At 34.9% G+C, this 70113-nt stretch overlaps 1 protein-coding gene and 1 long non-coding RNA gene across 2 annotated transcripts; one reads left to right on the top strand and one right to left on the bottom strand.

The window, feature by feature from the left end:
- The first annotated feature begins 21143 nt into the window (after positions 1-21143).
- LOC145814446 (uncharacterized) lies at positions 21144-24623 on the top strand. The gene is made up of 4 exons (XR_014357801.1): positions 21144-21292; positions 22076-22120; positions 23431-23598; positions 23908-24623. It is a non-coding gene; the product is annotated as an uncharacterized LOC145814446 (long non-coding RNA).
- A 12664-nt stretch (positions 24624-37287) lies between these two features.
- Positions 37288-43375, bottom strand: LOC114317638 (uncharacterized). Its single transcript, XM_082911309.1, has 4 exons — positions 43112-43375; positions 38253-39801; positions 37479-37863; positions 37288-37302 (listed from the first exon to the last, which is right to left on the bottom strand). Exons 2-4 carry the CDS (start codon positions 39779-39781, stop codon positions 37288-37290), a joined length of 1929 nt encoding a protein of 642 aa, XP_082767435.1. The 5' UTR covers positions 39782-39801; positions 43112-43375.
- Between the last annotated feature and the right edge of the window lie 26738 nt (positions 43376-70113).

A 70113-nucleotide genomic window follows, 5' to 3' on the forward strand; every position in this document is an offset into this window, starting at 1 on the left:
GAACATTAGCACATTCACAAATGTGCCAAAACTAAACACTCACGTCCTAATGCATGGACAACTGTAATTCACTCCACGTAAACACATAAACACATATGCACTTACGAATTTCATTTCCGGATAATGATAGTCCCGAGGCATCACTTGAGTTCCAGTTAGAAACAGCATTGATCAAGTGCTTTTCCAACAAGACTCACAGAAATCCAAGGATCCAATCAACATCCAAGAAATTAAATCCCATACCCACATAGTCACATAAGCATGTTATCAAGTAAGAACATAGCATATGATACCACATCAAAGTCTCTATCAAGCGAGACAAACCCATTGTGATACTAATCACTTCCCACGTACCCAAAGTATTCGAACCCGGTACGCTCTGATACCAAGTTGTAACGCCCTCAAAATAAAAGCATTAAACCCATTAAATAAGACATGCATTGATATTCAAAAGTAACCACATTCTTTTATACATCAGAGTCTCATACAAAAGTATTACATGTTAACAACAAAAGCAAAATGCCTTACAGGCTTACAGCTTTCCAAGTCAACACTTGGTTACACAACAGAGTTCTAACTCGTTTACACATAAAGCCCTTGGCTTGAAGTTACATGCAATACATCAAAAGATACGACATAGTAAGTCCGCCTCTAGCCTCCCAAGCTATGTCCTTGGAGGTGGCATGCTACCTGCACCTGAAAATGATATTCCCATATAGGGTGAGCCACAGCCCAGTAGAAATATACTAAACCAACCATGGACAATGACTAAAACATTAGCAATTGATAGATGGCCAACACTGATACATTCACATAAATCACAAATTTATGCCATACGACTCATAAGTCCAAGTTACTTTTCATTTTTTCCCTTTTTCAACGGATAGGCATATAAGCACTAACCACATCCTCAACAGATATGTATAACAACAATATCCACAGATAAGCATGTAAGCTATATCCACATTCTACAACAGATATGTATATCAACAATATCCACAGCTAAGCATATAAGCTATATCCATATTCTACAACAGATATGTATATCAACAATATCCACAGATAAGCATATAAGCTCTATCCACATTTTACAAAGATAAGCATATGAGCTCTATCTTCACTTCTCTAGACAAGCATATGAGCTGTATCTACGGAGTTCATCCCCTATCTTCTCCCAACACTATCCGGTTTAGAGGTACATCCCCTATCTTCCCCTGAACCGCGGAGTACATCCCCCATCTCCTCCTCTACACACAACGTATACAAACACATTGGTTCTATATACAATCACACAATACATACAATTAATGTATTCTATCAATCATCAAATTCTATGACACATTCCATTGATTAGTTTCTGTTTGCCTAATCATCATGCATTGTCTACAACAATCACGACTATCCTCCACCGATAGCCCAAAGCGGTTATTTCTAAACAGAAAATAAATGCACAATGGATATTCAATCAACATTACATTTCCTCTTTCCTCACAATTAATTATCCCAATTAATTAAACAATGTAATTAGGTCAATTCCCATAATTAACATTTCAACCCTTAGGTCCCATTTTCATCAATGACTTAACATTTATTCCATTTCTGTATGACAAACATGCATTCAGGTTTATTATGAATAAAACCCCAACTTTTGTAAAATTACACAAAAGCCCCCAAACTTTCACAAAATTACCAAACCAACCCCAACATCTCAAAATACCAAAATTTAAAGACAAAGTCCATAGAGAGGAGTAGGATATCCCTACCTCGAAGTTTGAGCCAAAAAGGAGTTGAAGACCCGAAGATCAACGTGCTCCAAATCCCAACTTTTTCAGATTAAATCAAAGCCCTCAATGCCCTCTATCTTATTAACAAAGGCTCTAGGCTAGATTCACACTCTAGGGAGATCAAATCTTAGAGAGAATATAAGTGTAGAGAGAGAGGGTCACAGATCTGGGGTTTAATCAAAAAGAAGAAGTGAAAAAGTGATGTTTAAAACGCTACTGTCCGCTGATATAAAACACGCTCGCTCGAGCGAAGACTTGGTCGCTCGAGCGACCAGACACAGAAAACCCTCGCTCGAGCCAAGAATCCCTCGCTCGAGCCAAAAACTCAAACCTTCAGGTCTGCAACCAGAAGCACGCTCGAGCGACCAACTCCTCGCTCGAGCGAAAGAACAAACCAGACCGCTCGAGCCAAGAAACACAACTCTCAGGTCCAGAACCAGATGCAAGCTCTCGCTCGAGCGAAGCCACTCTGGCTCGACCCACCAGACACAAACTCAACTCTCGCTCGAGCGACCAACTCCTCGCTCGAGCGAAGGTCCAAAAAAATCTGGGCAGCAGCACTAGGCTCCCAAACACAACCAACCTGAAACAAACCTGCCCAACACATCCTATAACTCAAATATGAAGTAAAGAGGATGCAAACAAGATAATAAACAACTACCAACATCCACGGACACATGTCCGGATCACTGTACAACAAGGGTAAACCCGGGATCGCTATAATACTCAATCAAAACATCAAAGAAAACTAACAAAATATCTCCAGATATAAACCTTAGAATCCAACAAGAAGATCTGGAGGACTTATCCAAGTTTTGGGAGAAAACCAACTACTTATAGAAATCCAAAGTAATCCTAGTTTTGGAAGAAAACCAATTCCTTATAGAAATCCACGAATCTGTGTTCGCGCGGTCCGCTCAAGCGTGGGACTTCCCGCTCGAGCGTAGGCTAGTTTTCAGATTTTTCAATTTTGGTCGTCCCGCTCGAGCGGGGATTGCAAGCTCACAACATCTCTGCTTCGCCTGAAAAAGTACTGGATGGTGTGATTTGACGCTCAAGCGTGGAAATATCCGCTCTAGCGTAAAACCTATATGAATCACACAATTTTGAAGCCTCCGCTCGAGCGGGAATTCCCACGCTCGAGCGGACCGTGCGAACACAGATTCTTGGATTACTATAAGGAATTGGTTTTCTTCCAAAACTAGGATTACTTTGGATTTCTATAAGGAATTTGTTTTCTTCCAAAACTAGGATTACTTTGGTTTTCTATAAGTAGTTGGTTTTCTCACAAAACTTGGAGAACTCCTCCAGATCTTCTTTTTGGGTTCTAAGGTTTATATCTGAGGATATTTTGCTAGTTTTATTCGATGTTTTGATTGAGTATTCAACTCATGGTTTAAAGAGTATACATCAAAGGAGTGTTTATTTAATTCTACACAAAAGAGAGAGTTATTCTTTAGTGGATTCTAAAGAATTCGAGCCTGAAGCTTTGGTGGATTCTAGAGTGGCTCATCGTCAAGACAATTCCGAGGTGAAGATGGGGTTGGAAGAGACACATAGAGGTTGGTTCAATTCGGGCGTGGATTCGCTAGGTAATTGAGAGTATACTTGTGTAATTCCTTTATATCTTCTTAGTGGATTGTTTTGTGGTTGTTACCCGTGGTTTTTTATCACAATTGGAGGTGTCCAATTGTGGTTTTTTCACGTAAAATCGTATCATATGTCTATTGCTTTTTCATATACTCTTGTGGGACTAATAGTTGTTTTGGAAATTGTGGCACTAATAACTGTTTTGCAGATCGTGACCTTGAGAAAGAAGTTGGCTTTTGTAGGCTGTAATGGGTTGGGGTGTTTAGGATTTTATTTGTTGGGTGTGTTTTGTCACAACATTGCCAAAGGGGGAGATTGTTAGGTTTTATTCCTAGCAACCCTGTTTGACAAAACTCCTTTCAGTTGTATTTGTTTTCGCACCTTTTATTTCAGTGAGGCTATGAGTTTATTAGATGTGAATCCAACCCGAATTGTGCCTCTGTCAATCCCCTAGATGTTGATTTGTGATTATGCCCTAGATGTTGATTTGTGATTATGCCCTAGATGTTGATTTGTGATTATGTATCAATTTTAAGTAGTAAACAACAATCCCAATCAAACAATCAAGACAAATCGACACAACGATTTTACGTGAAAAAATCACAATTGGACACCTCCAATTGTGATAAAAAAAACCACGGGCAACAGCCACAAAACAATCCACTAAGAAGATATAAATGAATTACACAAGTATACTCCCAATTACCTAGCGAATCCACGCCCGAATTGAACCAACCTCTATGTGTCTCTTCCAACCCCGTCTTCACCTCGGAATTGTCTTGACGATGAGCCACTCCGGAATCCACCAAAGTTTCAGGCTCGAATTCTTCAAAATCCACCGAAGAACAACTCTCTCTTTTGTGTAGAATCAACAAACAAACCTTTGATGTATGCTTCCTAAACCATGAGTTGAATACTCAATCAAAACATCAAAGAAAACTAACAAAATATCCCCAGACATAAACCTTAGAATCCAAAAAGAAGATCTGGAGGACTTATCTAAGTTTTGGGAGAAAACCAACTACTTATAGAAATCCAAAGTAATCCTAGTTTTGGAAGAAAACCAATTCCTTATAGAAATCCACGAATCTGTGTTCGCACGGTCCGCTCGAGCGTGGGACTTCCCACTCGAGCGGAGGCTTCAAAATTGTGTGATTCATATAGACTTCACGCTCGAGCGGACGTTTCCATGCTCGAGCATCGAATCACACCATCCAGTACTTTTTAAGGCGAAGCAGAGATGCTGGGAGCTTGCAATCCCCGCTCGAGCGTCACTTTCCCCGCTCGAGCGGGACGGCCAAAATTGGAAAATCTGGAAAACTAGATCCTGTTACAACCTCGGTTTTGATCCATGGAAATTGAAAAAGGCACGATTCGGGTTGGATTCGTATCTAAACACTCATAGCCTCATTGAAATAAAAATGCGAAAACAAATACAGCTGAAAGGAGTTTTGTCAAACGGGGTTGCCAAGAATAAAACCTAACAATCTACTCCTTTGGCAATGCCGTGACAAAACACACCTAACAAATAAAATCCTAAACACCCCAACCCATTACAGCCAACAAAACCCAACTTCTTTCTCAAGGTCTTGATCTGCAAAATAGTTATTAGTGCCACAATCTCCAAAACAACTATTAGTCCCACAAGAGTATATGAAAAAGCAATAGACATATGACACGATTATCTTGAAACATGAGATGGAAAATATGAATAGATGAAAACTAAGACTTATGAAAAACAACTCTCAATCAACAAAAACAAGATCATAAACCAACCCAAGTCAAGATGAACCAAACTCCTCCTCACTAAAAGCAACCACAAACACTGAAAACAGTGACCAAGAAGAAAACGACAAAAATAATATGGTGGAGCAAGCAAGAAATCTCAGATTTGTACCTTAAAACACACAAGATTATGCAAGAAGCACAATTACTAGTAAACACAATGTGCACAGTCTGTAAAAAATTCCTCATGAAAGAAAGTGATACATTATGTGAAAAGCATAGATCCCATGATAAAAAGTGTATGTGTGACTCTTGGAGCTCGACAAACACTAAATTCAATCCTAGTAGTGATCAGAAAGTTGGACCTCCGACAAGAGAATTTAAGCACAACAAAGGAAAGTCAAACCACTAGGAATCAAGGGGTATTTGGTGAGTAAAGGTGGAGGCTCCCCCTCAATCAATGAACCTTTTCTTTTTTTTCTTTCTTTCTTTTGCATATTTTTTCTTCTTCTCTTTCTTTTTCTTTTTCTTTTTCTTTTTTCTTTTGCACACTCATTGGCGGCTGACACGCTCAAGAGTATGGAAACCGAACCAGAGAAGCATGGATATAATAAGGATGGCCTGGTTAGTGACTCTGGGGTACCCTTTTCCTCATGGCTGGACTACAAAGAATAGAGGGGAAAGCCATAGAGATACAAAACGATGGAAGATGGTTAAGAGACTCAATATCACCCATGATATGCTAGTATAGGTCAATTCCTCTAGAAACGCAAAAGATCAATGACAGAAGTCCATAGAGAGAAAATAATCACTAAGGCGGAAGACTCCGATATTTGCTAATCCAAGAGTGTGTACAGAATGAGACATACTAATCAAAGAACACACACTCCAAAATAAGTAATGACCACAGAAAGCACACGTATATTAACATGTAATGGATATTCTCATCAATTCCAATATGCACAAAGGACCACTCAAAAAATTTCAAGCTTCCAAAACCATTCTAAGAAAATCTTTTTGGGTTTTTTTTTAAATTTATTTTTTTATTTTTTTTCTTAACCAAAGCAAGACAAAAAACGAACAAGCACACTTTTTTTTTTTACATTAAAAACAACACACAAAAATCCAAAAGCTAAAACAAATAAAACAAATTAACACAAGTCAAGTTTTCTCACCCAAACCACTTTAGTATAAACAAAGTTGTGAGCATTGCGGTTCTTGGGTGGTGTCTTGACGTTGTGGTTTCCTTTTCTTTCAATGGGAACCGGTCTCGACTTGGTTTCCAACATCCTATTTTTAGATCTAGGCAAATACACTCTTCCATGCAACTTATAACAATAAGGACGAATATGACCATGCATACCACAATGATGACAAATAAAAACAGGGTGTACAGGGTGTACCTTCTTTTCTTTTACCTTACCAACTCTAGGAAGTTTGAGAAGTACATCCTCATGTTGAATTTTTTGTTCTCCCTTTCCTTGAGTTCTTGTATCATGAGATGTGGATGCACTCTGTTTTTGCTCTTTCTTACCACCAAAGCCAAAGGCAAAGCCAAAGCCAATGCCAATGCCACTCTTGTCAGAACAAATTTGTTGAGACCCAATGATATTGTCCAAAGTCTTTGATCCTCTATTCCAAAGACCAATGGTAGCCATAGCACACTTGAGTTCTTCCTCTTTCTTGATCATTAGTTCTTCCAAAGCAACTTGAGACATCTCGAGAGTTTCAATTTTTTCTTCATATGTTGCATAGATTTGCTGAAGCTCATTCCTCTCTGTCTCACAAGTCAAGAGTTTTGCACAAAGAGCTTGTCGATCATTAGCTATCTTGATGGCATCAATCCTAGCCTCGAAAATCTCCTCCTTTAGTTTGACATTCTCACTTTCACATGCTTTGAGTTTTATAGTGAGTTTGTCATTCAATTTGGATAACTTAAGAGATTCCTTATACAACTTTTCATAACCTTGCTCAAGCTCTTCATCATCACTTCCCGAGGATTCATCATCAGTGGCATTCTCAACCATGCTCTTTGGATACTCTGTTCGTCCTTCAGTTTCGGAAGCCACCATGAAAGCAAGGAATTGTTTATGTCCCTCTTCGCCTTGATCTTCATTATCACTTTCATCTTCATCAGATTCTGATTTATCATCCCAAGTGATGGCGAGAGCTTTCTTCTTCTTCAAATGAGTGGCAAAGTGGCCAAATTCTTGGTATTCATAGCATTGGACTCTTTCAGAGTTCCCTTATATCTTTCCTTTCTCCTTCTTGGCTATAGAATTAATTTTGGGTTTATCTTTGCCTTTAGATTTATGAGTATGAGTAGATTCCAAAAGATTAGGATTCTTTTTCAAAAAAGATTTGTTAAATTGTTTAACAAAAGCAGCCGTAATCTTGGAATCTATCTCACATTCCTCATCAGAATCCTTTCCAACTCTATGAGCACTACTAAAAGTAATATCTTTTTGTTTCTTTTTGAAATTCCTATGTGCCTCATAAGTTTGGAGATTTCCAACCAAATGATCTAGCTTGAGGTTATCAATATCTTGAGCCTCCTCAATAGCCGTAACTTTTGGTTGGAACCGATCGGGCAAGGATATCAAAATTTTTCCCACAACTTTGGATTCTGGTATTTTTTTCACCTAAATTGAAGCTGGAATTTACAATGTCACTTAACTTCGCATAAAATTCATCAAAGGTCTCACTATCTTTCATTGAAAGGTTGTCGAAACTAGATGTGAGCCTTTGAAGTTTTGAGCGTTTCACAGAAGGAGTGCCCTCATGAATAGTTTGTAAGATATCCCAAGTCTCTTTTGCAACTTCACAATTACAAATACGACTAAACTCTTCAGGTGTGACAGTACAAAAGAGAGAATTGATAGCTTTACTATTCCAGCTACTATTTTGGTAATCAATTGTGTCCCACTTATCAATTGGTTTGGGAAAAGTTACTCCATCAACGGTAATCGTTGGTTCAGTCCACCCATACATGACAGATTGCCAAACTTTTTCATCAATAGATTTTAAAAACGATCTCATCCGAGCTTTCCAAAAAGAATAATTGGATCCGTCAAGTAGGGCTGGTCGAACCATAGAATTTCCCTCACGAATTGTATCCATTATCACAAATCAAACAAGATCTCGTTCTAAAAGAATATATTTATTTTTTTTAAAAATAGAACGACCTGCTCTGATACCAATTGAAAAATCTAGAAATCCCCTAGATGTTGATTTGTGATTATGTATCAATTTTAAGTAGTAAACAACAATCCCAATCAAACAATCAAGACAAATCGACACAACGATTTTACGTGGAAAAACCGTAATTGGACACCTCCAATTGTGATGAAAAAACCACGGGCAACAGCCACAAAACAATCCACTAAGAAGATATAAATGAATTACACAGGTATACTCTCAATTACCTAGCGAATCCACGCCCGAATTGAACCAACCTCTATGTGTCTCTTCCAACCCCGTCGTCACCTCGGAATTGTCTTGACGATGAGCCATTCCGGAATCCACCAAAGTTTCAGGCTCGAATTCTTCAGAATCCACCGAAGAACAACTCTCTCTTTTGTGTAGAATCAACAAACAAACCTTTGATGTATGCTTCTTAAACCATGAGTTGAATACTCAATCAAAACATCAAAGAAAACTAACAAAATATCTCCAGATATAAACCTTAGAATCCAAAAAGAAGATCTGGAAGACTTATCTAAGTTTTGGGAGAAAACCAACTACTTATAGAAATCCAAAGTAATCCTAGTTTTGGAAGAAAACCAATTCCTTATAGAAATCCACGAATCTGTGTTCGCGCGGTCCGCACGAGCGTGGGACTTCCCGCTCGAGCGGAGGCTTCAAAATTGTGTGATTCATATAGACTTCACGCTCGAGCGGACGCTTCCACGCTCGAGCATCGAATCACACCATCCAGTACTTTTTAAGGCGAAGCAGAGATGCTGTGAGCTTGCAATCCCCGCTCGAGCGTCACTTTTCCCGCTCGAGCGGGACAACCAAAATTGGAAAATCTGGAAAACTAGATCCTGTTACAACCTCGGTTTTGATCCATGGAAATTGACAAAGGCACGATTCGGGTTGGATTCGCATCTAAATACACATAGCCTCACTGAAAAAAAAATGCAAAAACAAATACAGTTGAAAGGAATTTTGTCAAACGGGGTTGCCAAGAATAAAACCTAACACTCCTTAATCAAAGAATCTAAACATTCTTCCTGTGAAAGATAAAACAACAAGGGGTGAGCACTAATGGCCAGTAGGAATCTCATAGTTCTGAATCAATAACTAACACACAAATAGAAATGATCATGCATGCAGGGTGATACCATATAATAGGGTGACATTTTATAATTTCAAAATATCATAAGTAAGGTATCCTTTTTCTCAAAAACTATTTAAATGGTTTTAAGAAAACCTTCAACCATTAAAAATTATCCCTTAACCTTTGATAACCATAAATCCTTGTGAAACAAACATAATTGAGAAACAACATCATTTAAAAATTAACCAATTCCCAAAATATTTCTCATTTAATTTTCATTTTTAATATGCCTCTTTTTCTTTCATTCTTCTTTTCTACTCAGTATATTTATTTAGAACTCCATAACTTTAACTTCAAGTTCCCTTTTTGACTCACTAACAATTCTCCTATACTCAGTTCATTATGTTTACCATCAACAATCCATAATCCGCTTACCCATTCTTAGGTTCCATTCCTTACAAATAATGTCTATGTGCATTTCCTCTTTATACCAAATTACACATCAATTTGTAATTTAACAGATTCATCACAAGTCACAAATAACATCATTAACTCAAAACACTTCTCAACACACATCTCAACACAAACCACCTTTTGCCAACTTACTACGACGGAATAGCGGGCACCCAATCCATAACACTTTCCACCTTTTGCCGGCCTATTATACGGCGGGAAGTGAACTTCTAAAAACTATTTTCTTAAAAGCCATTTTCTTCCAAAAATCATATTTCTTCAAAAAAATTATTTTTCAACTTTTAAAAATCATCCCTCACATTTGCCGGCTACTATACGGCGGGACGTGGGCACCAAAAACATTTTTGAAAACCATCCATTTTTCCACTTTTGCCGGCTATTATACGGCAGGACTGTGTGGACACCCAAAAATCATTTTTCCTACATTAGTCCAGCGATAAGCCTAGATAGGGCAATTAGGTATCTTTAATTCAAAACTACCTATACATTTGCCAGCTACTATACGGCGGGACGTGGGTCCCCAAAAACCTTTTCCAACTCCCCACGCGGGTACTAACACAACACCACCCAACACAACTCAACTCAAACTCAACACAACTCAACTCAACTCAACACAACTCAACATGATTCAATACAATTCAACATAGTTCAACACAATTCAACATAATCAACACAATTCAACATGATTCAACACAATTCACTTCAACACACTAAATGTAATTTAACATAATTCAAAGTGAACTCTTAAATCTCCATTTCATCATTTCATCCCAAAGCTCATGTCATGCATATCATTAACAAATCTTTTTCCTCAAATTTCATTTCATATTATAGCATGATTTACAATATTCATAATAAAGGTTCATTCGCTAATTTTTAACATAATTTTCAAACACTTTCAAAATTCAATTAAACTTGTATATATATAATTCAACCTCTCAATTTCATGATTCTGCTTTCAATTTAGGCAAAATCATTAATTATCATCATGAGTTAACTTAGGGTTTCCAAGAAAAATCAAGACTTCAAAGAAAAATTAAAACTTCTCACACCACTACTTTTTGTTCTAATTTTCCCATTGATTATACTCCTAAGGTTCATAATCCACAATCTTAACCCAACAATTGAACCCCAACACTTCAAACCCCAAACCCTCAAATCTCATGATGTAACACTATATGCTTAAAATGTAGATTTTGTATTTATATAATCAAAATACCACAAATCTATCTATTAATGCAAGTATTGAAGAAGAATTAGGACCCCTACCTCAAGAATCAAGCAAAAGAGCAAAGCTTTGATGAGATTCCTTCACAAATCCAAACTTCAATCTGTTGGAAAGTGAGATCTTGAAGCCTTCTTCACTTTTTAGTAAGAGATCTTGGCCAAATCTTTAACAAATTGGAGGTATTTGGGCCAAAATCTCTAGGGTTTCGGGTTAAGGGTGAGAGGGATGAAGAGAGAGGATGAAGGTGTGAAGAATGATCTAGAAAAGTGTTTTTAATCTTGCTGAATTCGTGCAGTTCGCTCGAGTGTCTCTTTCCACGCTCGAGCGTACATGCTTCCAGCACAGATACTGAAACTTCAAACGGGTATAACTCTCTCATCCGGACTCCGTTTTAGGTCGTTTTTGTGTCCAAATCGAAGCCCCAGAAACAAGATTTACAATGGTTCTAGCCTCACATCCAAATTCAAAGTGTGGAAAAAGAAAAGGGCAAAAGAGTGACGGCTGTTCGTAAGAAAATTATTCGAATTAAAGTTTTCGGTCCAATCTTACTTTACCATCATGTGACCACTTCAATCAATACCCCAAAATAAAATAGGGAGGCTCCAAACACAAAAATAAAAGGTTAAAAACAATCCCACTAGTCTTAGAAATTCAAACTCAACCAGGTAGACCGCTCGAGCGTCCAATCTTGCACTCGAGCGTGCAGACCAACAAAGTTGTCTGCTTGAGCGACCACTCCTACGCTCGAGCGGGAATTTATAACTCTGAGAATCTCAGACAGACTACAAAAATACTAGAAGCCTCACAAGTCCGATTGAGCGTCAACTCCCCTGCTCAAGCGAAGGGAAAAATTCTGGATCGTTACAATCTTCTCTCCTTAAGAAATTTCGTCCTTGAAATTGCATCCGTTCTAACAAAATAGCAACAACCTTATACTCACCAATTCTTAACAACCCCTAGTCCAAAAATAAAGCATGAGAGCACCCATATATATCCACCAAACCTTAACAACTTTTGATTACACCTTACCTCCATTCTTAACCCAAAAGTACGAAGTGTCACAATCTCCCTTCCTCAAGAAATTTCATCCTCGAAATGAAGAAAGCCAAACAAAAGGAAACTCAAACATGAATGGAAACACGCCCTTTAATGTTCAAAACTAGATCCACACTCGGGATAAATTCTCAATTTCTGATTTCATACCTCAGTGTTCCAAAGATACCCAAACAAGAAAAAATACAAGGAAGAGATCACTATTACCTTTCAATCAACACACACTTCAAAATCCAATGGGCAAGGAGCAACGCTAATCACTTGTAATCCAAAAGTCCATAATAACTCGCCAACTAACAACTAAGCGGACAATGTCTATTGAACGACCAAAACTCAATTTTAAGGAAAAGAAATCACCCTTAAACTAACACGAAGTCAACACAAGAAAAACAAATAACACATTGCATTGTATGATCCAACACCACAATTCTCAATTGCATTTCAATTAACAACGTTATCTATTTCTTATTCCCCCTTAGCACGTAAAAGAAGAATAGAGAAAATCATTCGTTAGCATATTTCAGTCTTTAACATTTAATTTTATCGTGCCATCCCAAGCCACATACAAGGAAAATAGATTTTTGTTTTCCACATTGATCTCAACATTTTCCCGATGAATTCCAATCATCACCAAATAACCTCCGCCACCCATCCGGTGACATCGCAACATAATTTCCATACATACTTGTGTTAATAACAAACAAAAACAACTACAATGCATCAAAAGGGTAACATTGCATATACGGCTTCCCACAAGTGGGAAGTCTCCCTGTCATTACAAATGTCAACACTTATATCAACATTCAATATATAAATATATATATATATACATTGGCACAAGTGCACTTACAATAATTCCCATTCAAACATTTTTAACTCAATTAGAGCGGTTTCACAAATTTACATGAACAACACACATATATATGCACAAGACTCCATGCCCGCTAGTACCCCTTGAAACACTATTCATTCATATCCATATTTATCTAAAACAAGGCAAATCCCAAGATAGTTAAGCATTAGTTAACTTCAAGTAGCATTCATCGAAATCACTAGTTACCAGTCACATCAAAACAAATTAACCCAAACCAATCCTCAAATCTCACCAAAAAGGAAATGACTGCAAGAATCCATCTCTGTAAACTAGCCCAAAATACTAATTAGCCATCCTCACGGCTCAAATGTCGATACATACATCATTTCACATCTCACAATTCATAATCATCGTAGTCATCATCACATATTATCCTCATACGAACAGAGTCAAGAATTTCATAACACTTTGCTCCCAAACTTGGAAGTCACTAATCGGCCAACCATACAATTACTAACATTTACAAGTTACCTCACACCGTCTACCCCGAGATGAAGCTTCTTACACCCTTCTACCTATTTCTAGAATCTCACTAGACTTTTCAAATATGCATTGCATTAGCACCATTCCTAATAGTCTTATCATTCTTGTGCCGATATAGCAACACTCATTTTGAGCCACACAAAAGAATCATCAATCGCATAACACCGATTACAGTAATTATAACCCATACTACTTCTCAAGAACTACTTCTAGCGTTTAACGATTAAGTGTCTTTCATACTCATAAACTCTATACAAACCTTAATCATGTCACTCAATTCTTAAATGCCGCAAACCCCCTCATACATAACTACTAGCCTACGGTAACACTTCACCAACGCTACCCTCATCATCACAAAACACAATTCTCACCCCATCCCAAATCCCTCACAACATTCTATGTAACTTCAAACTAACCTCGTACCATTCTAAGATCTCACATCATCTCAACTATATTCCTAGTAAACCATACAAGTCGCACATTCCATGTTCCACAAACACTCCCATTCAATCTAAGACTCATAAGTCAATATACATCTCTACCAATATCTAATGTCTCCCTCATTACAGATTAATACCCTTTCGATAGCTCTCATTATCTCAATAACAACATGAGACATCAATAACCAAACTCTAACCCTTTCTTGAGACACTTACTTTTCCTACCTCAACATGAAACCAACCTAACATATAATCATACAACACATAAATATTGTTAAGCAATAAACCACACAATTGAGTCAAGGCAACAAGGATGATCACTTGCCCCTGAACTTCTAAGGAATTCTCACTAGAAACCACATTGATCAGACGCATTTCCAATGAGATCTCAAAGCAAGTTAGCCGGCTACAAGCACTATCCATGAAGCTCAACCCATGTTCACACAATGCAACACAAAATGTTCTCACCTCCTATTTCTATATGCACCCATCCTCACCAAGCGAAGCCAACCCATTGTGGTAAAAACCACTTCCCACTAGCTCTAGGCATTCAAACCCGATTAGCTCTGATACCAAGTTGTCATGCGTCAAATTTTAATCACTCGGAAACATTACCAAAGCCTGTAATTTAGGTCAAATTTTTTTTTCCACAAATATGTTTATTACCCTTGAGTAATAGAAACAAAATAATACAAGTTCTCTCTCTTTCAATGAGTATTATAATGACAACAATACATGCCAATCTCCTACTACGAAGCTACAAATAAATAAATACAAATACAAGATCCATTTCCTTTATATCTACCATGAAGTTATACAAAGGGACTCAAGGACTCCATAACTCCTCAATCAAAGAATCCAAACATTCTTCTTGTAAAAGATAAAATAACAAGGGGTGAGCACTAATGCCCAATAGGAATATCATAGTTCTGAATCAATAACTAACACACAAATAGAAATGATCATGCATGCAGGGTGATACCACATAATAGGGTGACATTTTATAATTTCAAAATATCATAAGTAAGGTACCCTTTTTCTCAAAAACTATTTAAATGCTTTTAAGAAAACCTTCAGCCATTAAAAATTATCCCTTAACCTTTGATAACCATAAATCCTTATGAAACAAACATATTTCAGAAACAACATCATTTAAAAATTATTAACCAATTCCCAAAATATTTCTCATTTAATTTTCATTTTTAATATTCCTCTTTTTCTTTCATTCTTCTTTTCTAATTAGTATATTTATTTAGAACTCCATAACTTCCAGTTCAAGTTCCCTTTTTGACTCACTAACAATTTTCCTATACTCAATTCATTACGTTCACCATAATCCTCTTATCCATTCTTAGGTTCCATTCCTTACAAATAATGTCTATGTGCATTTCCTCTTTATACCAAATTACACATCAATTTGCAATTTCACAGATTCATCACAAGTCACAAATAACATCATTAACTCAAAACACTTCTCAACACACATCACAACACACATCACAACACAATCCACCTTTTGCCGACTTACTACGGCTGGATAGCGGGTACCCAATCCATAACACTTTCTACCTGTCACCGGCTATTATATGACGGGAAGTGAACTCCCAAAAACCATTTTCTTCCAAAAACCATATTTCTCCAAAAAACTCATTTTTCAACTTTTAAAAACCATCCCTCACATTTGCCGGCTATTATACAGCGGGACGTGGGCACCCAAAACATTTTCAAAAACCATCCATTTTTCCACTTTTGCCGGCTATTATATGGCAGGACTGTGTGGACACCAAAAAATTATTTTTCCACTTTTGCCGACTACTATATGGCGGGACTGTGTGGACACCCAAAAATCATTTTTCTCACATTAGTCCAGCAATAAGCCTAGATAGGGCAATTAGGCACCTTTAATTTAAAACCACCCACACATTTGCTGGCTACTATAAGGCGGGACATGGGCCCCCAAAAACCTTTTTCAACTCCCCGCGCGGGTACCAGCACAACACCACCCAACACAACACAACTCAACTCAAACTCAACACAACCCAACTCAACACAACTCAACATGATTCAATACAATTCAACATAGTTCAACATAATTCAACATGATTCAACACAATTCACTTCAATACCACTAAATGTAATTCAACATAATTCAAACTGAGCTCTTAAATCCCCATTTCATCATTTCATCTCAAGGCTCATGTTATCTATATCATTAACAAATCGTTTTCCCCAAATTTCATTTCATATTATAGCATGATTTACAATATCCATAATAAAGGTTCATTCGCTAATTTTTAACATAATTTTCAAACACTTCCAAAATTCAATTAAACTTGTATATATATAATTCAACCTCTAAATTTCATGATTCTACTTTCAATTTAGGAAAAATCATTAATTATCATCATGAGTTAACTTAGGGCTTTCAAGAAAAATCAAGACTTTCAAGAAAAATTAAAACTTCTCACACCACTACTTTTTATTTCAATTTTCCCATTGATTATACTCCTAAGGTTCATAATCCACAATCTTAACCCAACAATTGAACCCCAACACTTCAAACCCCAAACCCCAAAATCTCATGATGTAACGCTATATGCTCAAAATGTAGATTTTGTATTTATATAATCAAAATACCACAAATCTACCTATTAATGCAAGTATTGAAGAAGAACTAGGACCCCTACCTCAAGAATCAAGCAAAAGAGCAAAACTTTGATGAGATTCCTTCACAAATCCAAACTTCAATCTGTTGGAAAGTGAGATCTTGAAGCCTTCTTCACTTTTTAGTAAGAGATCTTGGCCAAATCTTTGACAAATTTGAGGTATTTGGGTCAAAATCTCTAGGGTTTTTGGGTTAAGGGTGAGAGGGATGAAGATAGAGGATGAATGTGTGAAGAATGATCTAGAACAGTGCTTTTAATCTTACTGAATTTGCACAGTCCGCTCGAGTGTCTCTTTCTATGCTCGAGCGTACATGCTTCCAGCACAGATACTGAAACTTCAAACGGGTATAACTCTCTCATTCAGACTCCGTTTTAGGTCGTTCTTGTGTCCAAATCGAAGCCTCGGAAACAAGCTTTACAATGGTTTTAGCCTCACATCCAAATTCAAAGTGTGAAAAAAGAAAAGGGCAAAAGAGTGACGGCTGTTCGTAGGAAAATTATCCAAATTAAAGTTTTTGGTCCAATCTTACTTTACCAACATGTTACCACTTCAATCAATACCCCAAAATAAAATAGAGAGGCTACAAACACAACAATAGAAGGTAAAAAACAATCCCACTAGTCTCAGAAATTCAAACTCAACCAAGCAGACCACTCGAGCGTTCAATCTTGCGCTCGAGTGCGCAGACCAACAAAGCCGTCCGCTCGAGCGATCACTCCTACGCTCGAGCGGGAATTCACAACTCTCAGAATCTTAGACAGACTGCAAAAATATTGGAAGCCTCACAAGTTCGCTCGAGCGTCAACTCCCCTGCTCGAGCGAAGGGAAAAATTCTAGATCATTACACTAATTAATTTTGACCTTGTCTGGGTAATTTGGACCTTTGGTATGGTTTGGGTTGCAACAACCCAGGTTTTCTGTCTTGGTTTGGTTGCGCCCGCGACCTGTTATGTTAGTTGATTGAGCCCACTGTCTGTTTCATCGCGCCTGTAATGTATCGTGTATATAAGCTGTCTGTGTGTTCAAAAAGTCACCTTTTCGAATCTCTTCTCTCTCTTCTCTTCCATTTTCGCCATTTTCGACCCATTTAAGCTTTCAAGCTTGGGTTTCATCTAGTTTGAGTGATCTTTTACCCCTAGTTCTTGTGGGTGTTGATTTCTAACCTCACAACCAAATAGAGAATTTGGCTGGAGAGCACGCGATAGAATAGATTAAGCCAACAACTTGCCAACAAGGAAATAAGAATACCATGGTGGTTCGTCCACCCCGGGGTACTCCAACGATCAAGTTAGTCAATCTTATCTCTCAAAGATATCAATCAAGTACTTAAACTCACACAATCAAAAACATACCTTAGACCTAGGGATGTCTTACTTTTGTGGCCATTAGTGCCTCATCCTCTAGAAGTCTCACTTCATAGGACTTAAGCATAATGCTTATCTCAGACTCTTAGCCAGATATGGATAAACTCCTCAAGAGTCTTATCCCTATCCAAACTAAGTGCATCATTCATCTAGGACTCTTGTCCCTTATCCAAATATCTCGGATTCTGGTATTATCCAACCGTATCTCGGTAATACAGCATCCACCTCGGCATTCTAGCTCCTCCATGTGGCACCTCAGCTAAACCTTGGCCACATGGCAAGACCTCAAAATATATCCCTACAACTATCCCCTAGGTTCTATTACTTCGGCAATCTGAGGTGATGAAACCTATATCGTCTGATCTCCTATCATGTTGGCAAAGTAACATGCCAGAAATAGTCTTCTGATCGAGATCATGACTCGTCGGCTTCAAACAACCAAGACTTAAGTGTCCACTCATTATGAACCTCATTCTTTCATCTTCTCAACTGAGATCGCATCAATAGCTGAGGTCAATACGCCACTAATTCAAGAATTCCAAGAATCCCAACTGCCCATGAGCTGTCACGCACCATTTTTCCTACCGTTTCATCCATGTGTCACTGCCTCATTGGTTCGTACTTATCATGCGTCATTATGTCACATCAGTTTTGCCCACGCCGCCTAATGTCAGCGCATGCACTCCCACTAATTTATATTGTTTGTTTGATTTTCACTGGCTTGTTGTCTCATTGTGCTGAATTTTCTCTAACATCTGCATTTTCTCTGACCATAGTAGAGTCCAATTACTTTTTGTGGCTGTCTTGATTTTATTCTTTGTTTAGTTGTGTGTATGCTTTTTGAAAATTTCAAGAGGATTTGACATCTTTAATGCTGAATTTTCTATCATTATACTGAATTTCCTGTTGACATCTTTATGTTTTCATTGTCTAAAAATGGCAAAATATAGCAGCAGCAAAACACTTGAAACACCACAAAAGAAACATAAAGTCATTGAGTCTTCTAGTTATGAGTTGAGATCAAAACGCAGCAGCAGCAGCAAAACACTACAAACAAAATAGAAAGTCTCTGTCGTTGTCAGTTATGAGCTGAGATCTAAAGGCAGCAGCAAAACATTAGAAACATCACAAACAAAACAGAAAGTCCAAGTCGAAGAGGCAACTAGAATTTCCAAAATTAGATTCACTTTGAAGATCACAAAAATAAAAGCACATTCACATCAAAAACACAAAATGTTAATTATTAAACAAAAACACAAAGAAAATCAATGAGCAAATTATTCAAGTAATTTTCGAATCCATATATCTAATCTAGATAAATTAAAAAAATTAAAATAACAAACTCATAATAATATGTAAATATAAAATTCTAATTTTCTCTGGAATACAATGACAAATTATAATTTCTCTAGACTACAAATAATAGTCCAAAGAAATTTCCACTAGTTTGTCTTTATGGACAAAGTGTTTTAGTCTAGAGAAATTTTCACTCGTTTGTCTTTATGGATAAAGTGTTTTAGTGCATGGACCTACGAACAAAGAATATTTGAATTTGAATTTGAATTTTTGTCTTGAGCACCCTTTTTTTAATATTTTATACTAATTTTATACCTTTTATGTGTATTTAGATTAGGAGAATCTAAAAAGTAAAAAAAATTTACTAAAAAAAATATGAATTCAAAATATAAAAAATTATTTTTGAAACTCCAAACCAAATAAAGTGATTTATTTTTTGAAAAAAACAAATGCCACAAACACATTGTTTAATATTGGGATTAGTGCAAAAAATTGAAAATGGTTAAAAAAATAATAAAATGTTTTAAAATGAGTGAAAAGTATTTTCGGTTCAACATTTTTTTGGTCTTATTACTATTATTTTTTAAATTTTTTTTCGCCTCTGAAGCCTTTGTTAACAAGACTCTTTAAAAAATTAAACAAAAATAAACCACTGATTTTTTGTGGACATTTTTGTGGTGAAAGTACATATTTTGTAATTAATATTACAAAATTTTATGATAAAATTATACATTTTGTGATAGGGTGCATATGATATGCACCAGCCATAGCGTTTTCCCTTGAACTAATATAATACTACACATCCTTGTCATTCATTTTTTCGAACACAAATATGATTAATTGAATTAGTTATGATTATTTGATTATTTATTTATTAATTTTGATAATATAGACGAATGAGCATACAAAATGAATGATTGAGATTATCAAAACAAGACCTATGATAGGCCTACAAGCCTGAACATGCACCCTTTCAGATCTTGATTTCAAGAGAAATTAGACTTTTAGGGCCTGTTTGGTAATGTTTATATTTAGAGGTAATTACAAATTAGTCTCATTAAGGAAACTTAAATACCATTAAGTTCTATTGATTTTGTATTCAATGATAAATTTATCAGTCTCTCTTATTTTTATGAATAAATTTACAGTGACAAATTTATCAATAATAATTTATAGGTGAATGCGTCTAGTCAATAGGACCAGTTCGTAAGTGCCCCTTATATTTATTGTTTTTTGTTATATTTACATAATTTTTGAAAACTATAAACAAAACTCATTTGATTTTTCTTTTCATTTTCAAAGAGTACAAAAAAAAAAATGGTTTTGTTTTCTATTTATTATTATTATTATTATTATTTTTGATATTTCTTCTTCTTTCTCCCATTCTTTCCAACTACCACCTATTACTCTTTCATCTCTATCTATCTGATCCTCATCTCAATTTTTTTTAATATAATAAAATTAAAATATTAAAATATTATACTTAATGTTCATTTTTACTCATTTATTTATCCTAATATATATTTGGATAAATTACATTAATAGACCTTATAATTTGGAGCTTGTGTCACTTTAATCAGGATTTTTCAATTGTGATACATTTGATTTTGAATTTTGAATTTTGTTTCAAATAAAGACAATTGAAGATATCATTGCTCAATTTTAAAGACAAAGTGATCAATTTGATAAAATGTAAACTAATTTGACAAAAATAAATGATAAAAAATATTTTTGAATATTTAAAAATAATTTTTACTCACCAAAAATAAAATTATGTAAAATTAATAAATATTTTAGATATTTATTATTATCTTTTTATCAAATTAATTTTTATTATATGTTTGGGCTGTGATTATATAATGGGTGGATGATGATCTTGTTCCAAATTATTTATTTATTTATTTATTTTTAAAATTCTGTGAGGTTTCTTTCCTCTTGTTTGAAGATTGTCTGTTCCAACGGTCGCTCCGCCGGAGCCTCCGTCGCCGGCTCTATCTCCGGCGCTCCCGACGACCTCCACAACTCTACTTCTGTAAAGTTTTGCCCATCTATACAAATTCTATATCTGATTCTATGAATTAGTTTTTATATTCTTAAACTTATTATTAACACCAGCTCTTCAACAAATCTTTTTAACACCTTTTTTTTCACCTAACAGATTACCATTATCCCCTAAGTGGGACTCACTTGAACTCATGAATATTTGATTCTTGTATTTCTTATTCCCAACTTTTTCAGAATTCAAATTCCAAGTACTTGGAATTCAATTCATTAAAATCCTTGCTCGACATCGAAATAATTAAATACTGATTTTTTTAATTTTTTTTAAAATTCTGATTGTAGTTGTGTTTTTTTAATTTTGATGTTATCATTGTTTGATTGCGTGGTTTTAGTTGATAGTAGTTGAGTTTGGATTTTGATTTTGGTCTTTTGGTTTCTAGGAAATTAAAAAAAGTAAAAAAAATAAAAATTAATGTAAGTAAGTCAATAAGTTGGATTTGCATTTGTAAGCAAAATTTCCTTTCTTTCTGTTTCGGGTGATTCAATTAGTGGGGTTTCTTTCTTTTGTGAGCAAAGAGAGGGTTTCTCAAAGTTACCAATAGCAATTTTGTCGTAATTATTCTTAAAGCTCTCCTATTGGAGAGAAGAATTGGGGGGAAAGGGGGAAGAGATCATGGTCTTTAACAGATATGAATTGGCTATATTTATGCTAATATCTTGTAAATTCCTCCGAATCGAAGAGATTTTTTTTTTAATCTGTATCATCAATTAGTTGGCTATATTTATGGACTGATTTGGGGTTATTTATCTATAGGATTGGAAGACTGAAAGATACAAGGAATTTATCAAATCTGGAACTGTAAGTAGGAATTTATTTATTCTTCATTTATGATTACTTGTTAGTTCATCTATGTGGATGATTATTCTGGATGAATGATTTCCAAGAAAATGGATTTGTGTTGTTAATGGGCAAGTGGAGCCCAGACCTGGAGTTTTGAGATAGGTGGATGGGGCCAAGGCTGCTGTAAGATAGACATTTTACCTTATAAATGCAATCGTCACTTTGTCATGGCTCTTAAGTTTTCATTGTATTTGCATCTGTTATCCACAGTCAATTAGGTAAGACTACTTTTCTTTCCAAAGTTTAGTCAAATTCCAAGTTCCCTTTCTTACATGAAGAATCATATTTGAATTAACCTTTTTGGCTGACGATTATAGGGTAAAAAATTATCAGCCTGCTCTGCTGCAACTAAAAAATTTCTTTTTCAATCCTTAAACCTTTTTTTTTTTCCCTATTAAATTTAAATTTGATGAAAAATTGCTCAAAATCCATCTCCAACCTTTTCATAAAATGCTTATCAAATCAAGCGAAAAACACTTTTTTCATCGCATTGAGTGAAGCATTTGGAATATTCTCTATATTGAGTGAAGCATTACCAAATTTCATCAACAACATGAGCACTAGGCAAGCAAAGTTCTCCTGAACCAGGTGCTTTGGCTTATGCTCCCATTTAAGTATTATTCTCCTGAACCAGGTGCTAGTGGCAGAAATAAGGTCCAGAGACATGTGCATATATTTAGTTCTTATAAGAAGGTAAAGCTCTTACAACAAGTGAATAAACATGTATCAAGGTAGGCTGATGTATGCCATAACTCATGACAATGCTAAATTTGGTAGGTTTACGATTTGTGTGACTAGCGTGTTTGCATATATTTCAATGTACGGTATCTTATTTAAGTTTTTTTTATCTTCCGAAATGTTTACTTCATATAAGAAGGTAAAGTTCTTGTAAGTGAATAAACATGTATCAAGGTAGGCTGATGTACACCATAAATTGAGTATTTACATATATTTCAAATGTATCACATGTGACTTGAGCTTTTAATTTTCTGAATGTCGAGCGTTCATGCTACATTAATTCTAGGTGCTTTAACTTTCTAATAATTTAATCTCATTATGTGAGTGTATAATCTAGGTGTCTATATTTATATGCATGTAGGTTAGTGTCATTGCCTTTTTAATTTTGGGCAGCGATATGACCCTTCATAGTTCATGGGGATGCTCTAAACTTTTAGAATCTTTAGCTAAAGTTTATTTGTGGTTCTCATTTTTCTCTTTCCTTTTTGATTTCAGTAATTTGCGTTTGTCATGTGTTCTGGTTTTTGCAGCTAACTTCTGTAGCTTGTTGGGTCGCGCACTACTATCTGTTACATGGCAATTTGGGTTGGATACACAGACATGCACTTAATCTTTGGTGTTTCTACAACTTTACACCATGTGCGGCTCAGCAGGGAGAGCTGAATAATCAGTTGAAGCAATAACTCTGGAAGATCTAGGTATGCTATTCCAGTCTGTATCTCTCTATGATAGGAATTGCCACTTCTTTTGTAACTGACTTTAGATACTCTGTATGATAGTTTTATCTGTTTCTCATTCTTTAGATGTTCTAGCCAAGTCTTATTCAAGCTTTGAAACTTGATGTTGTTGATGAATATTTTTTTAGATTGTGAATGCTTCATTCATTTGCATGCCTAGTGCTCATGTTATAGGGCTGTAAACAAGCGAAGTTCTTATGATCATTTGCTTTGTTTTCATCCATGAACTTGTTCAAGTGCTCATTAATGACATCATTCTTTGTTCTACAGGAGAAACAAAATTCCAAGAAGGAAATTGAGTAGCTTGAGTCGAAGTCTTGTTTTTATAAGCGTCAGTTCGCCAAGAGCATTCACTAGCGTACCTAATAAACCAGGTATCCCACGGCTTAAACACACTAACCAACAATTAGCTGCATGCATGGAAGCTGCCTATAATTATAATATATCTTTGCATTATTAGCCAAGCAAGTTGACTCAAATCTTGTCGACCTTTGATCCATTTTGCTTTGTTGTCACTTCTTTTAGGTCTCCAATTCTAGGTGGCTTTTTGAATGCAAATATAGTTTATTAGAAGACCTTTACAAAGTGCTTCCCTACTATGTTTGTGACTTTGTGTAGCTGTGTGTATATATATACACACATAAATTTTCCTATGTATATGGTGATCTCATGTGCTCTTTCTTCATGTTGATTCCTTTTCATTTTTGATTTAAATGTAGTGCCTCTGTTCAGCTTCTTGCTTAGTCATAATGTTTTAGAGATTGTTTACACTAATCATAGTATATTTGTTTTATTTTTATTTTTTTCTTTTCATAGAGGAGGCAATAATTGTAACACACCACTCTGAAAATGGCAAACATAGTTGGGTCTTATGTCAAAGTTACAATTAACTTCTTAATTGTAATCTCATCCCAACTGTGATTCATTCCTTCATATAGAGCACCATGTTCTGAGATTAATGAACCATCTTTTCATCTTCTAAAGTTTATGACCCTTTCCCATTGTCAAGCATAAGGTTTTATTTTTAGCTGCTCCGTTACTTCAATTGGTATTGATTTTTAATAACCTTAGTTTTTGTTCTATTTATTATTTATTTAATGGAAAGGGTTAAGTTTTATCATCAACTTAAGCACTGACTAGGGACAAACTCATCTGTTATTGCCAGCTGAAGCAATGAAATTTTAGTATATTGAAGTCGAGGCTTTTGTATTATTTTGGGATTGGCCAAGCACTACGTTAGTGCTCTTTCATCCCTAACCTGAACCCTAATTCATTTTTATATGAACTACCCTTTCTCCATTTTTCACATTATGGAGTTTGAATTATTTCGTTGGTCCCAACTCCAAGGGCTGTTCTCTAGAGAGAGACTAAGTCGTGTTACATTTTGATTAAGAGAGTAATGTGATTCTGTGATATTGTTTTTCTTGGAAAATGCTTGACATGTCAACAAAACACTAGTGTCCCTCTTTTGTGAAGTGTATGTTGGAAAAATTGGTTTATAAGGCTTATTTTGGTCAACTTTGAGCCCAAAATGGAGTGAGCCCCAAACGTCTTTTGGGGTGGGTCCGAAAAGGTGACGTGTTCTTTGCCGCGTGGTAAGTCACACGGTGAAGACGGTTCGTCTAAACCATTTATGAGTGAATGGGAACTTGACGTCGTTTTCGGATTCATGGAATGGACATTTAAATATTTAAATGTGGGTTTCCTTTTAATGGGTTGTCCCACATTGAAACTTTAATAGAGCTTGTTTATGTATATAAGCTCTAGACTACAACACTTGGGTTAGGCTCTAAGGGGCATCCTAAGATTGTAGAAGGGAGGAGTTATGTTCAAAGTGAACCTTAACCTAAACCACCACACGCGCGCCGCCACCGCTGTGCCGTGCGCGGGTGTGGGTTGTAGGTCGGGTCGGTTCTAAGATTTATTTTTTGAACAAAATTCTTTTGAATTTATTTCAAAAATTATTGCAGGAAATTATTTCAAATTCAAATTTATTGTCCAATAATCGTGCCTCCGAGTTCCAGTTTTCCCAAACTGTTAAACAGGCTTTTAAACTGTCGGACATATTCAAAACTGTCCAAAACAGTTTTCTGCAAATTTTGGACAGATTCTGTTTTTCAAACAGATTTAAATCTGCTAGGCAGATTTGGACATATTCAAAACATAGTTCAACAGGTTCAATTTGTTCTAGACAGATTGGATAACTGCTCAGCAGTGTTAGACAGTTTTAAAACTGCCAAACAGATAATAAAACTGCTGCAGATCTGTTCTTTTGAATTTGGCACCTGTTGACCTCTTTTTGTACCTGTTCGGGCTGTCCCAACAGTCACTAAGTTGCCTATAAATGGATATCCTTTTCCAGCAGTCTGGACATCACGAAATGATCCAAAACAGTCTGGAAAAATCCTTTCTTTTGTCCAACTTTGCTCTTTTGGTGTATTATTCTTCATTATAATTTTAGGAAAAAAAAAAGAGAGTTTAGAACACAGGTTTGGTTCGCCGTATAAATTTGTTTGGAGTGCTACTACAAATGTGAAGATCATTGTATCCTGGGAGATAGACGCCACATAACTGTAAGCACCGTAGCGGGGCAAATCTGTCTTAAGGACAGAGTGTCACACACTCGGCTTGGTCTTTGAATTTTTTAATTCGATTCGATAAATAAATTCGGTACATTATTTATTTATTTGTTTGGTTTTGTTTTAATTTATTTTATTTACATAGAAGATTGTCCCAAACAGTGTATTGCTCAGCTCTCTCTCCATTTTAATCTGTTCTTCTTTGTTTTTGTTCTTAGACCACTTATCAAGAATTTTATATTTTTCCTTACCTATCTAGTTGATGTATTTGGATGATGTTACCCCTGCATTTAATTTCGGTCTAGTTGATTAATTCAAACTCTGATAAATCCTATAAACTTTTTAAAGTTTTTTCCTTCTAATTTTTGTTTTCTTTAATTTTGAACATGTGTAAGTTTATTTCTATGCTTCTAGCGACTTCTAAACTAATTTGTGTTTTTATTATTCTGGTAAAAAATTGCTTGGAGAGATGGAAAATATGGTCAAAGAAGCTAGAATATTCAAGAACTTTGAGTTTTCCCTAAGTTTGTTTGTTTGTTTGTTTGTTTTTTTTTTTTTTTTTTTTTTTTTTTTTTTTATGAGATTTTTATTGTGTAATCACAGCAAAAAAACTTGTATTCCTTAATTTTATTAGCTATTCATATGTTTCAAAGGAAATTTTTGTACAAATAATATTGGTCATATTTTAGATATTAGTTTTGTTTAGATTTTAATCACGATTTATACGCGGTAATTGATAGTCACATTTTGTGGTTGAATCCTTTTTTTATTACACGCGCTAACTGTAATGAGAAATATATATAATTGTGATCTTATCTCATTATTAATCATGGATTATTTAAGTTTAATATTAGGTTTTATTGATTATTAATCACACTTAAAATTTATAATTTAAATGTTTATTATCACGGTCAAAACACGTGATGAAATTATCTTTTAATGACAGTCAGAAAGTGTGATAAAAATTATCCTTAATAATTACACTCTCAAAGATCATACTTTAACAAAATAAAAAATCCGTGATTAAATAACATATATCATACTTAAAATCCGTGATCTATTTATGATTTTGTAGCAATGCGGCCACCACATCCTTGAACCACCGCACATCCTTGAACCACTAATTACCTTCCACCGCCACAAACTACCTCTTACTGGCGATAATGATCTTTGGCCACAACTTTTTATTGAAAACCACTTTCAATTACAATTTTAGGCAATTGACCGGTCATCATCTCCAATCACTTCTAGCCAATAACCACCTCTAGCCATTACCTCTCATTGCCAACAATCACCTCTGGCCACCATCTTTAACAGTCAACAATCACCTCTCATAGCTCTCATTTTCACTTGTTTTCAAAATAAAATTTTAAAATATTTATATACCAAATATATTTTTTGTTTTCGTTTTTACTAAAAATAAACATAGGAAAATGATTTAGAGCCCTAAAATCCCTCCCCCTAATCCCCCTAATTTCCTTTTCTGGAAACTGTTTTCTTTTTCTTTTCTTTTTTTCTTTTTTTTTTTTTTTTTTTTTTACTTGAAATGGCATTTCGGGGGATTCGAGTTCCCCCGTTTTCGGGGGATGAATCACTGCCGATAAACATAAACATATTTATTGTTTCTTGTAACAAAAAAAACAATAAACTACAAATTTTGCCAAATGACACCTTAATTGTAAACTGTTTTCTGCGTGTGAACGTTATAGATTTATGAGTTAAGTTTGGCAAGAGCTATTTTATCACAAAACATTCATTGGAATTTTCTATTTATTTTCGGTCGAGAGATAAGTTGGTGAGCATAAAGAATGAAAACACACATGACAAATTGCACTTATGAGAGAGGAAGGAAAATGTTGAAAGATGGGTAGAACAACGACAATAATTGTACATTTATAAATTTTTAGGATTTTAAAAATATTTGCAAAACATGGAAGATAACAAAAATCAAATATATCAAGTTTTGTATGGAAACGAAAGCTAAACAAATTCGAACCCTTTTTACAAATTTTCTAGAGCTGGTAAGGTTGACCCGAACCTGCCAGTCTGCCTACAATCTTATGGGTTTAGACCCCATTATGATATTAGAGAGAGTGAGAGAAGAGAAACTCTGTAGTATTAATAATGAGTGAGTATAGGTTTTTTAGATGGTATGAAACAATAGCCAAACAAAACAAATTATCTACAACCCATTGCATCACCATCTAACTTTTTTTTTTTTTTTTTTAATCTGGTTTGCTTCTGATTATTTGGATATATTGTTTGGCAACAAAATTCTTTGAACAATATTTATCTCTCCCTCTAACTTCGATTTTTAAATTGTTTTTTTCAACTACTTCTAGCTCTATTTGCATGCATCTATATATACTAGGAATGTGAGCCGGCTTGATGGGTATACTTAAAATATAAATTTTAATTTTAAATTTAAAATATATTTTTTATGTAATTTAAGTGGTGAAAAGTGTTATCTATTATGTTAATTAATGGTCATTGGTTGAGGTCTTGGGCCCATAACAATAATTTTTTTTCCCTTGTGAATAGGGAAATCGACACTTGATGCAAAAAGAGAAGGACACTTGGCAAAAGGAGAGAAAGAGGTTCATAAAATCAAGTGAGTTGTTCACTTTTAACACTTGATACAAAAAGATAAGGTCACTTGGCAAAATGAGAGAAAGAGGTTCATAAAATCAAGTGAGTTGTTCACTTTTAATAATAGTATAAATTCAAGTATAGAAGATATACACATCTATCTATCTATATTATTATTAAGTGAAGGCTAGATTTAGTAACCAAGCCTTCTCATCATGCCACGTGGCATAATTTTTTTTTTTATCCTAAAAACAAAAATTACATAAAGTGTTGAAAGATGTTTGAATCCAAGACCTTCGGTTTCATTAAGAAGTCTCGCATCACTTGGGCAACATATACGTATTAGAATATTAATTTTTTTATCATTTATTTTTATTCTTATTTATTCGAATCATACACTCAAACGCGTGTGCCACCCGCTGGTCTATACATATGGAACGTAAAATATATATATCTATATATATATATATATATATTGTTATATATGTGTTTAGGTTCATATTTTTTTTTTTTATTATAAATATAGGACTATATATACATGTGTATGTAATTTTCTAAAGACTATTTATGACATTTTTTGTTTGGCACCATTTTTTATTATTTTTAAAATTTGAATATATTACAAAATAAGTTCATTAAAGTAAACGGGTTTGTCTAGTTGATTTGTCCAATTCGCACTCAATTTAACCCAACCCATTTAAACCCAATCAATAAATGGGCGGGTTGAGTTGAATTATTTTATTACCTAACCTGTTTTAATCCGCCCATTTACTACCTCTACAACTTACTAACACGGGGGATTAGATAAGAGTGTTTGGTTCTGAATTTGTCATAGTTTTATTTATTTATTTATTTATTTATTTATTTTTATAAATATTTTGTATTTTGTTGTCCTTAGTGAATTTTATATATATTAGTAATTTTTTTAGATGCACCTAAAAACAAATATTTTGGTGAAAAATGTATTGAATTTTTTAATTTTTATATTTAGTCAATTTTTTTATATAAAAAAATCACAAATATTTTACTTTTTAAATGTATCTAAATTAAGAGAATCTAAAAAGAAAGAAAAAAAAATTTTGCTTAAAATGTTTAAAAAATTCACCAAAGACAAGTAACCTCAAATACAAAAAACTCAAAAATTATTTTTGAAAATTGTTCACTAAACAGAGTAAAAATTCAATGTCACGATTAGGAATGATGACGGGGCGGGCCGGGGCTGGGCCAAGGATCACACCCCCCGTCCCCAATCCCCAATGGTGCAAATTCCCCTGTTCCCGTCCCCAATCCTAGACGGAGAACCTATCACCGTCCCCACCCCTTCCCCTAACAAGGATCGAGGTTCCCCGACCCTGAAAATTCCCTGGCCAAAAAAAAAAAAAAAAAATCAGAGAATGAAGATCTAAATCCAAAAAAAAAAATAGAAAATTTAGATATGTTAAAAAAAAAATCAGATCTGAATCCACACGCGCGCACACACAAATCTGTTCAAAAAAGTCTTGGAACCATCGAAGAGTAGAAGTAGATCTTGGTCTCCATGGCAGAGTAGATCTTAATCAGGACGATGTTGGGATGCTTCACCATCTTCATCGCTGAGATCTCGCAAAGTAGTCCTGCAGTTAGAAAATGAAAAAAAAAATATATCATATATAAAAGAGGGAGAACATCAGAAAGCATATATATATATATAATGAAAGAAATATGAAATGAAAGAGAGAGAGAACATCAGAAAGCATATATATATATATATCACTTCGGGGACAAATGGGGCCGGGGCCAAGCCTTGGACACTTATCACCGTCCCTGGCTTGAAATTGATCGAGGATTAATTTTTGAATACCATCCCCGTCTCGTCAAGAGTATTTTTCGGGGAAAACCCGTTCAAATCGGGGTCGGGAGATCGGGTCCTTGTCAGGTCGGTTTCAAATTGCCATCTCTAGTCATGATGATACCCTCAGTCTCATTCAAGTCCATGTAGAGAGTGATAACAAGATTGTTATCGAGCTATATCCGAGTTGGATCCTCCTTGGGACTGTCAAGCCATCATCTATGACATTCTCCATGTCCGAGTGCGTAGCAACGTTACTTTCTACTGGTCTCCTAGAGAATCAAACCATGCAGCTTATTGGGTTGCTTCCATAAACCTAAAAGGCTCACTTCCTTTAGATTGGGTTGCCAATCCTCCCTGTGAACCCTTTGCTCTCTTGTTTGCTGAGGTTTTGTAAGCTTTATAGCGTTTCTAAGTACACAAACACACACATACACACACACAAAACAAAACACACACACACACACACACACACACACACACAACTTACATGTAGAGGTTGAACCTACTTAAACAGTTCCGTTACGTAGCTCGAAATTGGCCCGAATCCAAAATGATGTCGTTTTGCAAATATATATATATATATATATTTTCCCTTCCTTTCCATAATTGGCCGAAGAACAAAGAAGAAGAGGAGAGGAGCAGAGAGAGAGAGAGAGTGGAATTTTTTTTTTTTTGTTTCATTCTTTCTGGCGGAAGAACAAAGAAGAAAAAGAAAAAGAAAGAAGAGAAGAGGAGAGGAGCACAGAGAGAGAGAGAGAGAGAATCATCAACCAAACACATCATCATCATCACACATAAAGATCAACTAAAAAGCAAACCCACCATAGAGATCTGCCAAAAAAAATGTAAATCTAAAAAAAAATTTCAACACATCATCTGTTGGGTTGGGTTTCCCTCCTATGTGGAGGAAGGCCCAAAACATTTAGTAAAACCCATGTGAGTTCCAAAGCCCACATGGAGAGATTATGTTTTTTAAAAGATCTAGCCCATGAGTTTAGGATGACAAACCCTTTCTTTGTAACACAGAAAGAGACGTAGCAGTAGCCACCAAAACAGAGAAGAGGAGAGAAATTCTGTCCAGCAGTGATCAAGCTATCCGATCAACAAGCATTGTGGTTCGATTGAGCTGAAATTTGGTAGGCGAGTTCACAACTTAAAACTCTAAATTCTGGACGGTGGAGATCAGATTTGGAGTACTCTACTGCTGGTTTTTGGCCCGTGAACAGTACCGTTTTTGGTGAGATTTTTCCTAAACTTTGTATTGTGATCTTTGGTTGCCAAGGAAGCTTATTTGTAAGCTGTTCTTGATTGTTTGCCTCTAGTTCTATCAAGAGAGAACTCTTGTATACCCATTATTTGTTGATAGTGGAGATATTTGGTGGACTACGGTCCCGTGGTTTTTCCTTTCCACATCGGGAAGGTTTTCCACGTTAAAATTTTGCTGTCGCCTTGTTATATGATTGTTGGATCATTGCGTTCAGATTATTTTCAGAATATATGGTGCTCTATTAAATTGATTCCTAATAGGTTCACACAAAGAGGGAGAATAAACTACTTCTGTTATTTTTGTGCCGGATTCGGATATTTCGAATTGGTTTTTTGTTTTGTTTTCTCCCAACATAGTGGTATCAGAGCCAAGTTCATATTGTTGTGTGTCTTGTGTTGAATAATGGAAGCAAATTTAAGTAGAATGGTTACTTTGAATGGTTCTAATTATCACACATGGAAAGGAAAAATGGAAGACCTCCTTTATGTGAAACAATTTCATCTACCGGTGTTTGCTACTAAAAAACCAGAAAATAAATCTGATGAAGAATGGACATTACTACATCGATAAGTGTGTGGGTACATTAGGCAATGGGTGGATGATAATGTTTTGAATCATATTAGTGGAGAGACACATGTACGTACACTTTGGAACAAACTTAAACAATTATATGCTCGGAAGACTGGAAACAATAAAATGTTTCAAATAAAGCAATTGATGACCTTGAGATACCAAGATGGAACCCTATTGATAGATCACTTGAACACTTTTCAAAGAGTAATTAATCAGTTGGCTGGAATGGGTATCACGTTTGACAATGAGGTATAAGGGTTATGCTTGCTTGCTACATTGCCGGACTCTTGGGAGACATTTAGAATGTCATTATCTAACTCGGCCCCAGATGGTGTAATCAATATGGATCTGGCTAAGAGCAGTATTTTAAATGAAGAGATGAGGAGGAAATCACAGGGATCTTCTTCACAGTTAGAGGTTTTGGTTACAGAAAGGAGGGGGGAAAGCAAGAGCAGAGGTCCGAAGAACAGAGACAGAGGTAGAAGCAAGTCCAACAAGTTTGCTAATGTTGAGTGTTATCATTGTGGCATGAAAGGGCACATCAAGAAACAGTGCAGAAAATTGAAGAAAGAGAACGAGGAGAAAGGGATTGAGCATGATGGAAAGGATAATGATCAAGTTGCCACCGCTACTTCCGCAGACTTTCTCATTGTTTATGATGAAGATGTTATTAACATAGCATACCATGAGACCAACTGGGTGATTGATAGTGGTGCCTCTATTCATGCTACATCTCGAAAAGATTTCTTCACATCCTACATACCTGGTGACTTTGGTTCGGTAAAGATGGGTAATGATGGCTTGGCCAAAATTATTGGTGTTGGAGACGTGCACTTGGAGACGAATAATGGCACGAGGTTGGTTCTTAGAGATGTAAAGCATATTCCTGATATCCGCATGAATTTGATTTCTGTAGGTAAACTTGATGATGAAGGGTATTGCAACCCTTTCAGTAATGGTCAGTGGAAGCTCACTATGGGTGCTATGGTTGTGGCTCGAGGCAAGAAGCATTCTACTTTGTACGTAATGCAGGCAAGGCTCCCCAAAGAAGTTATTAATGCAGTGGATAATGAGTCTACAGTGGAATTAGGGCATAAAAGGCTTGCTCACATGAGTGAGAAAGGCTTGGCAACATTGGCTAAAAAGAATCTTCTGTCTGGAATGAAGAATGCACTTTTGAAAAGGTGTACTCACTGTTTGGCAGGAAAGCAGAATAGAGTTTCCTTCAAGAGTTCGCCTCCTTCAATAATGCCAAATGTACTTGATTTGGTATATTCAGATGTTTGTGGTCCTATGAAGACAAGAACACTTGGTGGCTCCCGTTACTTTGTAACCTTCATAGATGATTATTCAAGGAAGTTGTGGGTCTACACTTTAAAAAGCAAAGATCAAGTGTTAGAGACTTTTAAACAGTTCCAAGCCTTAGTTGAGAGATAGACTGGGAAGAAGCTCAGGTGCATCAGAACAGATAATGGGGGAGAGTATTGCGGTCCTTTTGATGATTATTGCAGACAACAGGGTATTCGATATCAAAAGACACCCTCGAAGACTCCTCAGTTGAATGGTTTAGCTGAAAGAATGAACAGGACACTGGTTGAAAGAGTTAGATGCTTACTTTCACAGGCACGGTTGCCAAGATCCTTTTGGGGTGAGGCTTTGAGCACAGTTGTACATGTTCTTAATCTCACACCATGTGTTTCTCTTCAGCTCGATGTACTAGACAGAGTTTGGACTGGCAAAGATGTTTCCTATGATCACCTGCGTGTCTTTGGATGTAAAGCATTTGTTCATATTCCCAAAGATGAGAGGTCTAAGCTCGATATGAAGACCCGACAGTGCATTTTTCTAGGCTATGGCCTAGATGAGTTTGGCTACAAGTTATATGATCCAGTTGACAAAAAACTAGTGAGAAGCCGAGATGTTGTGTTTATTGAAGATCAAACTATACAAGATATTGAAAAAACAGAGAACACAATGACCTGGCATAGTGATGGTCTAGTTGACTTGGATCCGATACCTCTGACAGATTTGCCTGCACAGGTTGAACATTATGTTCAGGATGACCAACAAGGTTTAGGTGATGCAGATGATCCCTTACAGGCTGAGATAGGTGATGAGACTCTTGAGCAGTTGGCAACACCAGAGATACCACCAGATGTTCCAACCAGGAGGTCAGCTAGAGACCGACATCCTTCCACTTGGTATTCTGCAGATGACTATGTGTTAATGACTGATGGGGGAGAGCCCGAGGGTTATGCAGAAGCCATGGAAGATGATCATAACCTGGAATGGGCTGATGCGATGCAAGATGAGATGGAATCATTGCATGACAATCACACTTTTGAGTTGGTAAAGTTGCCTGAGGGAAAAAGAGCTTTAAAGAACAAGTGGGTGTACAGGGTGAAACATGATGAACTCACTTCACAACCACGATACAAAGCTAGACTAGTTGTTAAAGGGTTCAGTCAGAGAAAAGGCATTGATTTTTATGAGATCTTCTCACCAGTTGTAAAAATGTCTTCTATTCGTGTGGTTCTTGGCTTAGCCGCTAGTTTAGACTTAGAGATTGAGCAAATGGATGTGAAAACTGCCTTCCTTCATGGTGACTTAGAGGAAGAGATTTATATGGAACAACCAAAGGGTTTCAAGGTGAAAGGAAAAGAGGATTATGTGTGTCAGCTAAAGAAAAGTCTTTATGGTTTGAAGCAGGCACCCAGGCAGTGGTATAAGAAGTTTGAATCAGTTATGGAGGAGCAAGGCTACATGAAAACTACTTCTGACCATTGTGTATTTGTGCAGAAATTCTCTGATGATGATTTTATTATTTTACTGCTCTATGTTGATGACATGTTGATTGTTGGCAGGAATCCTTCAAGAATTGACAAATTGAAGAAGCAACTAAGCAAGTCCTTTGCCATGAAAGACTTGGGGCCAACAAAGCAAATTCTTGGTATTCGAATCTATGGAGACAGAAAAGAGAAGAAGTTGTACATGTCACAAGAGCAGTACATTAAAAAAAGTGCTTGAAAGATTCAATATGAACAATGCTAAAGTTGTTAGCTCACCTCTTGCTACTCATTTTAAGTTAAGCACTAATCAAAGCCCTTCTACAAATAAAGAGAATGAAGATATGGAAAGAGTTCCATATGCCTCAGTTGTGGGAAGCTTAATGTATGCAATGGTCTGCACAAGGCCAGATATGGCTCATTCAGTTGGTGTAGTTAGCCAATTTCTTTCAAATCCAGGGAGAGAGCATTGGAATGCAGTAAAGTGGATAATGAGATATCTTAGAGGCACTTCCAGGTTGACACTCAGTTTTGGAAATGGACAACCAATTTTAGTTGGCTACACTGATGCAGATATGGCAGGAGATGTGGATACCCGTAAGTCTACTTCGGCTTATTTGATCACTTTCTCAGGTGGAGCTGTTTCTTGGCAGGCGAGGTTGCAAAAATGTGTTGCACTCTCTACAACAGAGGCAGAGTTTATTACGGCAACAGAAGCTTGTAAAGAGTTGTTATTGATGAAAAAGTTCTTGACGGAGCTTGGTTTCAAACAACAACAATATGTGTTGTTTTGTGATAACTAAAGTGCTATTCACTTGGCTAAGAACTCTACATTCCATTCGAGATCGAAGCACATCGACGTGAGGTACCATTGGATAAGAGAAATTCTTAATCATAAGTTGTTGGAACTTGAAAAAATTCATACTGATGATAATGGTGCTGATATGTTGACAAAAGCTCTGGTAAGGGAGAAGCTTGAGACATGTTGCTCGATTACCGGGATGAAGAATCCCTTCACCTAGTCGGAAACGGGGAGATTTGTTGGGTTGGGTTTCCCTCCTATGTGGAGGAAGGCCCAAAACATTTAGTAAAACCCATGTGAGTTCCAAAGCCCACATGGAGAGATTATGTTTTTGAAAAGATCTAGCCCGTGAGTTTAGGATGACAAACCCTTTCTTTATAACATAGAAAGAGACGTAGCAGCAGCCACCAAAACAGAGAGGAGAACATAAATTATGTCCAGCAGTGATCAAGCTATCCGATCAACAAGCATCTGTGGTCCGATTGAGCTGAAATTTGGTAGGCGAGTTCACAACTCAAGACTCTAAATTCTAGATGGTGGAGATCAGATTTGGAGTATTCTACTGCTGGTTTTTGGCTCGTGAACAGTACCATTTTTGGTGAGATTTTTCCTAAACTTTGTATTTTGATCTTTGGTTGCCAAGGAAGTTTATTTGTAAATTGTTCTTGATTGTTTGCCTCTAGTTCTGTCAAGAGAGAACTCTTGTATACTCATTATTTGTTGATAGTGGAGATATTTGGTGGACTACGGTCCCGTGGTTTTTCCTTTCCACATCAGGAAGGTTTTCCACTTTAAAATTTTGTTGTCGCCTTGTTATGTGATTGTTGGATCATCACTTTCAAATTATTTTCAGAATATATTGTACTCTATTAAATTGATTTCTAATAGGTTCACACAAAGAGGGAGAATAAACTACTTCTGTTATTTTTGCGCCGGATTCGGATATTTCGAATTGGTTTTTTGTTTTGTTTTCTCCCAACATCATCATCATACACAGATCGGAGGCGAAGAAGAATCGGAGATCAGAGGCAGCAATTGACGGGCGGTGGAGAAGAATAGAAGATCGGAGGCGGCGATCGACCCTCTCTCTCTATTCTCTCTTCCCCTCTCTTCTCTCTTCTCTCTCTGTTTCAGACATATAAGGAGGGGGGAAAAAATTGCCCAAAAATGACGTCGTTTTGGGCAGTCAAGCCAGAGAGATTTCGAGTTACGAAAGATTATTGCTACTCAAAATATAACTATATTGCCATATATACAAGAGAAGGTAAATGACATGATATTATTGGATTGTGATATCAATAACATAATATTACTATTGTATTGAACATTTTAATTTTTTAAAACAACCAAAATATACAAAATAAAATATTACCAATGCAAATAAACTCTTTTTCAGTTTTTGTTGTATACTAACCTCGCCCTCCCGCCTTCCGGCTTTGAATGAAAATACATTGAAGAAGCCGTTTAGAGTGAAGGTGTTGACGTCATAAAATACACGAGACTGCGGTATAAGGAACCAAACCAAATTGAGGAGGTCGCCTCCTTCTTTAAGCCGTTGAAGATGGTAATTTTTTGGACCACTAATTGCAGCGTAGCATAACATCGCCAACCAACCGATTTTCAATTTTTCCCATTTCACCTCCTTATTACCATCGTCGAGTTCAATAATTACATCTTTAAAGTAAAAATCCATCGCATCTTCTTCATCTTTTTTATAATGAGGAAATAATTTCGACTCAATGCAAAATTTTATCATTTCCGAGCAAGACAATTTGCGTCCTTGACGTTCTTGCGATTTTCTACATATAAGAGTTTTAGAAATTAAATTGTTTTATCTCTAAAAGTATAAATTTTGCTATAAAAAATATTTAGGGACTAATTTCAATTGTTGTGGATGTAAAAAGTCATCCCAAAAAAAAAAAAAAAAAAAAAAGAGCTTGTAGGAATAAATTTTTTAAAATATCAGTAATAAATGCACTTTTAGGAACAAAATAATTCGTTCTCAAAGATTTATTTTTTGGAACAAAACTTTTGGTTTTAAAAGGCTAGCAATTTATCACTAAAAATAAAATAAAATATTAACATTTTTTGTGATAAAAATATTTTATCCCTAAAAAGTAATATTTTTCCTAATTTTTTTTTGTGTCTCAAATCATAATTTCTTGTAGTGATAACATCGGTAATATACCTGAAACTGAACTTTGTACGGACTTTGACTATGAAATCCGTCAACTCGCTATCCGATACAACAGCAGGCAACAAGGAACGGCAGGTGAGGAGTAGATACATCATGTAATTTGATAGAGTTTTGCATGTTTCCTTGTCATCATGACGTCCAGATGAGTTAGCACTATTTTGGGAAGTGTATGTATCATCATCACGGTAGAAAATATCTGTTATCATGTGCATAATAAAAATTTGGTCATGAAAACCTTCAGAGCCAAAGAACCCCTCAAGACTCCCAAGGTCAATTGAGTTGTCTGCGGCACTCTTAATAAATTTTACAATCATGGGATATAGCGTCCAAGGGTTACCATGCATGTACCTATTGAACTCGTCTTGAATCCCCAACCTCCCAAGCATTCTACTCCATTTTGAACCCTTGTCTTCCACTTCGAATAGATCGATTTGCCACATCTTTTTAGACCCCTTCTTTTCAAAAAACCAAGGAAATGTCTGCAACAATCGGATTGCCCATTTGCCTCTGCCGCACTTAATTAGCCAAAGCATCAGCCAATCAGAGAATAATAACAAAATGACTGCATAAATCTCCAAAGCTAGGGCTCCGACCAATAATACTCCTGTGATGACAGTATCAACCATGGAGTAGTGCTGCTCTTGCCACTTCGCTTCCATAGCGATAAGCCGGAAGAGTCCTACCAACACAGACACCGTACACATGAAGCTAATAGAGCGAAAAATGCACCCTCTCTTGGTAAATGTTATGGGTGCTTTTGTGTATAATAAATCATACATGAGCCCCATTTCGACCTCCAATACATCCCGAATATATGTAGCATCATCCCGATTCATTTCAAGCAGAGAATTTGTTTCTGCAGATTGGAAGTACGGTACAATGAAACTAAATCTACCAATGTCATAATTCTCTATATAACCTTTTAATTTCTTCACCATCACGTGGGCCATAATTAAAACATTTTTATATCTCTCCTCTTTTTTGATAAAGGCAATCACTAGATAATCAAAGGGTACAATGTTTCCTGATTTATCATGGCATGCTAACTTAAGAGCCCACGTTCTCTCCCCATACTTAATAATTCCAGCCACGAATGCCGGAATTAACATAAATGAAAACCAGAAATGCCTCCAAGACATAACAATGACATAAATTGCCACAGTACCTTGAACACCCATGCCCAAAAGATGTCTTATCCACAATTGATTATCTTCCAAAGAATAAGCAGTTATGGTATTAGGGCCACCAAGATGCAATAAAAGCAAGGGTGCCCATAATGCCTGTAATGCATTATTGGGATTAGGAATATTATTTGAGAGCTTGCCAAGGGCAACAGTTGCCACCCAATCGGCCATTATGTAGGCCAACCAGACAATCACTTTAATCCATTGTGACGATATATTCTTTCTACGTTTGCCAAAGATGAAAAGAATGATTTGTAAAGTGAGACTAAGTAGAACCAGCATCCGAACATTCCACACGTCCCATAGTATCTTCCACGATGCTGGAATCAAATTCATCACACCCTTCTCTTCTTTATCTACATAGAGAGAAAATTAAATTACTATAAGCAGACATAGATGGATAAATATGAATTGAACATTGTTATCCAACCTAAAAAATTAGACACACTTTTTTAAATTCAATGATGTGGCACTTAATTAGAATATCTAAAGTAACATTCTCTCTTATATCTTCTCTATCATCAACCAATTATCTCGCTTACATATCATTGGGTCTAAAAAGTGAGATTGTATATCATTTTACATCATGATAACGCATTATAATTAAGAATGAATATTCAAAAATTTCTACAATACAACTCTTTTTTATTATTATTATTGTGCACCATATGCAAGTTATAATAATTTATGATGTCAATAGTACTACAAAGTGTCTTAATGAAACCACTTTCAATCAAAACTAAAGAAATCAAAATGGGTCATAACTAAATACCCTAATGAATTATAATTAACACCACAATAAATCATAGTCAACATCAAAATGAGTCATAAGCAAATGCCACTTGCGTCATAACTAAAGACTTTTTTAATCATAACCAAAATAAAAATAAATAAATAAATAAGAAAAAACACAATAATCACTAACTTTTGCAGATAAAAAAAATAACAGCCATAATAAATCATAACAAAGTCCTAACCAATTCCCTAATAGGTAGTAACGAAGTCAAAACCAATATTACAATCGATCATAACCAAGCATCACAAAAGTCGTAACTAGGCATATGATACACTCCTTTTTTGAAGTGTGTTTTCATAGAATTTCCCATTAAAGTGAAGAGAAACGTCATAAACTCAAAATTTAAGTCTCTCAATTTACTCACAAATGTAACGCCCTGATTTTTAAAGATTAATTAGGCGGAAATTAACTAACCAAAGCGTGAGATTTTTTATTTTTATTTTTTTTAAAAGAAACTTCATTCTCATTCAATTAATTATAAAAATCTTTTTCAAATTCATTTTCTTTTCACAAATCTACATAAGAAAATACCATGGATGAAACCATAAACCCACTCTCCGTGTATTTTAATTAATATTACATAATTATTACATATGGAACACCCCAAAGCTTACAATAAATAAGAGTACTGCTCCTTACAAAGAACGGCACTAAGCCAAATAAACAAATGGAGTATTATAATTCATTACTACATTATAACTATGAAATGGTAAAACTAGCTATTTGATCTTCAAATCCAAAAAGCATTCCTTGTACACATGTACAAATAGGGGGTGAGCAAACTACTAGTTCACCAAGTAATCTCATATTATAACATTAAAAAACATGCGGGTCTAGCGATACAGTGATACCAAACAGATATATATATAAAGTCATACCATGCCATAACTTTATGATTTTGTTACCTAATTCCTTAAATTCAAATTTAATTAATTAACCATACTTGTTAACTTAAATAAATTAACATACTTCAATGTCAACAAGATATTCTTTTCAAATCGAATGCGATGCCAAAGTTTATAACACGAGTTATATGCATGCCTTTTCTTCAAAGCAAAAAACAGGTGGTAAATACACACATTGGGAATCTCTATCAAGCATAACGTTTCACGAAAATTTCGTCTGCAAGAAATCGTAAATCGGCACCCATGTAAACACAAGTTATACAAGCGCTACTATTGTCATTTCACAGAAATTTTGTCTGCCGGATCGGCACCCATGTATACACGCGGTTTTTAGGACTTTCACCATGAACACACAGGCCAACTTAATTTGAAGTAACCACATCTTTTACCTAGATTTACCAAAATATTCACCCACTTTTCTCAAAACAATTCATTTCCAATGATTAAGTACACAACAATGTTCCATGCAATGTGTATGAGAAATTAGTTTCTGTTTATCCAATCCACATGTAATTTCTACAACAGTCAATACTATTATCTACCGATAGCCAAAATAGTTATCTCTAATGCATTAATTAAAAGATAACAACATGGATATACAATCCAACATACAACCATGACTTGGAATCCTCCATGATTCTGAACACTTGGAAACAATCCATATTCCACTTTTTAAAGCCAGACTTTCAAAACTTACATAGTTTTCCATTAAACTCAACAATTTTAAAACCGAACATAATCTTTTTCAAATAATCCAACAACTCCCAAAACATTAACATTTAGGATCTTTCACAAATTGGAGCTTTCTCACTTTCAAATACCCACATGCATTTTATATACAAAAAACACATTTAATAGCAAAATTATAGGTAATCAACTCCCAATTTAACCAAACCCTCAATTTACAAATCAAGTATCTCATATATGACTTTGAGATACAAAAATAACATATTAGCATACTCAAACTAGTTAAACTAATAATCAATTTCCCAATTGTTTTGACTCACACAAAATTCTCAATCAACTTTGTTCCACCTCAACCAAGATAACTAATATGATTTTCACTAAATCTCATACTTATTGAATATTATCATTTCCATCCTACTATATTAAAAGTTATGGTATAATCTCAATAATACACTTTTAATTATAAAAGATATAAAATATGAACCAAACTAATTTAATCCATCAAATTAGTAAGTTCATTATATTCAAAATTTCCAAATTAATAATACCAAACATAACTTTACATGTCTTATCTCTCAAACATAACCATATTTCAATATAACCATATTTCATGCCAAGCTCCTTAAAAGGTTAAATTTTTTTTTTCCCACCCAAATTATTTACCAATAACAATTTCACAACTTTTTGTAAAATTAACTAATCAATATGATATTTACATAAAAAATTATGAAATATGCTTAATGGTTACATTTTTAAGGTTGTGAGTTCAAAAGTCCACATTTCATATTTTTCACCTTCACAAAAATGAACAAAATTTAATCATCAATATATCACCATTAATAGAATATCATAAATACAACACTTTTAGGGTTTTTAATCCCAAAACAACTCTATAATTTCAAGTTAACAACTTACACAATATTCATCAACATCTATTTATTTTTCTCAAAAATAAGTTCCAAAATCAAAGATGAGATAACATTTCAATATTATTTTTTTTTCTCAAAATAAATTATATAATCATAACATGATATAGATACCAAGCATACAACTATTAAAATTTAATCTCAGACTCTTGAAAAAATTTATCAACACAAGATGATTTTCTCAAATCAAGTTCAAGACACCTATATTACTAACATTTCAACATGATTTTTTTCCAAAAATTATTCAAACAAAATTTGAGAATAATATATACGCAATACCTTCTATAATAATATATTTTATCAAATTTTTCCTAACATAGATTTAAAGCAATAATATGAAGAAAATCATTACCTCAAATAATAAAGAAGAGTAGATTTGAGAGACAAATCTTGCCCGATTTTCGATCCGAGACTAATGCTACAAAGAGTACACGGCGAGATCTCCAACTTTTATTTACAAAATTTTTATAAAATCTTACGCTAATGACTCTCCCTTGAAGCTTAAAGATTGAGCAATAATGAAGGTTGGAGAGAGAGACGTACAGGAGAGAGAGACAGCTCTCTGCTCATGAAAGAAAAACAAAGAACAAAGAAGTACAAGGAAAAAGAGAAAGAGGGTTGGGGCAGCCCATCGTGGGCTGTCTTCCATCAATTGATACAATCAATTTTATAATAATATTTTAAAATTTTATAACATAAATTATAAAATGATATAATTTTTTTTATCACAAAAATATAATATTTTTATACATCACAAAATATAGATTACGAAATATACATCCATTTTTATTCACTACAAAAATATATGATTTTTCACCACATGGTACACACCATAAATTCAGCTCTCAAATATATATTATAATCTTATATAATAAATAATAACAATTCTCAAGGTGAACACTACCAATCACATAATTAAAAAGAACTAAACAGTTAAACATGAGTCATAAACAAACTCAAATTAAATTGAATCTAGTCATGTGTTTTGAATTAAATTCTTACCTATAAGTCAAACATGGTCCAATTATATACAAAAACAGATCCAACAAATTTATCTCAAGTCATGTCTAAACATTCAAAATTTAATAACGAAATTCTACTATAAATTAAACTGAACACTAATTAATCTACGAATTTTCTTAAAATAAATATCATCATTTAATTTTGAAATTTGTATCTAACATGCTAGATTCATATGGGAACAACATATAAAAATATCATAATTTTCTGAAATCGGGAACTATTTTTAAAAAATATAAAATCGAATTTTTTTCACACAGAATTTACACAGCAGTCAAATTCAAAAATTTACTTGATTAAATAATGCACTGACTATTTATTGAAAGAAATAAAAAAAAATTTGGATCATTACAACAAAGGCATAATAAGATTATATGATTGAGTTTGTAACCTATAAAAATTGACACATAATCTATCAACTCATTGTGAGACTTAAATTATAAATCATAATCTTTTTTCTAAAATCAATTAAAGCAACGCGCTTTTTCCTTTCCTATCTAAAAGTAATGTGCAACGTCTTTCATTGACAATTACTAATGATTAAAAAGAGAACATGTCATAATTTTTTTATTTTCATCCAAAACACTAATTTTGAAAAGATAACACTTGATGTGGATTCAACTTATTAACATAGTTTCATTTAATATTATATTTAGTTGGTGTGTTAATTGATAAATTAATTAATATTTTTAATATTACTGTGAAATAATTGTCTTGATTTATGTCTAACTCGTGAATCACCTCACCTATTTATTTATTGGTCTTGCTAATAATATAGCCCTAAAGACTATCAATAAGAAACACAAAATGCCAAAACAAAAATAAATAAATAAATTATAATCTAAATATACTTTTCACATATTTTTAAAAATTAAAACAAATAGAAGGGTTAGATATTATTAAAAAAAAAATTAGACAATATATATTTTTAAGCATGACACATGTATTTTTAAACGTAACGTAAAAATATGCGCTACACATTTTTTTTTAATTTCTTTTTATACGTGCCATGCGAAATTTCTTTTTTGATTAATAAATGCATCATAATTATTCTAACCACTAAAAAGTTTATAATTCTTTAGACGCCATGTATATTGTTTGTTTTTAAAAATAAAAATAGATATATTTTGACTTAGATCTAGGTTAGATATGATGAGTAAAACATTGATAAATTTCTTTTTTGATTTTTAATATTATATTAAGATTTTTAAATTTCAGAAATCATATATATGGTTAGATGGACCTATATTTCTATGATATTTGTACTTCTTAATATTTTAAAATTTTTAGAAAATAAGAAATTCAGATTAATATTTTGGAGCTCATAGATATTTTCAAACGCAATTTAATTTTTAATCGGTAAATATTTTTAGAAATATTTTTAAAACAAAATAGGAAATATGTATATATTATTTTGGTATATTTATTAACATTTTAAAACTTTAATTAAAAAATTATATATTTATTCTTAAAATAAGTCTAATATCTATTGTATCAATATTAAAGTATATTTATATCTGAGATATTAATTTCATAATAGTTGTGAAAGATTACGGAATCTTCACTTGTGTGAGTTCTCTACCCAGCATTTAATATCTAGTTGGTTTCTCACCACTACACATTAATAAAAAAGGTGATTAGAAGAACAAAATTCTAATAATAATAGTAAAAAATTTGTAAAGGCCACCCATGTGACTTCCTTGAACAAACTGTTTACAATAAAATAAAATTCAAAAGTGGTCAACTTTCATCTATTTGTATTAAATAAGTATGGAACTCATTATTTGGTGTGCCTATCACAAAACCCACGTGCCTTGTTGGCTTAAATGAAGGACACTTAGGTCTTAAGTTTATTTTTAAATTTTTTTGAGCTATAAGATTTAAGTTTTATTTTTTTGGGTTAAAATGATATAATTTATCCAAAAAAATAATTATTTGTTAAAATCAATTTATTTGTCTATTTCTTGAAATCACTCTATCTATTAAAATTCACTCAATTGTCTATCTGTTGAAATTCACCAAACTTATTTTTCTATTTGTTAAAATTTACCAAACAACCTATCTGTTGAAATGTAACACATGTCACTCATTCAATACCATATCTGTTGAATATCACATATTTTTTAGCCTTACCGCTACCACTCCCACCGTCGACGACTTTTCCGGCCATTTTCCGGCAACTTTTCTAAAGCCCGTAAAATTTTTCAGTGACTTTTTTCGGTGTCGACAACTTTTTTAATGTGTTCTTATTACCAAATAAGATTTTATCTTAAATCTAATATCTCATATCCTCTTTAAAATGAAATTTTCATCATTTTTGGCTAAACGGATTAATACAAGTACGTAAGTGGCTTACACTTACTAATATTTAATGAATAGCAAAACAAAAAAAAGGAAATTTACAATATGCATTCTTATAAAAATGTACATTTTAAAAAGAATAAATTATATTGATCTCTTTTGATATTTAAAAAAATACAATAAATTTTATAGTTTTAACATTGTTATATTAACTTTCTTTTTAGTAAAATTAAATAGACCAAAAATAATGCAAATAATGTGAAATCACAAAAAAAAAAAAAAAAAAAGTAAAGTAAAGTATATATTTTTGTGTAAAAAATATGATTTTTTTTTTTATCCATATAACTAATAAATTATTGATGAAAACAGAGTTAAGTATTATATGAATTAAAATCTCAAGAAAACTCAATGTAATTATGCCCAAACTGTAAAACTAACTGTATTTTCTTCAAATTTTAAGGGAGATTAAAGTAATATACCTATTTAAAAAAATTATAACTTTTTACAATAAAAATTACAAGTATTTGTAGTGTTATCTAATTTGTGATAACATGCTATTTTATTATTTAAGTTACAAAAATTTATAATATTATTGTGAAGGGCATATTTATCCCAAAAAATAAAAGGAAAAATGCTTCGCACTCCTTTTTTAGGATCCTCACAACTCTTTTTGGATCTCAACTATTGATGGTGTGATGTCCCACACGATCAATAATAATTGAGTTCTAAAAGGGTTGAGGGGGTCCCCAAAAAAAAAAAAAAAAGAAATCTCAATCATTATTAAAATAAAAGTATATGTCAAAATCCAATGCAAAACCAAACAAATGACTCTTTTAAATTCATCTCCAACAATTTTCTCAAATTTATATTATTGAAATAACATTGATGAATTAGGATGAATTATACTTTGGCCCATTATGGTTGACCACTTTTTTACTTTGGCCTTTAAAATTTATTTTTTCTCACTTTGACCATTTATGTTTTAAGTTCTTTTCAATTTCTTCTAAAGCTAATTTATGTTTAAAATTAGAGAGAAAATACTATAATAACTATCACATAACATAAATATATATATTATTATATTAAAATTTAAGTTTATGTCACAGATGTGAGTTATATATAATAAAATATTTTTATGTCACATAATTGTTAATGTGTCATTTTCTATTTAATTTATAATATATATTAGTTTTAAGAGTAAATTGAAAAAAATTTAAAACATAAAAGGTTAAAATGGAAAAAAATAAAATTTAAAAATTAAAATAAAAAAATAACCAACATAAAAGGGGCAAAATAAAATTTAACCGTTAAATTATGATATTTTGAACATCAGTGCACCAAATGTTGGTTTTGTCATTTTGAAACCAACCTCGCATTTAGTGATCTGCCAAATCACAAATCAAAGTTCAAATTTGTCATTAGAACACAACACTCACCCAACACAAAAGAGTAAGGCTGGTCGTAAGGTTATCCGAACTGTCCAATCCGTTCAACTTGAACCGATCCGTATACAAATAGGTGATTTCGCAGACACAATGCGGGCAAATGCAGTTTGAAATATGGCATAATTGCGGGTTGCGGCGTTGGTTACCCGCACCCGCAAGAACCCACCTGCACATGGATTTTTTTTTTAATAAAAAAACGTGGACCGTTGATTTCATTCATCCTATCTTAGATATTTTTGGCCAACACACCAAACCCTAATTTCATGATACAAAAAGAAATGTTGTAAAGAACATTGTTTGAGAACATTGTTTTTGAATGTTTTTGTTTGCTCTATGAACATTGTAGGAAATTGAATCTACTTCTCCATGGAAGGGAAATTGAATCTGTTAATTACTTTTGAAATTGAAATCAATCTTATATTATATTGAATCTGGAAATTGAAATTGATTTTGAAAATTGAAAAAAGTCTAATCCACAAACCTCCCGCACATCTGCGAACCCTATCTGCACAAACTGTAACCCGCACTGCGGACGGTTACGGATTGAATTTTCTCCAAACCGCATACATGTGAATAAGTCCAAACAGTTCTGTAAACCATCTAAAACTGAACCACGAACCTCCCTAAAATGAGTCAAAAGACCTACCTAAAAGCATACCAAATGATTTGCCAAATTTTGGCAACTGCTTTATATAGTTTTGACCAATTAATTTTTGCCCAAAATTTATTAAGTTGTCATTTTCTCAACTTGAATGTTTTACTATTTTTGTCTCATGTATTTTATTAACTTTTTTAGAGAAAATTATTGAAAAGTTATTAAATTCAGTGAATATTTTTTTATTGGTGAGAGGACCACCATTTGTGAAATTATTTGGTGAAAAGTCTTTTTGTTTGTTTTGAAGGACATTTTGTTTCTAATTTTATCCCTCAATTTATCTGTTAATTTTTTTTTTTATGAATTGACATTTTTTGACTAACAGTTCAAATTATTTTTTATCTGTTCAAATTTTTTAACTATCTGTTCAAATTTTGTGACTATCTATTCAATTTTTTTATTTGTTGAATTTTTATAACCTATTTTTTCTATCTATTCAAATTCACACCATTTTCAAACATTTCTCTCTCTATTTGTTTCTCTATGAACTTCTCTTTTCTCTCTCTATCTGTTTCTCTCTCCACATATCTTTTCTCTCTAATTGTTGAAAAAATCTCTATTGAAATCTATCTGAAAAAGAAAAAAAATCTATCTGTTGCAATCATGTAGTCTAGATCTTCATGTTGGTTGTGCTTCATTGACTCATGACCTTGAAGATTGTGATGATCATGAACACTTGCTTGCTATTTTCTATTAATTTCCAGAGGAAGAGAAGGACTTCATCTTTATTTGTGATCTTTGTTACTGTCTTGTTGCTAAGAACTACTAGATCTATCTCTCTTTCTCTTTCTCCCTATCTATTGCAAGCTGTCTCTTCTTCCCTATCTGTTGCAAGTTGTTTTATCATCATCAACAACAACAACAACAACAACAACAACAAAAATAAAAAATAAAAAAAAATTGAGCATATTAGATCTAAGAAATACACACAGGAACAGCAACTACAAAAAAAGAAAAAAGAAAAAAGAAAAATGATCTAAATAATTAAACAAGAAGAAGTGAAGGAGGTTTTCTTTAAACAGATCAAACACACACGCACGCACACACAACTCATCATCATCATCATCATCATCATTATCAAAACTACATAGAACAAAATTGAGAAGCGTAAAGATCGAAATTCGAAGAATCAATTCGGTGGAAATGAAGACATACCAAGTGGGCCCATTTGTCTCTAATCTTGAAACAAATATTTCGAAGGTCTTGTGAAAACCGTAGCCATGTGGTAGACTAGTGAAGAACTAGGTGATAGGTTGGAGTCTTTGAATGAGATTGCTCGAGTTGAAGGCAAAAATTGTTATCCAAACTTGAACGAATCACTGGTGAATTGTTGGTCATTGATGTTTACGGTGGTGGGTTTAGAAGACCCACAGTTGATGAAGGAGATCTGAGACTATACAAACCAAATCTAAGACTATACAAATTTGATCTGAGACTATACAAAACATGTATATATATAGAGAGAGAGAGAGATGTGCTTTTGCTGGGTTAGGGTTTCACAGACCACTTTTATCCAGCGCCGCTGATTTATCTCAGTAAAATCCTAACAATGGTTGGCCCATACTCCTCCACAACAACCACCACCAACTTCGATCCCCTCAATCGCACCCCTCTATCTTCTCCGACTCCTTCTTGAGTGGCGACGACTCAAACAGTGACGGAGGGTAATCGGGGTTAGGGCGATATCTAACTCGTAGCCATCCATCTATAGCTGTTCATGGAAACCGTCTGCCTGCCACACCCGCCCGAACTGACCGGACCCGACACATAATGAATGGTCTCGACAATGTAGCTAGTCGGTTGCGGTTCATTTTATTTGATTTTTTCGGATTCACAGTCGGTAGTGGTTTTTGTATTTTTTCTCATCTGTCGAAATCGACCTAACCGACAAATAATGTACACCTGTCTTGATTTAATTAATTTGTGATATTTCAATTGTCTTTTGCTTTTCGCTTTTAACCCACCCACCCACCCACCTACCAAGCGTTTCATATATGCTTCACAGTTTACAATGTTTGTCTCTCACACTTCAGAAAGTCTATTTTTGTCTCTCACACCTCACAAAGCTACTTCTATCAACTCTTTTTTCAAAGAGAAAAACTGAAAAGGCTCCATCATTTTTCAAGGAGAAACATTGAAAAGGCAAAACAAATATATAAAGAAAGAGAAGACCAAATCAGAAAAAAACAAAGCAATCCAAACTCTATGTTTCTCTTTTGCTCTCTCTCATGTAACAAATCAAAGCTTCTCCTTGTTTTTCTATCTTCGAAGTTCAATCTGTGAGTTTCTTTGAGATGTGTGAAGCTAGATCTTCAATCCTAAAAGTGGGTTATTCTCCAGATATTGAGGTATCTCTCTTTATTCATTTTGGGGTTTTTTTTTTATTTTTGATGATTTGATTTATAATTTGTAGCTTTTTGTTGGTTAAAACTTCATATTTTGATTCTCTAATCATGGTTGATTTAGGGGTTTCTAAGTATTTTTCATTTTCTTGTTTTGATTTTCTGATTCTCTATTTCTTATTGTTATGTTTTCATTTAGTGTTTGTAAAATATTTTGATTTAGAGTTTGAAAATATTATGAGATATGTTCATGTTCTAATTTAGGTTTTAAAAAATTTTAGTATTTGTTCATGTGTTTGTTGATTGAGGGATTTAAAAATATTATGAGCTGTTCATGTTTGATTTAAGGATTGAAAAACATTCACTCTGTATATATATATATTTTAGTTTTTAGAGTTCACTTTTTAGAAAATTCTAGGTTGCGTTTGGTTGTGTTTTGTAAATGTGATTTGAGAATATGAATTGTATTTTGAATTTATGTGTTGTAAAATTATGATTTGAGTGTAGAAAATTTGTTTGGTAAAGAGTTTTGAAAATAGTTTTGGAAAAGATGTTTGATTTGAGTGGGGAATTGTTGATGTGATATTTGATATGTGATACAAAAATTTACAACTCATAACTAAATATACAACTCAAAATTATTTTAAAGCACATTAAAAATTAAAAAAATTTCAGAAATTTTTTTTTCCAATTATATAAATCAATTGCAAAAAAAAAAAAAAAAAAAAAAAATTCCTGTACAGCAGAGGACATCCAGGTGGATGTCCCCATGGACGTCCGGGCGGTAGTCCCTAAGGACGTCCGCGTGCTCTTCCCCTGGCCAAAATTTGAACAAAAAATGCGGCTGTAATACAGAGCTCTCTGCAGAAGTTTGGAAAGTTGATTCCAAACACACAACCAAACATCATACTGAAATACACATGTGGAATTACATTTTGAATTCACAACCAAACAGAGCCCTACTTTCTTATTTTATGTATTTTTTTAAATTTTTACTGATTTTTTTTAATATTTTAAGTAATTTTTTTTTTTAAATTTTTTAGGCACACCTAACATAAATGGGAAATTTTATTTCCACACATTTAATTAGCTTAGTGCACATATTTTCTCAGTACACACATCTATTAATTTGATTATTAATTAATTTTCTCAATCCACACTTAAAGTTACAATTATACCCTTTACTCATAACCGTTATATACACACCACTTTATCCTCATTTCCACACACTTTTACTTTCTTCTAGTTGCTAATTTGCACAAGCAAGAATAGAAACAGCCAAACAAAAAAAAAAAAAAAAAACCAAACCAAATCCAATTGAGGAAGATGAATTTCCATCCATTTTTGCTTTCTTCCAACAAGCCAATCTTTCTTCCAATTGAGGAAGATAAATTTCCATCCATGGAGATGAGCCCCTCAACTAGGGTTCTCTCTAACCATCCACCCGAATTCTCCAAAGCCTTTATTCTCTGCACACCAGCAGTCCCATCGAAGCCAAAGAAATTGAAGCAAACTCCATTCACTTGTTGCTCAACCTCAAAATGGAAAGCTAAATTAATGTTCTATAAGCAATAAAGGAGTATAAAGTGTGTAACAAATAATGTGACAATAATGGAAAAACTAGGATCTATTTTTATTTAACTCGAAAGGTATACATTGAGATTTTTTTTGTTCTTAAAAGACGTTTACAGCGAATTTTTTCATATAATATTATGGAGGTTGCTGAATGTCTATTATGATCATTTTTATTTAGGATATAACTATCATTAAATTAATATTTCATTGAGTGTGTACCCTAAGCTAACTAGGTGTGTGGAAATAGAATTTCTCAACATAAATACACTTAAAAAGTATATTTTTTTTGAAAAAAATCTTTAAAAAATTCACTAAATACCAAAAATACAAAAATATATAAAAATTCAATATATTTTTCATATTTTTTTGTATTTATTAAAATTTTAAAATATTTTTTCACAAATATTTTACTTTTTAGATACATCTAAGTAATGTGCATCTAAAAAAGTTAAAAAAAAATGCTTAAAATTTTAAAAATATTCACTAAAAACAAAAATATATGAAAAAAAAGCTTAAATTTCAGAAAACTGAAATCAAACACACTGATTATGATTTTGTTCATATTCTGATTTAGATTTTGAAGGATATTATGATTTGTTTATATTTTGATTTTGGGTTTTAAAAATATTAAGAGTTTATGTTTTGATTTAGGGATTGAAAAATATTAAGATTTTGGTTCATGTTTTTATTTAGGGTTTGAAAAATATTATGTTCTATTTATATTTTGGTTTTAGAAAATTATAGTTTTGTTCATGTTTTGATTTAGAGATTGAAAGATTTTGGTTCATGTTTTTATTTAGGGTTTTAAAAATATTATGTTTAGTTTATGTTTTGGTTTTAAAAAATTATAGTTTTGTTCATGTTTTAATTTAAGGTTTCAAAAATATTATGAGATGTGTTCATGTTCCGATTTAGGGTTTGAAAAATGTTCATATTTGTTCATGTGTTGATTGAGGGATTTGAAAATATTATGAGTTGTTTATGTTTTGGTTTAGTGATTGAAAAATATTATGATTTTGTTCATGTTTTGATTTAGGTTTTGAAAAATATTATGATTTGTTTATATTTTTATTTAGGGTTTTAAAAATATTAAGAGTTTATGTTTTGATTTAGGGATTGAAGAATATTAATATTTTGGTTCATGTTTTTATTTAGGGTTTTAAAAATATTATGTTTTGTTTGTAGATAATGGATTCGCCTACCAATGATGCCCCTGTTAATGGCCAACCTGTTGCTATTGCTGTTGGAACTCAATCCGAACTAGCAGTTAATGCAAAAGCTATTGTCCCAACTCTTGCTGACAACCCTCCAGTTCCATCCAAAGCTAAGAAGGCACGTGTTGTGGCTAGTGGTAGAGTTAAATCTAAGGTATGGGATCATTTCGATAAAGTAAAGGGTGAAGATGGAAAAATGAGAGTTGTATGTAGGTATTGTCAAAAACAATACTTAGTTGATTCTAAGTCTCATGGGACAAATAATTTATTTGCTCATTTTGCCTCATGTGTCAAGTATCCATATAGGAAGATGAAGAAAGGACAGTCCACTCTATCTTTTCAATTTAAAAAAAGATGGAGTAAAGGGTGTTGACCTTGTGACAACAACTTTTACGGTAGAAGCTGCAAGAAAAGCTCTTGCTGAAATGGTGATTATTGATGAACTACCCTTTAGGTTTGTAGAGGGAGTTGGGTTTCGAAAATTTTGTTAAATCTTGCAACCCAAATTCGATAAGATCCCATCTCGTATTACAATTTCCAGAGACGTTGTTAATATTTTTAATAGAGACAAGGATAGCCTAAGGAAAGCATTGCATGGTCGTAGAGTTTGCCTAACCACAGATACACGGACCTCTATACAAAACTTGAGCTATATGTGTCTTACAGTTCATGTTATTGATGATGATTGAAGACTTCAAAAGAGAATTATTAACTTTTGCCTAGTTGAAGATCACAAGGGCGAAACCATTGGTAGGAAAATTGAGTCATGCTTTCTTGAATGGAATATTAATTGCATTTTTACATTGATTGTAGATAATGCTAGTTCAAACAACACCATTATTAAGTTCTTAAAAAGAAAAACAAAGGATTGGAAAGGAACTATTTTAGGTCATGAATTTTTACACATGTTTTGTTGTGCACACATTTTGAATCTTATTGTGCGTGATGGTTTGAAAGAGTTGAATTCATCTATTGCTTGTGTGTGTGCTACTGTTAGATATTTAAGGTCCTCTCCAAACCGGTGTGATAATTTTAAAAAGTGTGTTGTAAAGGAAAAAATTAAGTCAAAGAGTCTTTTGTACCTTGACGTTCCAACTAGGTGGAATTCCACCTATTTGATACTAGAGGCAGTAGAAAAATTTGAGAAAGCCTTTGAGAGACTCCAAGAGGATGACTTTAGTCATCGGGCTTATTTTGGTGGTGATGAATTTGGTGGTGATAAGCATGATGGGGATGTGGATGTGGCAAAGAGACCACCCAATGAGGCTATTTGGAATAATTATAGCGTCTTTTTAAAATTTTTGAGACTCTTTTATAATGCCAGAAAGAGGTTTTTTAGGGTCATTGTATGTCACTTCAAATTACTTCTATGATGAGATGTTTGCCATTTAAAACAAAATTGAGCAGTTAATGAAGAAAGATGACACACTTTTATCTACAATGGCGGTTAATATGAAAGTTAAATTTGATAAGCATTTGGGGTGATGGGGATAAGATAAATCTTCTTTTGTATGTTGCTGTGGTACTTGACTCTAGGAAAAAATTGAAGCATTTGAATTTTTGTTTCTCATAAATTCTTATTGAGAAAGTGGTAAATGAGATGACGAGCAAGGTGAAGGATTGTTTGACTCGTCTATATAAGCATTATGCTTTATGTGATTCAAAGAGTGGGCAAGAGCCTAATATGAGTGCAACTTCTGAAATGGAGGTAGGTGATGATTATGATGATCTGCACATGCTCATTGCTGCTCAGTTTAATTCATACTTGCAGGAGAAGTATTCTGTTGTGTATAAATCAGAGTTGGATAAGTACTTCGCTCATTTTTGTGAGAGTTCTAAGGATGAAAATTTTGATATATTGGGATGGTGGAAGTCTAATTCTTCAAAGTATAAAATTTTGTCATAGGTGGCACGTGATGTTTTGGCATTACCAGTCTCTACAGTTGCTTCAGAATTAGCATTTAGTACGGGAGGATGTATACTCGATCCTTTTCGTAGTTCGCTTTCTACCATGATGGTCAAGGCCCTTATATGCACACAAAATTAGCCTCAATCCACTGTCTCAATTGCTCTTCGAAGGTCCGTGGATAATGTTGAACAATATGAGTCAGGTACTATTCATTTATTGCACATACATTAAATTTAAATTGAAGTTTATTTCCATAATTGATTAATAATCTTATCTTTATTTCTTTTTTTTTAGCAATTTCTAGTGCAAGCCCAAGCTCAAATGCAATTCCAAGTATCTGAAATTTATTTGTGTGACAAACCAACAATAAGACTGTTATACATTCATATTTATTTATTTATTTATTTATTTTTAATCCTTGTAAGCTTTATAGTTTCTAATTTTGATTACTTCTTTATAGGACATGAGGAAGCAAAAAGAACAATGCGCCAGCAACTTCTAGTTTTTGTGAATATGTTTCTTGTTTTTAATTTTAGTTTAATGGTGAAATAGCGATAATGATGAAGTTTGACAGTAACTTAGTTTTTGTGGCAACAACAAACATGTTTTTGAGATGTAATTATGTTTTTGAGATATATGTGTGCACTGTGTAACATAGAAGTTTTTGAGGGCTGTGTTTGCATTGTGCAACATAGAAGTTTTTGAGAGACGTACATGCTAAGTACTGTTAATTTGGTTTTTGTGGCAACTTATGCAGATTATAGGAACAATGTGGTATACTTAATTGCTTAGGTTTATTTTATTATGAGATGTTTTGTAGGGTTATTTTATTACAGAAACAATGTGATCCCTAAATTGTTTTGGAAGGTTATTTTATTGCTTTTAATTTTTAATGGCATGTTTTTATATGGTGTGTTTGGCAACTTTTAAAGTGCAATATTATATATTGTGATAGGTTTTACTTGTGAAGTGTACAAAATTATAAAGTTTAATTTATCATTATGTTAATTTCAATGGGCTAACTTTTGCTGTGATTAATGGGGTAATTTTAATTTTGAATTGGGCTGTAAGCAATTTTAATCCCTTAATTTTGGATAAAAATAATAATAAAAAGGCCCAATATGAGATCAGCCCAATCTGCCTTGTAACGCCCTCAAAATAAACCCGTAATACATACAATATTAACATAAGAAAAATAAACTTTATTCCATTCATTAGAGTATTCTTATTGAAAGACATTATATGTAAACGAAAGTAAATGCCCTACGGACTTACAGTTTTCCAAGCCAACACTTGGACACAAAAACAGAGTTCTACCTCATCTACATGTTAAGCCCGTGGCTTGAAATTACAAGTAACATCAAAATAACGAAATAACTAAAAAGAAGAGTCTTTAACTCCAAAATCCTCCCTAGCTAAATCCTTGGAGGTAGCATATCACCTGAACCTGAAAATGAAGTTCCCATATAGGATGAGCCACAACCCAGCAGAAATACACTAACCCAAATATAAGAATTGACTAAAGTAATAGCATTCGATAGATGGTTAACACAAAAATCAATTACATCCCATTACAGTTTCATGACCATTATGTCCATGATACGTTTCAATTTCCATTATTTAACCAACTTTCAATTATACAAACATGGCTCAGAACCTGGCCAGACAATAAAATGAGACTACATCTCATATTAATATTACTTCCAATTTCAACAATTCAAATGAGGCTAAGGCTCATACTAAAACACTTCCATAAACCAATAAGTACACATTTTTGCTGTACTAATGGAGTCCATCCCCTTTCTCCTCCCAAACAGGTTTGAGAGTCTATCCCCTATCTTCCCTCAAATCATGGAGTACATCCCCTATCTTCTCCCAAACAAGATGCATATACAATGTATTTAACACTTGTCATATACACTTTTCAATCAATACACGTATTTGCTGTATTAATTCAACTGTCATATTCAATGACTTATTCAATACGATTAGTTTCAATTTTCCCTAATCAGCATGCAATGTCTACAACAATCACGACTATCCTCCACCGATAGCCCAAAACAGTTATTTCTAAACAGGAAATAAATGTATCAACAGATATAATCTCAACATTTTCATAGGTGAGTGATTAAATTATCAAACTACACCATTCAATCTCATAATTCCCCAATTTCATGAATTAAACTTAATTCCACACTTTTCCCAAAATTAATTATATAAATTAATTTATTTCAACGATTAGGGCTTTTCCCCCTTTCCTCAAAATCAACCCTAAGGTTCAATTTTCTCAATGTGACATTATAAATGCCATTTTTCAAGCCTTACAGACACATGGAGTTTAATATATGAAAACCCCTTTTTTCCCAATTTACAAAATCAAACCCTACCTTTCCCAAAACTTACCCAACAATACCAACATATCAAAGTAACTAAAACTTATGACAAGACCTATAGAATGGAGTAGGGTATCCCTACCTCGAAAATAGAAGTCCAAAGCAAAAGATGACCAAAATTCAAAGTGCTGCAAATCCTCTCTTTTTCAGATTAAAAGAGAGCCCTCGCGAAGCTCTATCTTTCTTCCAAAGGAGCTAAGTTAGAAGACGACTGGGAGTAGATCAAATCTTAGAGAGAAGGTAAGAGTAGAGAGAGAAACTCTCAAATGGCGGTTTCTTTTAAAGTTAAGAGAGAGAAAGTAGGTCAAAAAGTGATCCAAAAAGTGAAATCTCGGACTGATGTAATCGTATCCCCGCTCGAGCGTCAGACACAGACTCACGCTCGAGCGTAAAAAGCGCCGCTCGAGCGCAGATTGCACACTTCCAGAAGTTTTGCAGACAGGGTATCCGCTCGAGCGTCAAACTCCCCGCTCGAGCGGAGGGACAAAATCAAAGGAGTCACGTTCGAGCTTCAAAACTCCCGCTCGAGCGTATGAAGACCTATAGAGGAAAGTACTGGGAGATGAAAAATTAAGCTCGAGCGTCAAAACTCCAGCTCGAGCGGAGAAGCTACAACGGAGGGCTCGCTCGAGCGTGAAGGCCAAAATCTGGGCATCAACTTTTGGTTTCTAAGTACAACCAACCTGTTTCAAACCTGCCCAACACAACCCAAGACTCAAATACAAAGAGTAAAGGCTAGAAATGGGAATGAGACAACAACAAGTCCACGGAACCAAGTCCGGAATACCATATACTAAGGAAGGGAAAACCGGGATCGCTATAACCTCCCCCCTTAAAGAATTTCGTCCTCGAAATTAAGTACAAGTTTTCAAAAATAAGTTTTCTCTATTCCCCACAATATGACAACATAATATTAAACAACCTGACCCATTACCGGTCAATCTCATCTCTTTTCAAGAGGCAAACCACATTAAATAACTCAATGTACATTATTAACATGCTTTCCCTTGAATTTCACCAATTTCAACACATTCTCCACAATTTTATAACATTTGTAACATTAATATCATGCTTGCATTTCCACAATATATTTAATATATACAATGTTAAGACAAACTTCCATTTCAAGGCAAGTTCTACTACATTTCCATAAACCAAAACATTTACAATGTTTTATAACTTAAGACATATATAATGCTCTTAAAGTTTAATGATATTATAAATATCTCAATACATGATCACACATCAACAAACATGTCCGGATATTTCTCACGGACTTCCAACTCACGTTCCCAAGTGGCTTCTTCCACTCCGTGATATTTCCACAAAACCTTTACCAAGGGAATGGTCTTGCCTCGCAAGACTTGTTCCCGCCTATCCAAGACCCGAACCGGCCTTTCCTCATACGAGGCATCCTCGTTAACTTCTAAGTCAGTCCAATCCAATATATACGATGGATCCGGCTCGTACTTCCGAAGCATACTAACATGAAACACGTCATGTACCCCGACAACTGTGGCGGCAAAGCCAAGCGGTACGCGACCTCCCCAATCCTCTCAAGGATTTCAAAGGGACCAATAAATCGAGAGGATAACTTCCCACTCTTCCCAAACCTCATCAATCCTCGCCTAGGTGATATTTTCAGAAAAACATGATCACCCACCTCAAATATCAACAGTCTCCTCCTACGGTCGGCATAACTCTTTTGACGACTCTGGGCAGTAACAAGCCTCCTATGGATAAGCTCAACCTTCTCCGTTGTTTCCCGAACCAACTCCGAGCCCAACAAAGGTGCATCACCCACTTCGGCTCAACAAACTAGAGACCTACAAGATCGGCCATACAAGGCCTCAAACGGTGCCATACCGATACTCGACTGGAAACTGTTATTGTAGGCAAACTCCACCAAAGGCAAGTGCCTCTCCCACGACCCACTAAAGTCAAGGACACAACCTCGAAACATATCCTCAAGGATCTAAATAGTACGCTCGAACTGCCCGTCAGTCTAAGGATGATAAGCCGTGCTAAAGGTCAACTTAGCGCCCAAGGCATTCTGCAAACTCTGCCATAACCTGGCAATAAAACGAGGATCTCTATCTGAGACAATCGTCACTGGGACCCCGTGCAACCTCACTATGTCCCGAATATACAAATCGGCTAGGTGATCTACCGAATCTCTCACACACATAGGGATAAAATGCGCTGACTTAGTCAACCGGTCTACAACCACCCAAATAGCATCACTACCCTATTGAGTCCTCGAAAGACCTACAACGAAGTCCATAGTGACATGCTCACACTTCCACTCGGCAATAGGCAAGGGTTGCAACAAACCTGCTGGCCTCTAATGTTCGGCCTTCACTTGCTGACAAGTAAGACCCTTCGATACGAAAACTGCCACATCTCTCTTCATACCCTGCCACCAAAACTGGCGACCCAGATCACGATACATCTTGGTGCCTCCCGGGTGCACTGCAAGACGTGAATGGTGAAACTCTCGGAGTACCTCCTTTCGGCAAGCCTCCGGCACAAACAATCGGTCTCGATATCTCACACTCAGGTCAGGATACACAGTCAAACCCTTCTCAACCTTCCCATTAGAGATCTTCTCTCGGAGGGATTCTACCTCAAGGTCACCTCTCTGTGCCTCTAACACTCTAGTTACAAGTGTAGGCTGCGCAACAACAGAAAACAAGGCCGCAGCCTCAATGGATTCGCCCAAAGACAAGTCAAACTCGCCAAGTGCACCCAACATCTCCCACTCCTGGATAGCTATACAAGCTACATCACTAATGGATTTTTTACTAAGGGCATCGGCCACAACATTGGCCTTCCCCGGATGATAGTGCAACTCAAAGTCGTAATCCTCAATAAATTCCATCCACCTCCTCTGCCTCATGTTCAAGTCTTTCTGTGTAAACAGATATTTCAGACTCTTATGATATGAGAATACCTCGAACCTCTCACCATAAAGGTATGCCTCCAAATCTTCAGGGCAAAGATCACAGATACTAACTCTAGGTCATGTGTAGGGTAGTTCTTCTCGTGTATTTTCAACTGACGTGAACCATAGGCAACCACTTTTCCCTCTTGCATCAACACACAACCCAAACCCTCTCATGAGGCATCACAGTAAATAGCATAACCCAAACCTCTCTCCGGAATAATCAAAACTGGAGCCGTGGTCAATCTAACTTTCAGCTCTTGAAACGACTTTTCACAAGTCTCACTCCATACAAACTTGACCCCTTTCCGGGTCAATCTAGTCAACGGTGAAGCTAGCCTGGAGAAATCTTTCACAAACCTGCGGTAATACCCAGCTAATTCCAGAAACTGCGGATCTCAAAAACACTCTTAGGCTGTGCCCAATCTTGCACTGCCTCAATCTTGGATGTATCAACTGACACCCCTTCCCCAGAGACCACATGGCCTAAGAACTTGACTTCTCCTAGCCAGAACTCACACTTCCCAAACTTAGCATATAGCTTATGGGCTCTTAGCAACTTAAGCACCACCCTCAAGTGTTCCTCGTGCTCCTCCTCAGAAGGTGAATAAATCAGAATGTCGTCCACGAAGACGACTACAAAACGATCCAAGAATTCCTGGAAGATCCGGTTCATCAAATCCATAAACACTGTCGGTGCATTGGTGAGCCCAAAAGGCATCACCAGAAACTCATAATGGCCATACTGCGTACGGAATGCCGTCTTCGGGATATCCTCCTCCCTAACCTGCCACTGGTGGTAACCCGATCTCAAGTCTATCTTAGAGAAACAACGGGAACCCTTCAACTGATCAAACATATCATCTATACGAGGCATAGGGTATTTATTCTTAACTGTAGCCCGATTTAATTTTCGGTAATCGATACAAAGTCTCAAGTCACCATCTTTCTTCTTAGCAAAGAGGGTCGGTGCTCCCTATGGTGAAACACTAGGGTGAATGTAGCCCTTATCTAGCAACTCCTGGAGTTGAATCTTCAACTCACTCAACTCGACTGGGACAAAACGATAAGGTTCCATAGAAATCAGTGCCGTGCCAGACACTAGGTCAATAAAGAACTCGATCTCTCGATGGGGTGGCAAACCGACAAGATCCTCGAGAAAGACGTCTGAATACTCACAAACCAACTTCGGTAATACGGTCTGGGTCTCCTCGCACTCACTACTCATAAAGCTAGTAAGAAGACCACTAAGCTCACTCTGTCCTTGCGGATCATACACCGGTGGCAAGACACTACCAACCCGATTCCCTAAGAAATAGAAACAATCCCCGCTCAAGGTACATACAGTGACCCTCTGGCGGTAACAATCAATAACAGCCTGGTATGACGATAGCCAATCCATACCCAAAATAACATCGAAACCCGACATGGGCATAACTACAAAAGGAAACGGAAGCTGACGATCGGCGACCTCTATATCACAACCCCGACGCCCTTGTTTCAAAATCAATTCACCCTCAACAGGTGATACAACATATATAGGAGATGCTAACTGTGCCAACTCCAAACCCAAGACAGATGCAAATACAGCAGATATAAAGGAATGGGATGCACCCGTATCAATCAATACACTAGCAACTGAGTTGCAAAACAAGAAGGTACCTCTCACGACAGATGGAGCAGGTACTAGATCCTGCGCGGTAGCAGCATACACGCGCCCTGATGGTCTCTGATCTACCTGCTCACCCCTAAGAGCATAAGACTACTACAGACTAGGACGATGAAGCTCCCTGATTGGCCCTCGAGGCCTGAACCGACTGAGCTGGCTGATGACTCTGCGTCTGCCTCAAACCAAATACACCAGATGTGCCACCCAACTACGGGCAAAACCTCTTCAGCTGCCCCGCCTAACCACACTGGTAACAAGAAAGCGGTTGGCTCCTGCCCTGACTCTGGCTCTAGGATCAAGCCGAAGATGAAGCTGCTCTCTGCCCTCCTCCATTCTGTGGGCAAACAGAAGACTTGTGGCCCAGTTGACCACATTTGAAATAGGTAATGTCACCCTGACTGCCTTTCCCAAAACCTGCACTCGGCACTGGAAAGGTCGATCTAGCAAAACCACCCTGAGACTGTTGAGGGTTAAAACCCCTCTGTCTCCTACCATCACTCTGGCCATCCTGGCTCCTCTTGGAGCCTCTCTGTCTCTCCTCCTCCTCCTGCATCATGATCTCCATATGGGCCGCAACATCCACAAGGCGCCTATAGTCCCGGGTCATAGAACCCCCAACTCTCATCTTGAGGCCATGCCTCAACTTCTTCTCAAACTCCAGACAATTGCGTTCCTCAGACGCCACAAGCTCAGGTGCAAACCTGGATAAGCTGGTAAATGCGGCCTCAAACTCGGCCACTGAAGAACTCAGCTGCTTAAGTTGGCAAAACTGCTCCCTCAACCTCTCCCTGACAGCAAGAGACAGGAACTTCTCCTGAAAAGCATCTACGAAGGCCTCCTAAGTCCCTCCTATACGGCCCCTTGTGAATTTCCACCATTGACCCGCATCCCCCTTTAATTGGAAAGATGCCAAGGTCACCTTCAAAATTCCGTCCTCGATGCCAAGCATCTCAAACGTCTTCGTTGTCTGTTCGAGCCATTCATCTGCCTTAAGCGGCTCTTTTGGATCACCCACAAACTCGTCCGAGTTAGACCGGAAGAACTCCCTCTTCAGAAAAGCAGATCCTGCATCAGTAACATGAACTTGGGCTTGATTCTCAGCTCTGAGAATGCCCACAGACTCCCTGAATACTCCTGCTATCTCGCAGGCTAAGGCGCCCATAGGTTGCTGACCTACTGGCTCGGCCACATTGACCTGGCCAATACCCTCCTACTGCCCCGGAATCTCATCCGGTATAGGCATCTCCTGCCTACCACGCCTACCACGTCCTCGTCCTCGTCTTCGTCCTGACATCCTAATAAAAGTAACAAAGACGTTAGCACATTAACAGATGTGCCGAAACTCTAAACACTCACGTCCTAAAGCATTGGACAACAATAATTCACTCCACGTAAGCATATAATCACATAAGCACCTACGAATTTCATTCCTGGATAATGACAGTCCCGAGGCGTTGCTAGAGTTCCGGTTGGAAATAGCATTGATCAAGTGCTTTTCCAACAAGACTCATAGAAACTCAAGGATCCAATCAACATCCTAGAAACTACATTCCATACCCACATAGCCACATAAACATGTTATCATATAAGCATATAATAGTACAGTTAAGTCTCTATCAAACGAGACGAACCCATTGTGATACTAATCATTTCCCACGTACCCAAAGTATTCAAACCTGGTACACTCTAATGCCAAGTTGTAACGCCCTCAAAATAAACCCGTAATACATACAATATTAACGTAAGAAAAATAAACTTTATTCCATTCATCAGAGTATTCTTATTAAGACATTATATGTAAACGAAAGTAAATGCCCTACGGACTTACAGTTTTCCAAGCCAACACTTGGACACAAAAACAGAGTTCTACCTCATCTACATGTTAAGCCCGTGGCTTGAAATTACAAGTAACATCAAAATAACGAAATAACTAAAAAGAAGAGTCTTCAACTCCAAAATCCTCCCTAGCTAAATCCTTGGAGGTAGCATATCACCTGAACCTGAAAATGAAGTTCCCATATAGGATGAGCCACAGCTCAGCAGAAATACACTAAACCAAATATAAGAATTGACTAAAGTAATATTATTCGATAGATGGTTAACACAAAAATCAATTACATCCCATTACAGTTTCATAACCATTATGTCCATGATATGTTTCACTTTCCATTATTTAACCAACTTTCAATTATACAAACATGGCTCAGAACCTGGCCAAACAATAAAATGAGACTACATCTCATATTAATATTACTTCCAATTTCAACAATTCAAATGAGGCTAAGGCTCATACTAAAACACTTCCATAAACCAATAAGTACACATTTTTGCTGTACTAATGGAGTCCATCCCCTTTCTCCTCCCAAACAGGTTTGAGAGTCCATCCCCTATTTTCCCTCAAACCATGGAGTACATCCCCTATCTCCTCCCAAACAAGATGCATATATAATGTATTTAACACTTGTCATATACACTTTTCAATCAATACACGTATTTGTTGTATTAATTCAACCGTCATATTCAATGACTTATTCAATACGATTAGTTTCAATTTTCCCTAATCAGCATGCAATGTCTACAACAATCACGACTATCCTCCACCGATAGCCCAAAATAGTTATTTCTAAACAGGAAATAAATGTATCAACAGATATAATCTCAACATTTTCATAGGTGAGTGATTAAATTATCAAACTACACCATTCAATCTCATAATTCCCCAATTTCATGAATTAAACTTAATTCCACACTTTTTCCAAAATTAATTATACAAATTAATTTATTTCAACGATTAGGGCTTTTCCCCCTTTCCTCAAAATCAACCCTAAGGTTCAATTTTCTCAATGTGACACTATAAATGCCATTTTTCAAGCCTTACAAACACATGGAGTTTAATATATAAAAACCCCCTTTTTCCCAATTTACAAAATCAAACCCTACCTTTCCCAAAACTTACCCAACAATACCAACATATCAAAGTAACTAAAACTTATGACAAGACCTATAGAATGGAGTAGGGTATCCCTACCTCGAAAATAGAAGTCCAAAGCAGAAGATGACCAAAACCCAAAGTGCTCTAAATCCTCTCTTTTTCAAATTAAAAGAGAGCCCTCGCGAAGCTCTATCTTTCTTCCAAAGGAGCTAGGTTAGAAGACGACTGGGAGTAGATCAAATCTTAGAGAGAAGGTAAGAGTAGAGAGAGAAACTCTCAAATGGCGGTTTCTTTTAAAGTTAAGAGAGAGAAAGTAGGTCAAAAAGTGATCCAAAAAGTGAAATCTCGGACTGATGTAATCGTATCCCCGCTTGAGCGTGGAAAGCCCTGCTCGAGGATCAGACACAAACTCACGCTCGAGCGTGAAAAGCGCCGCTCGTGCGCAGATTGCACACTTCCAGAAGTTTTGCAGACAGGGTCTCCGCTCGAGCGTCAAACTCCCCGCTCGAGCGAAGGGACAAAATCAAAGAAGTCGTGCTTGAGCTTCGAAACTCTCGCTCGAGCGTACGAAGACCTGCAGAGAAAAGTACTAGGAGATGGAAAATTACGCTCGAGCGTCAAAACTCCAGCTCGAGCGGAGAAGCTACAACGGAGGGCCCGCTCGAGCGTGAAGGCCAAAATCTAGGCATTAACTTTTGGTTTCTAAGTACAACCAACCTGTTTCAAACCTGCCCAACACAACCCAAGACTCAAATACAAAAAGTAAAGGCTAGAAATGGGAATGAGACAACAACAAGTCCATGGAACCAAGTCCGGAATACCATATTCTAAGGAAGGGAAAACCGGGATTCTTATAAGTCTGCCTAAACTGACCACATCCGATCTGACAACCCGAATATCAATTCGTCGATTTCAACAAGTGCTTGGTTCAGAATTTTATAATCCAAAATGGCAGTTTTAGGCATTGTAATTACATACAATTAGACACACATAATGGCATTATCTCACAAATATTGAATCATATAGGAGAAATTGTGAAGCAGTTGGAAGACCAAAAAAAAAAAATATTACAAAGTAATGGAAAAATTTATAATTTCAATTATTAAAGTTTATAAAATTTATCATTAATTATTTTATTTTTATTTTTTTTTTGGAAATATTGGCTCAATTATAGTTTCCCCAATCATATAATGGCTGTACCCAAAAACAAAAGCATTTGGCATTGTTTGACATTGCACAATTTGACTTTGATAATGTCATTTTGCCTATAACCATGGGAGATGATTTTATATCAAAGCCTGAATTTGACCGTTGGTTCTAAAATATGTGAGGTAATAGAAAAATATTAAGGGGAAAAAAAAAAGTAAAACAAAATAAAAGAGTAAACAATTTTCTGTTTTGTTTGTAGGAAAGCAAATCAAGCTGTGAACTTTTTAGCAAAAGAAGCATCTTTCTTATTAGTGTTTGTAATTATCAAGAAGCCCTCCTAATGTACTTACTGTTCTTGATGTCAAGGGGCTCTTTTTTTGAGATTAACTGTAACTTCTATTTATTTTGAATTTTAAAAAAACTCTGCTTTATGCCTTTTTTTTCCTTTCTTCTTTTATGTATGCATGAACCTCATTTGTCAACATCTATCATATTCTATAAAACAAACACTCACGTTGGATCTTGAAAATTGAAGAATATACAATGCCACATAGTACATGAAAAAGAAACTGATTTAGCTACCGAATTATCCTTCTCCTTATTCTCTAACTATCTAAGTCAAATATTCCCATGGATCATTTGTAATTAGCTATACCTAAATGTTGAATATTTGAAGCACTCCTAGTCTTTATAAAAGCAACTGCTTGGGTTCTTAAAATATTAAATTTGTTCATTTATTTTGGTAAAACAAAAATCAAAAACATATTTGATATACATGTCTATTTCAAAAAATTGTTTTGAGTTGATGGTTAGAGATTGTGACTAGAGGTAGTTGTCCACCAATGGTGATTGAATGTTGTTGTAAGCCACAGAAGGTAATGACTGGAGGTAATTTTTGGCAAGAGGTGGTTGTGGTTATCTGTAAATGGTAGTTGCCACTTGTGGAAAGTAGTTAGTGATGTTGGAAGTAGTGGCTGAAAGTAGTTACCGACGATCAAAGATGGTGGCCAAAGGTAGTTGTTTGATGCCAGAAGTGGTGACTGAAGGTGATTTTCGACAAGAAATAGTAACGTCTAGCGTTTAGCAGGAGGTGATTTCTATGGGTCGAAATTGGCTATCAACAACAAGAGGTAGGTGGTTTTTAGAGGAGGTCATCAATAGTAGTTGTCTAAGGTAAAGGTGGTCGAATGTGGTGATCAGTGAGGGATTAAACAAGCCCTAATTTTTTAATATTTGAGGAATCAATTAGTAGGATGGTTGTTGAATAACATTTTTTTAGCACGTTAATTAAAAATAAGGGTAAATTATAAATACATTCCCTGAGGTTTGCTTAAAATACGAATTACCTCCTGTAATTTAAAAATTACAAATACCTCATTGTCAGAATTTTTTATTTAACAGAATTAATTAAAAAAGTGAAATTTATAACCGTTCCCCTATGCAATAATAAAATTATCTGAATTATTAATTGAAATAAAATTTTAACATTATTAAAAATTGTTAATTAATTTTATAATTTATTAATAAAAGGACATATTTGTTATGAAATTAGAAATCTTAAGGGTATAATGTAATTTCTAAAACCATAGGGAGTAATTTGTAATTTAAGTAAACTTCAAGGGTGTGTTTGTAATTTACCCTAAAAATAACTATGCATACAATATCATATTTTTTTAATGGAGGAAAGCAACAAAATAATTGTTAATTTCGGTGGATAATAGCACACCAAAAAAAAAAAAAAAATTCTGAACGCACTTTCATAAAACTTAGTCATGTACATATATTATAGCCTCGTTTGGCATGAACTATTTTGGTTAAATTAATTAATAAAGACAAAACAAGCTAATTTAGTAATCTAAATTATAATCATTTCACTTTTTTTCTCACAACCATCAAATACTAAAAAAATAAAAATTTATCCCAAACAAAATTTTTTGAACTAGGTTAAATTAGCTCATCCCAAATGAGAACTATAGATGCATTGTTTTGATCAAATTTTTTGCGTTCGTTTTCTTATATGCTAATAGCCACCATTAAAAGTATGGATCAAAATCAAATTGTATGCGATTTCTTTAAGAATTGGTTGAAAAGATGAATTCAGTAGAACAATAATAAAGGGTAATTCTATTTACACCGATTCAACTCAATGCACACTTTTTCAATACACAGCAAAAAAATAAAAAAATTCTCAGTACACATCCATTTATTCTAATAATACTCTCACCTTCAATTTCAAAGCTCAAAATTTTGTTTCATCCACCAACTCATCATTCACGGCCGTTTCCACCACTCTATCAGCTCATCCCCTTTCCATCATAAACCTCCACAATCAACTCGAAAGTGAGTGGTTCGCGGCGAGAGACTTGTAAGATTGTATGACTCATATCGGAAGGTGGTCACAGGCAAAAAAAAAAAGAGACAACAAGAGATGGCAGAAGAGAGAAGTGACACAAGTGATGGAGGATAGTTGTGGTGTCTTAGAATTGGGATTTGGGTGCAACAAGTTATGGATATCATGATACTTTTGTCCTAGATATTTTTATTCCAGGATGAAAGTATATTAAGAAAATTCTTCATTAAGTTTATGAACGGATAGAAATTAGTTTGTGAAAATAAAATTACCCAATAATGACCCATGAAATATACAGATAATTTATGCTAAGATGGATATTTAACAAGAAGAGATTAGGGTAAATAGATTATTGTAATCCTCAATTAAGAAACATTTTTCTGAAAAGTATAGGAGAAAATAGCATGCATGTGTGATTAGATCTCTCACTATTAATAGGAATTTAATACGAGCACTATGCAACCCATTTATATAAAACTCAAAAGTTTCTTCAGTTCTTTGTAATACCACTTGCCTGCCTTGCTGTCAACGACATTTTGCAGTTGAGACAAAAAGGGTAGCCCAAGTGGTAAGGGCCCATTTTACTAGACCCCAAGTCTGGGTTTCGAGTCTCACCTCCCCCTCCCCCTCCCCCTCCCCCTCCCCAAGGTTAGATTATTAACTGTGTTGTAAAAAGAAGTTGCAATTGACCATGGCAAACATGTTAGGAGGTAATGAACCTAACATCATCACAGAATGGCCATTTAGGAGAGACCTTACAACAAGAGAAAGGGATGGGCATTTCTCCAGTCCACTATTGTTGGATCCATAGAGCCCACCACGAGTCCCGTTTCAATAATCTGAACCGTTCAATATGTAAAACTCGTCCAGTAATTTATCCCTGCAAAAAATCACATTAATCGGATATCAATAGTCCCTCGATCGGAATACATTTTTATTAACAATTTATTTTAAAAATCATATTTACCGTTGACAAAAATATTTTCCGATCAAGGAACTATAGATATCCGATTAACGTAATTTTTTTGCAAGAATGAACTACCACATGGCATAGAACATATTTTTACATGGTGAAAAAAGCATACAATCCCCAGAGACGTATAAAACAGAAAAATTATACATGTACCCTCTGTAATTCACCTCTTGTGTCGATTTGATCTATGTAGTTCCAATTATAGCAATTTCACTCTTTAATTTTTCACATTTTTCACATTGTGTTAATTTAGTCCGATTGATAACATCCGTCAAGAAATTGAACAGAAATCAAGGCAGAAATAGTGCATTCAAAAGAGAATGCAACCTTTTAAATTGGATGCCAACACCTCAAATCACTTTTAAGAGAGTGAATAGACTAGTTTGTTCTTTGGTTTTAGTGTAGTTTATGAAGAGCCATTATCAATTGGACTAAATTGACAAAATGTGAAAAATTCAAAGGTAAAATTGATGTAATTAGAAC

The sequence above is a fragment of the Camellia sinensis genome, unplaced genomic scaffold (genome assembly GCF_055761805.1).
Source record: "Camellia sinensis isolate YWXY unplaced genomic scaffold, ASM5576180v1 Unanchor10, whole genome shotgun sequence".
Taxonomy (NCBI): Eukaryota; Viridiplantae; Streptophyta; class Magnoliopsida; order Ericales; family Theaceae; genus Camellia; species Camellia sinensis.

Coding starts and splice junctions, on each gene's coding strand:
- LOC114317638 (XM_082911309.1), bottom strand. CDS start 39,781: ATGAATTTGATTCCAGCATCGTGGAAGATACTATGGGACGTGTGGAAT. Junction 37,864..38,252: donor CGTACAAAGTTCAGTTTCAG/GTATATTACCGA, acceptor TCTTATATGTAG/AAAATCGCAAGAACGTCAAG.